Below are 72,089 nucleotides of genomic sequence, written 5' to 3'. Positions count from 1 at the left end.
AGGTGCGGGCACTATTAGTATACTATGCATGAGGCTTGCAACTTGTAAGATATAATTTACATGATACATATGCTTTATTACTACCGTTGACAAAATTGTTTCTTGTTTTCAAAACCAAAGCTCTAGCACAAATATAGCAATCAATGCTTCCCTCTGCGAAGGGCCTTTCTTTTACTTTTATGTTGAGTCAGTTCACCTATTCTCTCCACCTCAAGAAGCAAACATTTGTGTGAACTGTGCATTGATTCCTACATACTTGCATATTGCACTTGTTATATTACTCTATGTTGACAATATCCATGAGATATACATGTTACAAGTTGAAAGCAACCACTTGAAACTTAATCTTCCTTTGTGTTGCTTCAATACCTTTACTTTGATTTATTGCTTTATGAGTTAACTCTTATGCAAGACTTATTGATGCTTGTCTTGAAGTACTATTCATGAAAAGTCTTTGCTTTATGATTCATCTCGTTTACTCATGTCATTACCATTGTTTTGATCGCTGCATTCATTACATATGCTTACAATAGTATGATCAAGGTTATGATCGCATGTCACTCCTGAAATTATCTTTGTTATCGTTTACCTGCTCGGGACGAGCAGTAACTAAGCTTGGGGATGCTGATACGTCTCCGACGTATCGATAATTTCTTATGTTCCATGCCACATTATTGATGATATCTACATGTTATATACACATTATATGTCGTATTTATGCATTTTCCGGCACTAACCTATTAACGAGATGCCGAAGAGCCGATTCTTTGTTTCTGCTGTTTTTGGTTTCAGAAATCCTAGTAAGGAAATATTCTCGGAATTGGACGAAATCAACGCCCGGGGTCCTATTTTTGCACGAAGCTTCCCGGAAGACCGAGGGGAAAGGAAGTGGGGCCACGAGGCGCCGACACCACGGGGCGGCGCGGCCTGGCCCTTGGCCGCGCGGCCACGGTGTGTGGGGCCCTCGTGTGGCCCCCCGCGTTGCCCTTCCGCCTACTTAAAGCCTTCGTCGCGAAACCCCCGATGCCGAGAGCCACGATACGGAAAACCTTCCGGAGACGCCGCCGCCGCTAATCCCATCTCGGGGATTCAGGAGATCGCCTCCGGCACCACTGCCGGAGAGGGGAATCATCTCCCGGTGGTCTCTTCATCGCCATGGTCGCCTCCGGAGTGATGAGTGAGTAGTTCATCCCTGGACTATGGGTCCATAGCAGTAGCTAGATGGTCGTCTTCTCCTCATGTGCTTCATTGTCGGATCTTGTGAGCTGCCTAACATGATCAAGATCATCTATCTGTAATTCTATATGTTGTGTTTGTCGGGATCCGATGGATAGAGAATTCTTTAAAAGAGTTAAGGCCGTTGCAATCCCAGCTTCCTCAGCGTTTGGACGGTGCCGTGGGGCCCGTTGTCGGTGTATGGGCTTCCATTCGGGTCTGGCCCGTTTGTGCATGGTTGCCGCGTGTTCTAGCTCGGGCCTGGTTTATCTTCTCTGTCACGTGGGTGGCGGTTTGACCGACTGTGTTCTTTCCTCTTCGCGTGCAAGATTTCGTTTCGATTTTGGCCGATTCTCTTCAATCTTGCGTGATGCGGTGCCTTTGCTGTTCGATCTGGCGTTTCCTTTCTTTTCCCTGGTGATTCTTGCCTATTCCCGTGCTAATCACGTTATTGTTTCGGCGATTTAGGTCTGGACGGGCTGTTTCTTTGGTAGGATTTCTTCGCATGTTCGTTCGGCTAGCGTGGCCGGCGCGGCCGGGTGGTTTCCCTGAGGTACGTACCTTCGCTCTTCTTGATTTTTTTTTGGATGGTTTATTATCTGCGTGCTGCTTTCTGTTTTTTGTAATAAGATCTGTTTTCCCCCTCTGAGATGCTGCTACGTTTTACTACCTGAGATGAGATTCGTAGAATCGTAGTACCTCATGCCATCATTGAAGCGAGAAAAGCCTGATTAAGTTGCCCCTAAATTTGGCTGTAAGAATGTATCCTATAGCTGAATTTATTGGCAGTGTTCGTTGTTGTGTCAGGCTGCTTTACTGCTGCCGATATGCATGTGTCTTCTTAGAAAACCCTGCAAGCTGAAATAAACATCACATATGATAGTACTGCTGATAGGATAAATTTGCAATATTTGCCAGACCGCTGGCATATTCAGTAAACTGCTAAAGTGGATAATCAAACATGAACTTCTAAGCGGCACCTGTATCGATGTGGTTGTCTGCACTGACTACTCCGCCGGTATTAGTATTTCTGTGGCTCTCTGCCTGATGGCCTGTATATGTTTTTCTTTGTATGAAGTTGTTGACCGGCTTAGTTGGATTTGTGTGCTAATCTGCCTGTATTTCCACCCCCAACATAATGCATGTCAGATTCGTGTTTTTATTGTTCATCTGCTACATTCTAAACTGTACTAATGCAATGCACGTGGGGTAGAGGTGTTGTGCTGTTTAGTTGAAGTGCCTGAAATCGAGCCTACAGTTACGACTTGTCAGCTAATGTGTGCTTTTATGAAAATAAATATGCTACTTTTCGTTCTGGTGAATTTAGGTTGCAGGCTGGTGATTATGGTTCTGCTATGCTTATCTGGATAGGTGGGAATCTGGTTTAGATTCAGATTCGTGTCCTCATTATTGGTCTGTTATTTTTGAAGCTGCATGCTATTTCAGTGCTAATACAGTGCATGCCGTGTGTGTTTTAGTTGAATTGGTTGATATGGATGCTAGCTAATGTGTGTTTTTTTGAAAATAGGTATGCTAGATTTCGTTTCGCATTTCTGTTGTGGCCTGGTGATTACAATTTTGTGGTGGGGTTTGTAGTGCATGTTTCTGGTAGTAGCTTTAGAGTTCTGAATTTGATTCAGGTTTGGTGGTATCCCAGGGTAGACGATGTTTGCTGCTTTTGGTTTTGGTCGTGATGTTGTTGACTTCTTATTTATTTGGGAAATCTAGGCAGGCAGCTGTTTTGTGATGTCTAGATGCAGGATAGGTGCAACACTATATAAAGCCTTGAATATGTTAGAAATAGAGAAGTGTCTGATATACAAAATATCAGATTAGGTCCCAATACAACATGATTTGTGTCGATAAGGGATATTGTGATTATCATCTTATGACTTCCCGTGGCATGAAATTGTACTAGAGCTATAGCATCCGAGAAACTGCCAGCATGATCAAGAGGTGGTTCATCACATCGATGGAAGGTTGTCTACCTCTGAACTTGACAAAGTCTCCCTACCTATGTCTATTTATATTTCCCAATCCTAGATGCCTTACCTCAGTTACCTCAGAACTAAAATGACTCATATTTGTTTCTCTACGCGACTGAGCAGCTTACTGCCATGTTCTTGTAGTTGAGGTGTTCCTTCATATGATTGCCGGAAGTATTCTTGCTGGGACCTACTATGCATTCTCTCTCTAAGGGTAGATTGGTATGGTGCCAACTGCTTTTCCATTTCTTCTCATAATTTTTACCAACATTTGTTCAGTTTTTAGTGTGCAATGCATTGGTGGAACAGGTCCATCCTCACACATCCATTCAAGATATTTGATGGACTGTCTAACACTCCTCCAAGTAGGGATTTATTTATCTCATTGTACAATTTAGTGACTCGGTATTTTTTTTTTGTATGGTAGATCCTACCTATTTCGTCTTGCAGTCGTTAATTTTCCATACCATCTATGCTACATCTGTGTGCTTAATATTCTATCTAACGGTTGATTCAGTAATGTAAAAGGAGCACATATATTGAGGTTTACATTTTGGATTCTTATACCAACTCACCATCTGGGTTATTTTTTCAACGACCAAACTATGTGAAATCTTCCATCCAAAATGTCACTAGGTTTATAGTATCAGCCATGATCAATAATTCTAATTTTTTCATCCCAGCAAGTAAATAAGTATGTGGATTTTGTTTCCTAAGATAATTACTATTTTGTTTCACTTCTCCTGTTTCCGTTGAAAAAAAAGTACTGATTAAATATCTAATGCTTTGCTGATTTAAGTGTCAACAAAGTTCCTTTTTATATTATTGGATTGGTTTGTGAGGTATATTCATGTCTCGGCAAGATCATTTTATCTTCGGGTATTGTGTATTATTTTCTTTTAGATCACATGACAAAAGAGGAACACTTCCTTTTCTCTGGAGCTTCAGGGACTAATATCAAAGACTTGGACTGGCCGAGTGGGATGGATTGGAAAAGAAAACCCATCTATAGTTATATGACTCCCTTTTATTTCTGTTCCAGTAGATGAAATGTACTTTTATGTACAAATATGTAATATAGAGATGTATGGACTGAAAGAGTTGTTCCAAACTGAAAGATAGATAATTCACAATAGTATATGGTACGGTCAAATCACTTTGGCATATATGTTCAGCATAATTGATGAGCTTTTACTTATTTTACTTAATTATTTTGACTTCTTAATATGGGGCTTCATTGTTGAGAAAACTGAGGGTAGTACCTCGGAGAGACTTGTAGGTGATCGAAGGCCGGGTTTAATTAGTTGAGGATCTTGCCAGGGTTCCATTTCTATAACATATCACTGCTGCTTGAAACGCCCCCAGATCTACCTCGCTGGTCAGGTTGTGGCAAGACCCTAGCTCTACCACGCTGGTCAGGTTGTGGCAAGACGATGTGTAGGCGGCGGGGCGAAGCCCGCCTGTTCCTCTAGTACTATGTTATGTTGATTATCAATCTATTACCTATGTGTTGTTTATGATCTTGCATGCTCTCCGTTATTAGATTACATTACGCACCATACTTAATGCAATTGTCTGTTGTTTTGCAACTTAATACTGGAAGGGGTTCGGATGATAACCCGAAGTTGGACTTTTTAGGCATAGATGCATGCTGGATAGCGGTCTATGTACTTTGTCGTAATGCCCAATTAAATCTCACAATACTCATTATATCATGTATGTGCATTGTCATGCCCTCTCTATTTGTCAATTGCCTGATTGTAATTTGTTCACCCAACATTCTATTTATCTTATGGGAGAGACACCTCTAGTGAACTATGGACCCCGGTCCATTCTTTACATTGAATACAATCTCATCGCAATACTTGTTCTACTCGTTTTCCGCAAACAATCATCATCCACACTATACATCTAATCCTTTGTTACAGCAAGCCGGTGAGATTGACAACCTCACTCGTTTCGTTGGGGAAAAGTACTTTGGTTGTGTTGTGCGGGTTCCATGTTGGCGCCGGAATCCCTGGTGTTGCGCCGCACTACATCCCGCCGCCATCAACCTTCAACGTGCTTCTTGGCTCCTACTGGTTCGATAAACCTTGGTTTCTTACTGAGGGAAAACTTGCCGCTGTACGCATCACACCTTCCTCTTGGGGTTCCCAACGGACGCGTGCTGTACGCGTATCAATGATCTTGATCATGATAGGCAGCTCACAAGATCTAACATGATAGCACAATGAGGAGAAGACAACCATCTAGCTACTGCTATGGACCCATAGTCCAGGGGTGGACTACTCACACATCGATCCGGAGGCGATCATGGCGATGAAGAGCCCTCCGGGAGATGATTCCCCTCTCCGGCAGGGTGCCGGAGGCGATCTCCTAAATCCCCCGAGATGGGATTGGCGGCGGCGGTGTCTCTGGAAGGTTTTCCGTATCGTGGCTCTCGGTACTGGGGTATTCGCGACAAAGGCTTTAAGTAGGCAGAAGGGTAGGTTTAGGGCGACGCGAGGGACCCACACAACAGGGCCGCGCGGCCAGGGCCTGGGCCGCGCCACCCTAGTGTGGCGTCGCCTCGTCGCCCCACTTCGTGATCCTTTCGGTTTTCTGGAAGCTTCGTGGAAAAATAAGACCCTGGGCGTTGATTTCGTCCAATTCCGAGAATGTTTCCTTTGTAGGATTTCTGAAACCAAAAACAGCAGAAAACAGCAACTGGCTCTTCGACATCTCGTCAATAGGTTAGTGCCGGAAAATGCATAAATATGACATATAATTAATGTGTATAAAACATGTGCGTATCATCATAAAAGTAGCATGGAACATAAGAAATTATAGATACGTTTGAGACGTATCAAGCATCCCCAAGCTTAGTTCCTACTCGCCCTCGAGTAGGTAAACGATAACAAGGATAATTTCTGAAGTGACATGCTGATACGTCTCCGACGTATCGATAATTTCTTATGTTCTATGCCATATTGTTGATGATACCTACATGTTTTATGCACACTTTATGTCATATTAGTGCATTTTCTGGAACTAACCTATTAACAAGATGCCGAAGTGCCGGTTCCTGTTTTCTGCTGTTTTTGGTTTCAGAAATCCTAGTAACGAAATATTCTCGGAATTGGACGAAACGAAGACCCGGGGCCCTATTTTTCCACGGAGCTTCCGGAAGACCGAAGAACACACGAAGTGGGGCCACGAGGTGGCCAAGCTATAGGGCGGCGCGGCCCAAGCCCTGGCCGCGCCGACCTATAGTGTGGGCCCCTCGTCGGCCCCCGACTCTGCCCTTCCGCCTACTTAAAGCCTCCGTCGCGAAACCCACGATGCGAAAAACCACGATACGGAAAACCTTCGCGAGACGCCGTCGCCGCCGATCCCATCTCGGGGATTCTGGAGATCTCCTCCGGCACCCTGCTCGGAGAGGGATTCATCTCCCGGAGGACTCTACACCGCCATGGTCGCCTCCGGAGTGATGAGTGAGTAGTTCACCCCCGGACTATGGGTCCATAGCGATAGCTAGATGGTTGTCTTCTCCTCATTGTGCTTCATTGTTGGATCTTGTGAGCTGCCTAACATGATCAAGATCATCTATCTGTAATTCTATATGTTGTGTTTGTCGGGATCCGATGGATAGAGAATACCATGTCATGTTAATTATCAAGTTATTATACATGTGTTGTTTATGATCTTGCATGCTCTCTGTTTCTAGTAGAGGCTCTGGCCAAGTTTTTACTTTTAACTCCAAGAGGGAGTACTTATGCTCGATAGTGGGTTCATGCCTGCATTGACACCGGGACGATGTGACGAAAGTTCTAAGGTTGTGTTGTGCTTGTTGCCACTAGGGATAAAACATTGGCGCTATGTCCGAGGATGTGGTTGTTGATTACATTACGCACCATACTTAATGCAATTTTCTCGTTGTTAGCAACTTAATACTTGGAGGGGTTCGGATGATAACTCTGAAGGTGGACTTTTTAGGCATAGATGCGAGTTGGATGGCGGTCTATGTACTTTGTCGTAATGCCCAATTAAATCTCACTATACTTATCATGTCATGTATGTGCATTGTTATGCCCTCTCTATTTGTCAATTGCCCGACTGTAATTTGTTCACCCAACATGCTTTTATCTTATGTGAGAGACACCTCTAGTGAACTGTGGACCCCGGTCCATTCTTTTAATACTGAAATACAAATCTGCTGCAATACTTGTTTTTACTATTTTCTCTGCAAACAATCATCTTCCACACAATACGGTTAATCCTTTGTTACAGCAAGCCGGTGAGATTGACAACCTCACTCGTTTCGTTGGGGCAAAGTACTTTGGTTGTGTTGTGCGGGTTCCACGTTGGCGCGGAATCTCCGGTGTTGCGCCGCACTACATCCCGCCGCCATCAACCTTCAACGTGCTTCTTGGCTCCTCCTGGTTCGATAAACCTTGGTTTCTTTCTGAGGGAAAACTTGCTGCTGTGCGCATCATACCTTCCTCTTGGGGTTGCCCAACGAACGTGCGAAATACACGCCATCAAGCATATTTTCTGGCGCCGTTGCCGGGGAACTGAAGAAAAGCTACACCACAAAGATTTCTAACTCCCACGTCAACTACGCACCAGCATATTTTCTGACGCCGTTGCCGGGGAGATCAAGACACGCTGCAAGGGGAGTCTTCACTTCTCAATCTCTTTACTTTGTTTTTGTCTTGCTTTATTTTATTTACTACTTTGTTTGCTGCATTATATCAAAACACAAAAAAATTAGTTGCTAGCTTTACTTTATTACTATCTTGTTTGCTATATCAAAAACACAAAAAAAAAAATAGTTACTTGTTTTACTTTACTTAATATCATGCATGTTTTTATTTCACTAGTTAAGCATAATGGAAAACAACAAAAATATGAGAGATCTTTATGAACTTTATCTTGAATTAGGACATGATGTGTTTGAAGAGAGAATTAAAAAACCCATGGAACTTTATATGCATGCTAATGGGAATGTTATTACTATGGATACTTTAAACACCATTGTTGCTAATGCTATGGAAAATTCTAAGCTTGGGGAAGCTGGCTCTGATGAGCATGATCTTTTTAGTCCCCCAAGCATTGAGGAGAAATTTTTCTTTTATGATTACAATATGCCTCCTATATATGATGATAGCCACTTTGTTGAATTTGCTCCCACTACAACTAATAAAATTGACTATGCCTATGTGGAGATTAATAATTTTATGCATGAGACTCATGATAAGAATGCTTTATGTGATAGTTATATTGTTGAGTTTGCTCATGTTGCTACTGAAAGTTATTATGAGAGAGGAAAATATGGTTGTAGAAATTTTCATGTTACTAAAATGCCTCTCTATGTGCTGAAATTTTTGAAGCTACACTTGTTCTATCTTCCTATGCTTGTTACTTTGCTCTTCATGAACTTGTTTATTTACAAGATTCCTCTTCATAGGAAGCATGTTAGACTTAAATGTGTTTTGGATTTGCTTCTTGATGCTCTCTTTTTGCTCCAAATACTATTTCCTGCGAGCGCAACATTAAAACTGCTGAGCCCATCTTAATGGCTATAAAGAAAGAACTTCTTGGGAGATAACCCATGTGTTATTTTGCTACAGTACTTTGTTTTATATTTGAGTCTTGGAAGTTGTTTACTACTGTAGCAACCTCTCCTTATCTTAGTTTTATGTTTTGTTGTGCCAAGTAAAGTCTTTGATAGAAAAGTAAGTACTAGATTTGGATTACTCGCAGTAGCCTGCATTTCTTTGCTGTCACGAATCTGGGTCTATCTCCCTGTAGGTAGCTCAGAAAATTACGCCAATTTACGAGCATGATCCTCAGATATGTACGCAACTTTCATTCAATTTGAGCAATTTCGTTTGAGCAAGTCTGGTGGCCAAATAAAATCCATCTTTACGAACTGTTCTGTTTTGACAGATTCTGTCTTTTATTTCGCATTGCCTCTTTTGCTATGTTGGATGAATTTCTTTGATCCACTAATGTCCAGTAGCTTTATGCAATGTCCAGAAGTGTTAAAAATGATTATGTCACCTCTGAACATGTGAATTTTTATTATGCACTAACCCTCTAATGAGTTGTTTCGAGTTTGGTGTGGAGGAAGTTTTCAAGGATCAAGAGAGGAGTATGATGCAATATGATCAAGGAGAGTGAAAGCTCTAAGCTTGGGGATGCCCCGGTGGTTCACCCCTGCATATATTAAGAAGACGCAAGCGTCTAAGCTTGGGGATGCCCAAGGCATCCCCTTCTTCATCGACAACATTATCAGGTTCCTCCCCTGAAACTATATTTTTATTCGGCCACATCTTATGTACTTTGCTTGGAGCGTCGGTTTGTTTTTGTTTTTGTTTTTTGTTTTGTTTGAATAAAATGGATCCTAGCATTCACTTTATGGGAGAGAGACATGCTCCGCTGTTGCATATGGACAAATGTGTCCTTAGGCTCTACTCATAGTATTCATGGCGAAGTTTCTTCTTCGTTAAATTGTTATATGGTTGGAATTGGAAAATGATACATGTAGTAACTCTAAAATGTCTTGGATAATTTGATACTTGGCAATTGTTGTGCTCATGTTTAAGCTCTTGCATCATATACTTTGCACCCATTAATGAAGAAATACTTAGAGCTTGCTAATTTGGTTTGCATATTTGGTTTCTCTAGAGTCTAGATAACATCTAGTATTGAGTTTTGAACAACAAGGAAGACGGTATGGAGTCTTATAATGTTTACCATATGTCTTTTATGTGAGTTTTGCTGTACCGTTCATCCTTGTGTTTGTTTCACATAACCTTGCTAGCCTAAACCTTGTATCGAGAGGGAATACTTCTCATGCATCCAAAATCCTTGAGCCAACCACTATGCCATTTGTGTCCACCATACCTACCTACTACATGGTATTTATCCGCCATTCCAAAGTAAATTGCTTGAGTGCTACCTTTAAAATTCCATCATTCACCTTTGCAATATATAGCTCATGGGACAAATAGCTTAAAAACTATTGTAGTATTGAATATGTACTTATGCACTTTATCTCTTATTAAGTTGCTTGTTGAGCGATAACCATGTTTACGGGGACGCCATCAACTATTCTTTGTTGGATATCATGTGAGTTGCTATGCATGTCCGTCTTGTCTAAAGCAAGAGAGATCTACCACCTTCATGGTTGGAGCATGCATGTTGTTAGAGAAGAACTTTGGGCCGCTAACTAAAGCCATGATTCATGGTGGAAGTTTCGGCTTGGACACATATCCTCAATCTCATATGAGAATAAAAATTGTTGCCACATGCTTAAGCATTTAAGAGGAGTCCATTATCTCGTTGTCCATGTTGTCCCGGTATGGATGTCTAAGTTGAGAATAATCAAAAGCGAGAAATCCAAAATGCGAGCTTTCTCCTTAGACCTTTGTACGAGCGGCATGGAGGTACCCCATTGTGACACTTGGTCAAAACATGTGCATTGCAAAGATCCGGTAGTCCAAGTTAATTAGGACAAGGTGCGGGCACTATTAGTATACTATGCATGAGACTTGCAACTTGTAAGATATAATGTACATAACTCATATGCTTTATTACTACCGTTGACAAAATTGTTTCATGTTTTCAAAATAAAAGCTCTAGCACAAATATAGCAATCGATGCTTTCCTCTTTGAAGGACCATTCTTTTTACTTTTATGTTGAGTCAGTTCACCTATTTCTCTCCACCTCAAGAAGCAAACACTTGTGTGAACCGTGCATTGATTCCTACATACTTGCATATTGTACTTGTTATATTACTCTATGTTGACAATTATCCATGAGATATACATGTTACAAGTTGAAAGCAACCGCTGAAACTTAATCTTCCTTTGTGTTGCTTCAATACCTTTACTTTGATTTATTGCTTTATGAGTTAACTCTTATGCAAGACTTATTAATACTTGTCTTGAAGTACTATTCATGAAAAGTCTTTGCTATATGATTCACCTGTTTACTCATGTCATCACCATTGTTTTGATCGCTGCATCCACTACATATGTTTACAAATAGTATGATCAAGGTTATGATGGCATATCACTTCGAAATTATCTTTGTTATCGTTTTACCGCTCGGGACGAGCAGAACTAAGCTTGGGGATGCTTGATACGTCTCCGACGTATCGATAATTTCTTATGTTCTATGCCATATTATTGATGATACCTACATGTTTTATGCACACTTTATGTCATATTAGTGCATTTTCCGGAACTAACCTATTAACAAGATGCCGAAGTGCCGGTTCTGTTTTCTGCTGTTTTTGGTTTCAGAAATCCTAGTAACGAAATATTCTCGGAATTGGACGAAACGAAGACCCGGGGCCCTATTTTTCCACGGAGCTTCCAGAAGACCGAAGAACACACGAAGTGGGGCCACGAGGTGGCCAAGCTATAGGGCGGCGCGGCCCAAGCCCTGGCCGCGCCGACCTATAGTGTGGGCCCCTCGTCTGGCCCCCGACTCTGCCCTTCCGCCTACTTAAAGCCTCCGTCGCGAAACCCCTGATGCGAAAAACCACGATACGGAAAACCTTACTGAGACGCCGTCGCCGCCGATCCCATCTCGGGGGATTCTGGAGATCTCCTCCGGCACCCTGCCGGAGAGGGGATTCATCTCCCGGAGGACTCTACACCGCCATGGTCGCCTCCGGAGTGGTGAGTGAGTAGTTCACCCCTGGACTATGGGTCCATAGCAGTAGCTAGATGGTTGTCTTCTCCTCATTGTGCTTCATTGTTGGATCTTGTGAGCTGCCTAACATGATCAAGATCATCTATCTGGTAATTCTATATGTTGTGTTTGTCGGGATCCGATGGATAGAGAATACCATGTCATGTTAATTATCAAGTTATTATACATGTGTTGTTTATGATCTTGCATGCTCTCCGTTTCTAGTAGAGGCTCTGGCCAAGTTTTTACTTTTAACTCCAAGAGGGAGTACTTATGCTCGATAGTGGGTTCATGCCGCATTGGCACTCGGGACGATGTGACGAAAGTTCTACGGTTGTGTTGTGTTGTTCCCACTAGGGATAAAACATTGGCGCTATGTCCGAGGATGTAGTTGTTGATTACATTACGCACCATACTTAATGCAATTGTCTGTTGTTAGCAACTTAATACTGGAGGGGGTTCGGATGATAACCTCGAAGGTGGACTTTTTAGGCATAGATGCGGTTGGATGGCGGTCTATGTACTTTGTCGTAATGCCCAATTAAATCTCACTATACTTATCATGTCATGTATGTGCATTGTTATGCCCTCTCTATTTGTCAATTGCCCTACTGTAATTTGTTCACCCAACATGCTTTTATCTTATGGGAGAGACACCTCTAGTGAACTGTGGACCCCGGTCCATTCTTTTAATACTGAAATACAAATCTGCTGCAATACTTGTTTTTACTATTTTCTCTGCAAACAATCATCTTCCACACAATACGGTTAATCCTTTGTTACGAGCAAGCCGGTGAGATTGACAACCTCACTTGTTTCGTTGGGGCAAAGTACTTTGGTTGTGTTGTGCCGGTTCCACGTTGGCGCCGGAATCTCTGGTGTTGCGCCGCACTACATCCCGCCGCCATCAACCTTCAACGTGCTTCTTGGCTCCTCCTGGTTCGATAAACCTTGGTTTCTTTCCGAGGGAAAACTTGCTGCTCGTGCGCATCATACCTTCCTCTTGGGGTTGCCCAACGAACGTGTGAAATACACGCCATCAAGCATATTTTCTGGCGCCGTTGCCGGGGAACTGAAGAAAAGCTACACCACAAAGATTTCTAACTCCCACGTCAACTACGCACCACATGCTATCATAATCTTGATCAATACTATTGTAAAGCATATGAGATGAATGCAGTGATTCGAAGCAATGGCAAAGATAATGAGTAAACAAATGAATCATATAGCAAAGACTTTTCATGGATAGTACTTTCAAGACAAGCATCAATAAGACTTGCATAAGAGTTACTCATAAAGCAATAAATTCTTAGTAAAGGCATTGAAGCAACACAAATGAAGATATAAGTTTCAGCGATTGCTTTCAACTTCAACATATTTATCTCATGGATAATTGTCAACACAAAGTAATATAACAAGTGCAATAGGTAAACATGTAAGAATCAATGCACACGAGTTGATACAAGTGTTTGCTTCTAAGATAGAAAAAAGTAGGTAAAGCTGACTCAACAATAAAGTAAAAGAATGGCCCTTCGCGAGAGGAAGCATGGATTACTATTTTTGTGCTAGAGCTTTTCATTTTGAAAACAAGAAACAATTTTGTCAACGGTAGTAATAAAGCATATGTGTTATGTATAAGATATCTTATAAGTTGCAAGCCTCATGCATAGTATACCAATAGTGCTCGCACCTTGTCCTAATTAGCTTGGATTAACATGGATTATCATTGCATAGCATATGTTTCAACCAAGTGTCACAAAGGGGTACCTCTATGCCGCCTGTACAAAGGTCTAAGGAGAAAGCTCGCATTGGATTTCTCGCTTTTGATTATTATCAACTTAGACATCCATACCGGGACAACATAGACAACAGATAATGGACTCCTCTTTAATGCATAAGCATTCAACAACGATTAAAATTCTCATAAGAGGTTGAGGATTAATTGTCCAAACTCGAAACTTCCACCATGAATCATGGCTTTAGTTAGCGGCCCAATGTTCTTCTCTAACAATATGCATACTCAAACCATTTGATCATGAAAATCGCCCTTACTTCAGACAAGACGAACATGCATAGCAACTCACATGATATTCAACAAAGGTGTAAAAGTTGATGGCGTCCCCAGAAACATGGTTACCGCTCAACAAGCAACTTATTAAGAAATAATACACATAAGTACATATTCTTCATCACAATAGTTTTTAAGGCTATTTTCCCATGAGCTATATATTGCAAAGGCAAAGAATAGAATTTTAAAGGTAGCACTCAAGTAATTTACTTTGGAATGGCAGAGAAATACCATGTAGTAGGTAGGTATGGTGGACACAAATGGCATAGTTTTTGGCTCAAGGATTTGGATGCACGAGAAGAATTCCTCTCAATACAAGGCTAGGCTAGCAAGGTTGTTTGAAGCAAACTCAACTATAAAAGGTGCAGCAAAGCTCACATATGAACATATTGTAAGTATTATAAGACTATATTGTCTCCTTGTTGTTCAAACACCTTAACCAGAAAATATCTAGACTCTAGAGAAACCAATCATGCAAACCAAATTTTAACAAGCTCTATGTAGTTCTTCATTAATAGGTGCAAAGTACATGATGCAAGAGCTTAAACATGATCTATATGAGCACAACAATTACCAAGTATAAAATTATTCAAGACATTATACCAATTATCACATGCAGCATTTTCTGTTTCCAACCATATAACAATGAATGAAGTAGTTCAACCTTCGCAATGAACATTAATGATAAAGCTAAGAACATATGTGTTCATACGAAACAGCAGAGCGTGTCTCTCTCCCAAACAAAGAATGCTAGGATCCGATTTATTCAAACAAAAACAAAAACAAAAACAAACAGACGCTCCAAGTAAATCACATAAGATGTGACGGAATAAAAATATAGTTTCACTAGAGGTAACCTCATAAGTTGTCGATGAAGAAGGGATGCCTTGGGCATCCCCAAGCTTAGATGCTTGAGTCTTCTTAAAATATGCAGGGATGAACCACGGGGCATCCCCAAGCTTAGACTTTTCACTCTTCTTGATCATATTGTATCATCCTCCTCTCTTGACCCTTGAAAACTTCCTCCACACCAAACTCAAAACAATCTCATTAGAGGGTTAGTGCATAATTGAAAATTCATATATTCAGAGGTGACATAATCATTCTTAACACTTCTGGACATTGCACAAAGCTACTGAAAGTTAATGGAACAAAGAAATCCATCAAACATAGCAAAACAGGCAATGCGAAATAAAAGGCAGAATCTGTCAAAATAGAACAGTCTGTAAAGACGAATTTTTTAGAGGCACCAGACTTGCTCAGATGAAAATTCACAAATTGAATGAAAGTTGCGTACATATCTGAGGATCAGGCACGTAAATTTGCAGATTTTTATAAGTTACCTACAGACGGGGCGGCTCAATTTCGTGACAGCAAGAAATCTGTTTCTGCGCAGTAATCCAAATCTAGTATTGACTTTACTATCAAAGACTTTACTTGGCACAACAATGCAATAAAATAAAGATAAGAAGAGGTTGCTACAGTAGTAAAAACTTTCAAGACTCAAACAAAAGTGCAGAAGTAAAATAATGGGTTATCTCCCATAAGCGCTTTTTCTTTAACGCCTTTCAGCTAGGCGCAGAAAGTGTGAATCAAGTATTGTCAAGAGACGAAGCATCAACAGAGGGGTTTGGAGTTTTCTCAACTATGCATTGTATCTTATCTATGTAAGTTTCAGAGGCTCCTTTTTCATTACTCTTAGGCTTGCTATTCTCATCAAACAAATTTTCGGGAACAAGCCAACCATAGTTATTTTCTAGAGCTTCATGCATTCGTAGGAGCTTACAAGGTATTGTTGTCTTAATCTCCCCTTCATCATTAACATTATTAGTGTACTTTAATCTATCTTTTTTCATTTTTTCAAGGGTACTAGCAAAGTTAGTATAAGAGCCAAGCATCTTGTATTTAATAAAGACTTTTCTAGCCTCTCTTGCTACACCACCAAATTCTTTAAGAAGGGTTTCTAAGACAAAATCTTTCTTTTCTCCTTCCTCCATATCACAGAGTGTAAGAAACATATGTTGAATTATAGGATTGAGATTAACAAATTTAGTTTCCAACATGTGTACTAAAGAAGCAACAGCAATTTCATAAGTAGGAGCAAGTTCTACCAAGTGTCTATCTTCAAAATCTTCAGATGTACTAACATGAGTGAAAAAATCTTCTATATTATCTTTCCCAATGATAGACCCTCGTCCTACCGGTATGTATTTTAGAGTGTACTTAGGAGAAAACATGATGAAATAAACAAAAGATAAATAAAGCTAATGCAAGTAACTAATTTTTTTGTGTTTTCAATATGGAGAGCAAGACAGTAAATAAAGTAAAACTATCAACTAATTTTTTTGTGTTTTTGATATAAGAGCAAACAAAGCAGTAAATAAAGTAAAGTAAAGCAAGACAAAAACAAAGTAAAGAGATTGGATGTGGGAGACTCCCCTTGCAGCGTGTCTTGATCTCCCCGGCAACGGCGCCAGAAAAATCCTTGCTGGCGTGCAGTTGACACACGTCCGTTGGGAACCCCAAGAGGAAGGTGTTGATGCGTACAGCAGCGAGTTTTCCCTCAGTATGAAACCAAGGTTATCGAACCAGTAGGAGTCAAGGAACACGTGAAGGTTTTTGGTGACGGAGTGTAGTGCGGCGCAACACCAGGGATTCCGGTGCCAACGTGGAACCTGCACAACACAATCAAAGTACTTTGCCCCAACGTAACAGTGAGGTTGTCAATCTCACCGGCTTGCTGTAAACAAAGGATTAGATGTATAGTGTGGATGATGATGTTTGTTTGCGAAGAATAGTAAAGAACAATTGCAGTAGATTGTATTTCAGATGTAAAGAATGGACCGGGGTCCACAGTTCACTAGTGGTGTCTCTCCCATAAGATAAATAGCATGTTGGGTGAACAAATTACGGTTGGGCAATTGACAAATAAAGAAGGCATAACAATGCACATACATATATCATGATGAGTACTATGAGATTTAATCAGGGCATTACGACAAAGTACATAGACCGCTATCCAGCATGCATCTATGCATAAAAAGTCCACTTTCAGGTTATCATCCGAACCCCTTCTAGTATTAAGTTGCAAACAACAGACAATTGCATTAAGTATGGTGCGTAATGTAATCAACACAAATATCCTTAGACAAAACATCGATGTTTTATCCCTAGTGGCAACAACACATCCACAACCTTAGAACTTTCTGTCACTCGTCCCAGATTCAATGGAGGCATGAACCCACTATCGAGCATAAATACTCCCTCTTGGAGTCACAAGTATCAACTTGGCCAGAGCCTCTACTAGCAACGGAGAGCATGCAAGAACATAAACAACATATATGATAGCTTGATAATCAACTTGACAAAGTATTCAATATTCATCGGATCCCAACAAACACAACATGTAGCATTACAAATAGATGATCTTGATCATGATAGGCAGCTCACAAGATCTAACATGATAGCACAATGAGGAGAAGACAACCATCTAGCTACCGCTATGGACCCATAGTCCAGGGGTGAACTACTCACACATCAATCCGGAGGCGGTCATGGCGATGAAGAGCCCTCCGGGACATGATTCCCCTCTCCGGATCTCCTGAATCCCCCGAGATGGGATTGGCGGCGTCTCTGGAAGGTTTTCCGTATCGTGGCTCTCGGTACTGGGGTATTCGCGATGAAGGCTTTAAGTAGGCGGAAGGGTAGGTTTAGGTGCGACGCGAGGGACCCACACAACAGGGCCGCGCGGCCAGGGTCTGGGCCGCGCTGCCCTAGTGTGGCGTCGCCTCGTCGCCCCACTTCGTGATCCTTTCGGTCTTCTGGAAGCTTCGTGGAAAAATAAGACCCTGGGCGTTGATTTCGTCCAATTCCGAGAATATTTCCTTTGTAGGATTTCTGAAACCAAAAACAGCAGAAAACAACAACTGGCTCTTCGGCATTTCGTCAATAGGCTAGTGCCGGAAAATGCATAAATATGACATATAATGTGTATAAAACATGTGAGTATCATCATAAAAGTAGCATGGAACATAAGAAATTATAGATACGTTTGAGACGTATCAGCCACACGCTAGGGCGGCGCGCCCCCCCTCCAGGCCGCACCGGCCTGGTGTGTGGGGGCCCTGGGCCTCCCCCAGGCCTGCCCTTCTGGCTCCGTGAATCTTCTGGGAAAATAAGCCCTCTGGCATTAATTCCGGGGATTTTCCTGAAAGTTGGATTTCTGCACAAAAACGAGACACCAGAGCAATTCTGCTGAAAACATCGTTAGTCCGTGTTAGTTGTATCCAAAATACACAAATTAGAGGCAAAACAATAGCAAAAGTGTTCGAGAAAGTAGATACGTTTTGGACGTATCAATGAGAGTCGCGTTGATCACGACGGTCACGGACTATCCTGGTTACGCATATGTATCTGCCCAGGTCGGCCACGGATTCAACGGCTGTGTGAAGTGCATGGACGAGACCCCGCATCTACAGCTACCAAGGGATCCCGGGTCCTCGAAAACCGTGTACCCAGGTGCTCGAAGGTGGCTTCGCTTGGATCACCCGTGGAGAAAACGCGGTGATCTTTTCGATGGCAAAGATGAGCCCGATGGACCCCCGCGCCCGAGGAGCGGCGCAAAAATCGACGATCTTCTGAAAAATTGGAAGGAGTGCCCACCGCCGGGAAAGAAGCGACTGAAGCTAGAGCCGTTGCTCGGTGTATGGAAAGCAAGGTCTGTTTTCCACGACTTGGAGTACTGGAAGGTCCTCCACACGCCCCACAACCTCGATGTCATGCACATTACGAAGAACGTTACCGAGAGTCTGCTTGGTACTCTTTGCAACTCAGAAAAGTCCAAGGATGGACCGAAAGCAAGATACGATCTGAAACATTTTGGCATCAAGAAAGATCTTCAAGCCCCCGATACTGATGATGACAACGACGGCGATGATGATGATGATCAGACGGAAAGGACTCAACGTCTCCGCAAAAGGGCTAAGAAGAATGCGGTGCTACTTCCCGTTGCCTGCTTCACAACAAGTCCGGAGGAGCTCGACCAGTTCTTCAGGTGCCTCCTAGGAGTGAAAGTTCCTCACGGTTACTCGGGGAATATAAGCAGATATCTGGACGTAGCGAAGAAGAGGTTCACCGGGATGAAGTCTCACGATTGCCACGTGCTAATGACGCAGATACTTCCCGTTGCCATCCGAGGGATAATGGACGAGCACGTCCGTGATACACTGTTTGGCCTTTGGAACTTTTTTGACGTTATCACCAGGAAGTCGATCGGCGTGAGGCAGCTCAAGATGCTACAGGATGAGATCGTGGTGATACTATGTGAGCTCGAGATTTACTTCCCGCCCGCATTCACGTGATATATGCGTCCATCTCCTTCTCCATGTCGTTGATGACATCAGGCTGCTCGGCCCGACGTTCCTCCACAACATGATGCCTTTCGAAAGGCAGAACGGTGTCATGAAAGGATACGTTCGCAATAGGGCCCGTCCAGACGCAAGCATGGCCAAGGGGTTTCTAACCTACGAGTGCATCTCCTTCTGCCAGAATTATCTAAGTACCGAAGACCCGAACTTCGTCCATGAAGACCCCACGGATATCTTCTTCATAGCGTTCGAGGACGTCTTCAATCTATTTCACTCGAAACGGCTCGACTATAACTTGGTCCGCCTATACTCGATCAATCTTAAGATGAATATCAACAGAGCGAGACCCCGCCACATCGCGGTAGTGGATCCCTACTACATGCGCGATAGCAAGCTCCAGGCCGGCTCAAGGACACGGACCAAGGCGGTGCGGTACCTCCAGAGCTTCATGCTCATGTACAAAGAGAGCAACACCATTCTTCTGTCTGTCTTTCCCGAGTAAGTACACATCCGCTCACGGCCGTCGTAACTTATGCTTTCTTATATATTTCTTCCATTGCCGATCATTTCCAACATTCCATTTCAATTGCATGTGTTGAGCAGGGACAAATACCGCACACTCATCATCCTAGATCCGAAGTGGTCACTAGCCCAGTATTTCAACTCGTCGAGTACGACGACGAAGAAAGACTACAAGAGAATAAGGGGTGTTCTCGATGAGGCTATCCTTGGCTACTCCAAAAATGGAGGCACCTTCGACAAGAATGGGCAATATATCAGGTCGGACACTAAAAAGCTCGGGTTCAAGCACGTGATCGACTTCCCTTGTATCAAGCAGCTAGCTGGCAGCATTAAGGAGGCCTTCTATGTCCTCCATCACCTTAAAGGGTTTGTTGAGGATGCAGAGATGATGTGTCTGCCACCTAGTAAGCGAGACCCCATTAAAATGTTGGGGGAAATCAATGATGATGATCTTAGAGAATACTTCCATCGCATCCAAGTAAAGCTCTCGGAGATTATCTTACAAGATGTATCCAACGCATCGGGGCTCTTACACCAACTTAGAGGGTTGTCTAAGAGGGATATCGAAGAACGCCTACATAGGCATGGTGATGGAAGGACGTGGACGACTAAGGACTTGTACAAGCCGTTCCCGGAGCCGCTCAAGAAGACGTCTCATTGACCAAGGCCGGTGTGCCTAGCATTACTTTGAATCGATGGACAATTTGTACCGTGTTGTAAACTAAACTTGCTTAATTTGTTCGAAACGGTGGTCGTCATTGTTGGACTTCAATTACTATTGTAGTCGTTATTGTTGAACTTGATTACTTATGTGATACTGATGCTATATGTCTTTTAGGTTTGTTATTATTTCCTTGCTTTAATTCTTGTGAATATGTATGCATGTGAACCCTCTAACTCTTTCCATTGCATTATATACTAATATGCCTTGTGTCCATAGAGATGATGTACTACGTCGTGTTCGAGGGGCGGGTTCCAGGAGTGTACGAGGAGTGGGAGCAGTGCAAGAAACATGTGCACAAGTTCAGCGGCAACTGCTACAAAGGGTACCCGCCTAGACACGAGGCGGTTGCCAAGTGGAGGAAGCACCAGTCGAACAAGAGCAAGATGAAGATGAAGATCTTCCTTGTGCTCTCGCTCTTGCTCACCATCGTCGCGGCGGTACTCTATTTCATCCTAGTGCAGGAGGCGGCCGGTGTCACTTCATTTGTAACTAGAGATGATGGACTTAATTAATTTGCATGGATTATGAGTTGTATGGAGCTATATGTATAACTCGATCGGGCTCAAAGTAATGTGATGATGATGTGATGATTATATATGTCCATATTATATCTGTCTATATTATATCAGTATATAACATGTATACTGTGTACAAAATCTGTATAATACACCAGGCGGCACAAAATCGAGTATACATGTACATTATTCTGTGGCGCACCAAAATATAATTCAGTGGCGCACCTGTTTCTGTGGCGCAGCTAGACCATATGCGCCACATAACCTCCTATTTCTGTGGCGCAACATATACAGTGCGCCACAGAACCTTAATTCTGTGGCGCATGGGTCGGTGCGCCACATAAACCTTATTTTTATGGCGAAGTTTCTGTGGCGCACCTCCCATGCGTCACAGAATCTATTTTTGGTGCGCCACTGATGAGGTTTTTCCTACTAGTGAAAGTAACATTGGTCTTACAAGCAGTCCACCAATTAATATGTTTTGTTGTTGTACCACTACTTTCTTGTGCTTCTCTAATAGAGGTTTCTATTTGGTGCTATTTCATGGTTAACTAGACCTTAGAAGCGCACGTTGTTGCGCCCGTCCATATTTAGGAAAATTTTATTAGATATGCAATTACAAAATTTTAGACATTCCATAAAAAATGGTCATTCATTGTGTGGTCCTCAAACGATATTTTTGTAACAATTAAAAGAAAGTTTTATGTGGGTATAATGGCTACAACCATCTTACAAATTTGGCCTTCATTTTTTGGACTACCAATTTTCTATCTTACAAATCATTGAGTTCATCGAGTTTCACTTTTTTCGATAAGTTGCCGGGTTAGTGTAACATAAATGGCTTATTATGACCTTCACTGAGTTAGTTAATTGATAGTAATCAATCTATTGGCAAATTGCTAAAAATCTAGCGCATTGGGCATTTGGATCCAAGCATCGACCAAATGTTGACCACACAATAAATGTGAGGCATAGAGAACAAAAGAATGATTTAGAAAATCTCATCCCCATCAAACAATTTTGAGAATGAGGAGAACACAACACTTTCTAAGTGATTTGCTCGGATGATATGCTTTAAAATGGAAGTAAAAAAAAAGAGACCTCTTCGTTAAGAACATCATATGGTGCATACAATGTAAAATTCTGCAATGGAAATTCAGAAAATAATGGCAATATTTTTTATTAACAATAAAATCAACATATTTAATTCTAATTACAAATTTCACTGCCTAGTCAAATATAGAGCGACGGGATTGTTATCTTTCGAGACACTTCTCTAAACATTGCAGATACAATTCATGGTCATTGACAAAAGAAAGGTCTCCTGATTGGCATAAGAAATAAAAATATTAACTTCCACTGCAAAATAATTTAAGAACACCAAAATGGACTTGTTTGGGCCACTTCTCAGGACATTCAAACACCAAACATGGAAAAGAAAATGAAAGCGTCAGTGCTCATACAATTGGCACCTGCAATTAGATTATTTCTCCGGAGGCCTGAGTTGAACCCAAACCAAGTGGAAGGAGGATAGGCGAGTTGCTGAGTTGTACCTGAACAATAATGTTGGATAGGTGGTGAAGTCCATGTAGTGTTTGCCATGAGCATATAGGAACTGAACACTCGCACCATTACCAACTGAAAAGAATTGCAATTAATGTTTGTGACATCTTTGTTACTGTGGGCTTTTCACGGCAGGAGGATAACAAAGGCAATTGCTCTAGATGGTGGTAGGAGCTCTCTAGGATCTTCCCTTTAAGCAAACATATATACGTAGCTTTCTTGCAAGGAACAAGAAATGTGAGAAAAGGTAAATCAAGCAACGTACTATAATTTTTTTGTGCCACATGGAAACAATTCATTTATGATTAGAGAGTTTAAAATAAACAACCTATAGGGATATTACCATATTAGATAGTGATCATCACAACCATGGCATCTGGACATCCATTGATGATCATACTACATTCATGATTGGAAGCTAAACACAATTGAAAGGTAAAACTGTCAGAAAGCTAAGATATGCCAAAATAAGATATTTGATATAAGTTCTTTTTCTTTTAATTTGTGAGGTATTGCAGTGAGTATAAACACTAAGATGGGATGTCTTATTCTGATTTTAGTTCGGTCTATATAATTGTACATGTCCATTAGTAGCTCACTTATATTTGTACTAAGCTAGGATGTCTTATTCCGATTTTAGTCGACTAAGACAATGTAAACAGATCTCAAAATTTATAGCCTTGATCAAGCAGCACCATCTAGTCTTCACTCAGTGGACGAATGAAAATTACACGGGAAAAATACCGCTAGAGTTATAAGTTCATTGGAAGAAATATCAATATAAGGATGAACCCAGCCAATGCATGCAGCTAGAGGCCAAGCTTTTTTGTGAGTGGTGTAGTACACAAAACTGGTTCCAAACATGCACTGCTTTATAAGAAGAAATGTATCTAAATCCTAATTTCCGCATCAAAGGATGGTCACAAATGAACATTCTTATACTTCATAAAACTGAAGGTACACTATACGTGAATGATTCATAAGTGCAAACCCAAACCAAGGTTAAACCTTAATCACTCTCATACTTCGTGATACATAACAATAGCACAAGTATTTAAATGTGTACAAAATACAAAGCTGCAATTAAATTGATGCCTTAGTCTAGATTAAAAAAACTCTACTTCATATACAAGAAAGGAATAATATAGCAGATACCAAAAGATACATGCTTGTTGATTACATCCAGTTGGAATTAGCTAGGGTTAGTAAATAAGCATATTCTAAGTCATGGGACAACTATCGTGGATCCAGTTGACGAATAAACCCTTTATAACCCTTAAAAGTATAAATATTAAAATGGACCGAGAACGGAGAAACATGGTGAACAATGTGTAAACAACATGTCTGATTTATCTTGGAGTGGCCATTGACAGGTTATAAAACATCACTCCTTATGAATCAGAATCATACCCAAACTCGACAATTCAGTGTGCTATCTCAAAACCGCCTTACTTCAATCATCTATCTTCTAGCAGACAAGGGCATAAACCTTATGAATCTGGCATCACAAGAACACACGGCACCTTTGGCTTTTCATCATGCATCTAAACCCATCAGTGAATCCCAAGATTGAAGCATATGTGTCTACTCACCATTGTTACCTTTGTTGGAATGTAGCTTCACCGCCTATGGGCTGTAGATTATCTTGGTGTCGCTCTCAAAACAGGTGAAGGGCACGTCAATGATCATGACAGTGTACACCAGCACGTTAAATAGGCTGTGTCAAAACTCAACGAGAGCTAGGAGTCTAGCAGGGTAACGTTAATTGGACAGGATGGTAGATTAGGTGTCGTCAGAGCAACACAAATTTGCTTATTCTTACATGATCTTGTCACTCTTCTCCTTAAAGATCGAGAAACACCACCAGAAACATCTGGTAGAGGATGGAACACCCATCGATCATTGAGGCGCCCTTTTCACTTCAATTAGGATTTTAACAAATACATGAGACATTAACGAGTAATCAGAGCCGCATATGACATCCTTCCATCTACAGCTTCCTTGCCGTTTACCACTCTGCAGTTCACAGCAACACATATGAGCAAACATAGAACAGATTTTTACAGGTGGTGCAAGAAAGATCTCCACAAGACGAACATGAGAGCTAGGAGATGAGGCATGTGATGAATATCTTAATCTTGGCGAAGCTCTGTTCGTAGTATACCGCGTGGTTGTACAGGATAATGCTTCCACAACTACAATAAACCAAAGCGCCATGAATCAGTCAATCGCTCGAAGAAATACCAGGCGACAACGATGTTGCCAGCCGGACAGGAGAGACCGGACGCCGAACGGCGGCACGATGCACTGCCATGGGAGAAAGGGAATATCATCCGTTGCCGCCGCCAGTGCAAGGGCGGATTCGGTTACACCAGACGGCTACCCTGATGTACGCTACCATTGCCTGGGATTGATTTGCAGAAGCAGCAGGCCGCTCCCGCGGGCTCGCACATCATAAGAGGCCTGCGGCCTTTGCGGGAGTCTCTCGGCCCAATTAACGAGATGGCTTGCAGGTCCATCCCCAGAGTAGCGGCCCTGTAATGTTGGCCCAACCTTGAGGCGCGACGCGCGGGTGAAAAAGGCCACGGGATGCACGGAACGGGGAAGTAAGAGCAATCTGGTACGTGCGTTTGTGTGATCCGACGGCTGAAAACCTCTAGTTGCTGTGGTGGCTTCTCTTCTCCTTAAAGATCGAGAAACACCACCAGAAACATCTGGTAGAGGATGGAACACCCATCGATCATTGAGGCGCCCTTTTCACTTCAATTAGGATTTTAACAAATACATGAGACATTAACGAGTAATCAGAGCCGCATATGACATCCTTCCATCTACAGCTTCCTTGCCGTTTACCACTCTGCAGTTCACGAGCAACACATATGAGCAAACATAGAACAGATTTTTACAGGTGGTGCAAGAAAGATCTCCACAAGACGAACATGAGAGCTAGGAGATGAGGCATGTGATGAATATCTTAATCTTGGCGAAGCTCTGTTCGTAGTATACCGCGTGGTTGTACAGGATAATGCTGCCACAACTACAATAAAACCAAAGCGCCATGAATTAGTCAATCACTCGAAGAAATACCAGGCGACAACGATGTTGCCAGCCGGACAGGAGAGACCGGACGCCGAACGGCGGCACGATGCACTGCCATGGGGGAAAGGGAATGTCATCCGTTGCCGCCGCCAGTGCAAGGGCGGATTCGGTTACACCAGACGGCTACCCTGATGTACGCTACCATTGCCTGGGATCCCACGGTATGATTGCTGCACCCCCATGGGGCTCTCACAGGCGTTTGGATTTTCGGCCGTCCGATCGAGCTGACGTGGCGCGATCTCGGCCGGCCGTTCGTCCAGGGCGCTGAGGCCCTCCCGCAGACCCACTTTTTATCCATGGGTCACGAAAAGCCCCGCTCGGCCCGATCTCGCTAGCCCTCCACCAATCCCCACAGCCGCCGCCTCCGTTCGTCTCTCCTCCCGCATCCCCTTCTCTCTCCCGCTCCAGCCCCCATGGCGCCGCCGGTGCTGTCCCGCTCGCCCTCCTTTCTCCCACTTGAGGTTCCTCGTCTCTCCGTCGCCGGCCTCCGGCGGGATGCGAGAGGAGGTGGACGGGAAGGGGTCTCCTCACCCGCTCGACGTCTTCCTCGCCGCCTCTCCTCCTCTATCTCAGCGCCCTCACGCCGCCTCTCCTCCTCTCGTTCCATGCGCCTCCATGGCCGCCATAGGGGCCGCCGCATCCCCTGCTCGGGCCAGCAGGGGCGAGCAGCAACAGGAGGAGGTGCTGCTGCTACGTCTCCGGACGAGCAGGTGGTGGCCGGCGGGAGCACCTCCGCCACCGGTCTTCCATTGCCTAGCATCCTCCACCGAGCCTTCTAGGTTCGCTCTTGATTTCTCCCCCTCCCCCCCTCTCTCTTTCTCTCTCTCTCTCTCTCTCCGATTTCACGTTTTATTCCCTTGTATTGTCCATCTTAGAAGTGACGTGTGCATAGAATGCAACTCCATCATGAGCAGCTCTGCTCATCTAGGTGGTTGCTTTGTATACATCAGGAAGCAGCTCCATTGTTTGCACCTGGAGCATTTTTTTAGGCTACAGATGATCTCCATAGGATACTGAATGAGGTAATGCACTAGTGTGGTTTAAGTTGTTTCCAAGTTTTTCAGTTTGGCATGATGCTGATGCTTAGATTAGCGAGTCCCTTTCCAGGCCACAAACCCCAAAAGCCAACTGGTAATGTCCTTTTTTGCCTAAAAATTACAGTTATGTGATGGCATGGTGCTGGTGCTTATGTGAGGATGAACCCAGCTGATGTGTTAGAGAGACAGAGAGGAAAGAGACTGTTGTTTGTTGGTGATTCACTCAACATGAACATGTGGGAATCACTTTCAGGTTGTCTAGGATTACAATTACACCCTGGAGTTCTTTCGCTCCCCTTTCCATTGGTCATGAATGGGAGTTGTATTAATACCAATGTGCTTTTCAGATATCTGACTGGTACTTCCCTTGGATCTTTTGTATGGCCAGCTGTTTTGATTACTGATGTGCCTTAAGCAATGGGGTCTACAAAAGGCAGAAATATCAAGATTTTCATTGGTACGTGCTGGAATAGCTACAAAAAAAAACAAATCATTACTTTATTTACAGGTTATTTTACATGCATTATATGTCAAAACCTCCTGGTTGGAGCAGCCATCTTGCTTTATGCAGGTTAAATGGTGAAAGTTCTAACAAGTGATGTTGTGGTCGTACCATATTACTGCCTGATGATGTAGCTATTTGAGTGCTATAGCTTCTAATAATGGAGCAGGTGAAATCTTGATCTATCATCACTAATCTTTTATCCTGTATTGCTAATGACCAGCTAACCTCTTATCTTCATGAATTTTAGTACTGGGCTTAACGGCATATTTTTCTATCCTACCTGCTTTCTGACAAATGTTACTATGATTACAATTGATTATGTCCAATGGGTTTTCTATGTGTAGTGTTCGGCAGGGAGTGCATGCTCATCTCTTCTGTATATATTTCATCTATAAGTCTGAAACGGTTCCATTTTTTACCTAACGCAAGCTGATGCAATTATTGTCGAGGACATTGTTGCTTCAGCGGTTGTCACTGTGCAAGAAATCCGTAGGTAGCTTAGGTGTGAGTCCATGCTTCTTTGTTACTTTGTACATCCTTCATAATAGAATCTGAAGCTTGTCTCAATGCTCCTGTTGGTGGGGATCACAATTCTTGGCCAAAACACTTCGGTGTGTCGTGATCATAGTTGCCGGCGAACCGGATCGCTCGGATCGGGGAACGGGATCGGGGAACGAGGTTCGACATACCAGCGAACAAGGATCGGTTAAGGGTACACATCTCCGGTACAGGAAGTTGGATCGTGGATCGTGATCCACTTTGATTTGGATCGATAATAAGGGAGAAGAGGCGCAGAATTAAGGGAAAAGAGGCCCAGAATCAAGGAAAAAAGAGCGTAGAATCAAGATTATTAATAAGCCCAGAAATTACCGGTTTTAGGTTTTATTTTTAATGGGCCTACCATACTTCAGGTCCCTAATATGGGAAGAGGAAGGATGCGAACGGGATCACGACCCAAAAGCGAATTCGATCGATCCCCTCGCGTTCCCGATCCCCGTTCCGGATCGATCGACCCAGGATCGCGGAACGCGGCATCGATCCCGAACCCTGCAACTATGGTCGTGATGCATCTCCCCACAAGATTTGATGTCGGTTGTGGTGAGCTATCGATTGGGATTCTTAGTTAGGCATGTCCATTTCTTCATGTTTCTCAACTCCTCCCTTTTGGATTTTTCTTAAAGTTTGATGTCTGACCATGCCGTGTTTGTGTTGCAGGTGTTGCTCGGTCTGTTGGTTGTATAAACATCACGCCTATTCGATTGCCGGTGTATTAATGACAACAAGGAGATGCTATTGGGAGGGCGATGTTTATTTGCTAATATGCATTGCATATTCATGAGGTACTAAGAGAAGCCTTTGTCATATAAAATGATTTCATTAACTTTTATAGGAAATACATATTTTTCATCCTAATTAATTAGTGTAAAGATGGAAATGCAGGTTCTTAGAAGCGTCTAATGGATTTGCTCGCTGCTCTGGAAATAGGCCTCATTTATCTCAATTATATGGTGATGATTTAAAGGTCAGATGTCTCCTGCTTGGTTTTTTTCGTGTATGTCCGGAGTTTGAGACCAAAAGTGGGTTTCAATTGTAGGTTTTCTATTTTTTTTTGGTTCAGCTGAGATATTTAAACAATGATGTTTCTTTTAGATAAATTTGCTGCTGATGTAATCCTACATATTTAAGTGCTAAATCAATGATACGTTGTATCTTATTGAGTGACCAAGTGATCGTAATTCTGACTTCGGTTTTATTTCATTGTACTAATGTAGTTGGGAAAAGTAGAACTTCGAAGATATTTTCATTAATTATTGGGTTAGTGATCTAAAATTTCATATTTTTTTCCTTGCTTGCTGACTCTTCAAGGTATCAAGAAATCATGTACTTTACCTTCATGTCCTGATTCCACTTTTGATCTACTGTACGTGTTGTGCTTGGTTCAGCTGCCCACCTTGGATTCCTGATTTCAGTTCTTCTATATGTCTATTGTGACGGAAAACATCTATAGACAACCTTCTTTGTGTGTGTGTCATTCTTGCAACAGACACATTAGCATGCAAGTTAGGCTGATGTTCGGTGGAGTATGCATTTCACACATCTATTTGCAGTAAAAAAAGGGTTTACATTTACACATGGCATGCTCCGATTGGATAATTTACGTGACTTTTGTGATCATTTTTTCTGATGTAGAATGAGCCAAGGATGATTAGAGGCCCATACAGAATAGTGCTAGATTTTATACTCGATCTTATGTAAAAGAGTTTAGCCTTCCCGTGCAAGCTATTATTGCTAAATGCCTAGTGATTCATGGGAAAAGATATTTGTGATAGATTGTTTGAGACACACACATAGGATTATAGCTCAGCCTTTGTGTGGTGTCATTTCTGAATTTTGACACACGCAAATATGCAATTGTACAAATTCTACCTTTGTATGTTTTCATTTCTGAAATTAAATTATAACTCAGGTTCCGACTCTACCATTCTCATAATTTCTAAGAGTGCATAGATTCACCCAGGAGATGAATGAGGTCACCAGGCCAAGGAGAGGCGGCACCGCGGATTCACCATTCACTTGCTGCTGAAGAAGGCACAGGAGGGCGTCGTGGCATAAGAGTTGGCATTGCGACCACGGGTATTGCAGTGGTCAATGGTGGCAAGGCGTCTCGCCACATCCAGATATCTACCTCCAGCCGCAATTTGTTCCTATGAAGGCTCATGTTGTTTCTCTAGATGTTGTCCATGTTTATTATGTGCTTGATATTAATTGTGAAATGGATTTTCTTTTTGTTAATGTCGTCCAAGCGGAACAAAGCCTTTTCTTCTGTTTTATAAAATCTTATACCGTAATATGCTCTGATTAAAGACTGATTTCACATGAACATTGATAATACCACATTTGTCATCCAATTTTCTATTAACAATCGTGTAGCAAGGGGAGGCGGGAGATGATGCAGCCAATGACACTATCTAGCATTTCTTTTTTATTTTGGCATTTCTTTCGTTACGGTGCAGATCTATTAATGTGGAGAAGAAAAAGGATTGAGAAAGGTTAAGTTTATCCGTCCTACATATCATATAATAAATTCCATATATTGTTCTAATATATTGATCTATAAATGATGCATTTGTGCCATCTAATCTAAATTTCTTAGCTGCATGGAAGTGATAGTGCTTCTGAGATATTTGCGCTGGTTATCTAAGTAAAGTTCACCTATCTCATATTCTTGCTATTGGGTTACTATGTGAGCACCAACTATAGCCATTGTGGAGATACCTCCGTATTTTTTTACCCTGTTGCTATTGCTCTGCTTTATTACTTCCTTGCAATCTTGCTGCAAGTGCAAACCACGATATGGCCGTCTTGAATATCATATCAGAGAAGAACCTTTTAAAACAACTTCTTAAACCATGTTTATTCTGCATCCTCTATAGGTTTGGCATTCTGTTCTTGCTGCAGGTGCAAACCACTATATGGCTTCAGTCTTTAGAAGTTTCCACCAAACTGATGCTGCTTCCATTTGCTAAATTAGGTTGTAAACTTGAAGGATGGATAAGTCATAGATCTTGATGGAAAAAGTGGCCTGATGCTCCTGCTAATGACAGCTTCATCCTACTGCAAGGTGCCTCTCTTGTTCACTATACGATTAGAAGAATACGTTTTGTTGTGATGTAGCGACTTGCTTAAAATACATTCAGAAGAATACAATAAAATTTACAGTAGCACAAATATGTAGTTGATTAATTATGATGCTTTATACATTTTACCTTATGTCCGTGCTTCATAATTTGTTATGCGCTACCTATCTACATGCTCCTTTCTCAAGAACTGTCTATATTGAGAACTGACTTTCACCTTAAGGGCTCAAAATATTACTGTGGGCTAGCATATTTACACCATGGTACTTGTATATCTAATTACTAGGTATGCATTCCAGATTGTAAAGGACATTTTAAAGGGCGCCTATGTTAGACCACAGTCCTAGGTGACAAGTTCCAGTTTGAGCGCCTTGGTAATCTCTCTGGACCTCTTTATTTGTTGGAATTCCTCCCTGTACCTCTTGGTGCAACTGATTGTCATGCTTCGATTTAATTCCAGGCTACTTTGTACACGGACTTGACCCCCCGAGAAGCTTGTGTTCAACATGACTATTATGGAGGAGCAAAAGCAGTCGCCGTCGGTGGGAGGATCGGAATACCGCCACTGCCTCTCTCCCTTCCAATTGCTTGCACACCTCCAGCAAAAGTCCTTTTTGATATCAGAAATGTAAGTTACATGTTGAGGCTATGTTTTGATAAAAATATGATATAATGTCCACATATTTCTTTTAAAGTGTGAAATACCAAACAATATAAGTTACTAGCTGGTCTTTTCTTTTAGAATCTTTTAGGCAACATTGTAATAGTTAAGATAATTGCAGATCACTAACTAAATTGAGCTTTTGGTGGTATAATACAAGTGCGAAATTGTTATGAGAAAGGGATTGCAGCATTTTTATGTGAGAAAATGACTAATTACTCCCATGCAGCATGATGTGTGAAAATATTTGGTTTTGCCTACCTTGATTTGTACAAAATTCCTATTTACGCATACCCTTAAGCTTATGGTCAATTGTGCCTTTATTTGTACGCTTTGAACTGTGATAGCTTCATTGACACCAAAATAGTTTGCCGTTTACACAAAACAATATTCGCATTGATTATGGCCTCAAATGAACAACTCCACGATGTTAGTATTGCTTGCTACTATGTAATTTTCTTGATTCTCCTACCTCTTTGTAACGGTTGTGATGGATTAAAATATTTTTTATTGACTGTACATGATACTGTGTATAATGTGGGAGATGCTGCACTCACTGGCCATCAAAGACTAAAAGGTATTGTTTTCATTTAAACAATCATGCGATCGATTTAGGTAATCCAAAAAACAAATATATGTTGCTTCCTGTATGTTAGTTATTACTCTGATCCAAAATATAAGCCATTTTAGAAAGCTAAAACTGCCTTATATTTTGGAACAGAGGTAGTACATCTCAAATGCCAATGATGATTTCTCAAACATCGCTACCTCCAGTGTTGCTAAATCGATTCTTTCTACAGAAAATGGGCAAGTACCCTGATGATTTCTCAAACATTGCTAAATCGATGCTTTCTGCAGAACGTGGAAAAATATCCTTATGACACTCTGATTCAAATGACGGTGACCAGTACCTTGGTTACTTCGGAGTCACTCAGAAAGTTATGGTCACCTGCCTACCATACCTGACATTTGGATGACTAGCCTTTATGTTAGTATATGTATGATGACATGGGATATGTTAGTGATCTCCATATAGCAGTGTGTGTTCTGTAGATAATTTTTCCTGTACACTGATGGGTGGTGCACTGCTAGATAAGAACATGCAAAAATATGCTATATACGCATATGGTAGGTGCTTTATTGCTTCCGGAGCAAACATGGTTTGCTATTTTAGTACTGCAGATAGTTTGTTGGATGGTTGATTATTAGACGGAAGTGCTTTAATCCAATATATTTCTTTATTTTGGTGGTTGTATATAAGCGTTTGCTACTCTCTTCCTGATTCTGTTTGCTCTATTCTAATGTCTATCAAAACAGGGCCTGAACAACTAAGGTCTAAAATACAAACGTGCACATTTTTATTTTGAAGGGTCATGCAGATGTCTTTTGGTGATTAGAGTGATCATGCTGATTTAAGTCAGCTCACAAAGCATAGACCCATCATTGTTTTCTCACATGTGTTTTAGTAGGTCATACAAAATATAAAAAAAATACGACAGCCACGGGATCGTGCGCCAAGGCGCACATTTAAATCTAGTTGATTTGCAGAAGCAGCAGGCCGCTCCCGCGGACTCGCACATCATGAGAGGCCTGCGGCCTTGCGGGAGTCTCTCGGCCCAATTAACGAGATGGCTTGCAGGTCCATCCCCAGAGTAGCGGCCCTGTAATGTTGGCCCAACCTTGAGGCGCGGCGCGCGGGTGAAAAAGGCCACGGGATGCACGGAGCGGGGAAGTAAGAGCAATCTGGTACGTGCGTTTGTGTGATCCGACGGCTGAAAACCTCTAGTTGCTGTGGTGGCTTCTCTTCTCCTTAAAGATCGAGAAACACCACCAGAAACATCTGGTAGAGGATGGAACACCCATCGATCATCGAGGCGCCCTTTTCACTTCAATAGGATTTTAACAAATACATGAGACATTAACGAGTAATCAGAGCCGCATATGACATCGTTCCATCTACAGCTTCCTTGCCGTTTACCAATCTGCAGTTCACAGCAACACATATGAGCAAACATAGAACAGATTTTTACAGGTGGTGCAAGAAAGATCTCCACAAGACGAACATGAGAGCTAGGAGATGAGGCATGTGATGAATATCTTAATCTTGGCGAAGCTCTGTTCGTAGTATACCGCGTGGTTGTACAGGATAATGCTGCCACAACTACAATGAAACCAAAGCGCCATGAATCAGTCAATCGCTCGAAGAAATACCAGGTGACAACGATGTTGCCAGCCGGACAGGAGAGACCGGACGCCGAACGGCGGCACGATGCACTGCCATGGGGGAAAGGGAATGTCATCCGTTGCCGCCGCCAGTGCAAGGGCGGATTCGGTTACACCAGACGGCTACCCTGATGTACGCTACCATTGCCTGGGATTGATTTGCAGAAGCAGCAGGCCGCTCCCGCGGACTCGCACATCATGAGAGGCCTGCGGCCTTGCGGGAGTCTCTCGGACCAATTAACGAGATGGCTTGCAGGTCCATCCCCAGAGTAGCGGCCCTGTAATGTTGGCCCAACCTTGAGGCGCGGCGCGCGGGTGAAAAAGGCCACGGGATGCACGGAACGGGGAAGTAAGAGCAATCTGGTAACAGGTGGTGCAAGAAAGATCTCCACAAGACGAACATGAGAGCTAGGAGATGAGGCATGTGATGAATATCTTAATCTTGGCGAAGCTCTGTTCGTAGTATACCGCGTGGTTGTACAGGATAATGCTGCCACAACTACAATAAAACCAAAGCGCCATGAATCAGTCAATCGCTCGAAGAAATACCAGGCGACAACGATGTTGCCAGCCGGACAGGAGAGACCGGACGCCGAACGGCGGCACGATGCACTGCCATGGGGGAAAGGGAATGTCATCCGTTGCCGCCGCCAGTGCAAGGGCGGATTCGGTTACACCAGACGGCTACCCTGATGTACGCTACCATTGCCTGGGATTGATTTGCAGAAGCAGTAGGCCGCTCTCGCGGACTCGCACATCATGAGAGGCCTGCGGCCTTGCGGGAGTCTCTCGGCCCAATTAACGAGATGGCTTGCAGGTCCATCCCCAGAGTAGCGGCCCTGTAATGTTGGCCCAACCTTGATGCGCGGCGCGCGGGTGAAAAAGGCCACGGGATGCACGGAACGGGGAAGTAAGAGCAATCTGGTAACAGGTGGTGCAAGAAAGATCTCCACAAGACGAACATGAGAGCTAGGAGATGAGGCATGTGATGAATATCTTAATCTTGGCGAAGCTCTGTTCGTAGTATACCGCGTGGTTGTACAGGATAATGCTGCCACAACTACAATAAAACCAAAGCGCCATGAATCAGGCAATCGCTCGAAGAAATACCAGGCGACAATGATGTTGCCAGCCGGACAGGAGAGACCGGACGCCGAACGGCGGCACGATGCACTGCCATGGGGGAAAGGGAATGTCATCCGTTGCCGCCGCCAGTGCAAGGGCGGATTCGGTTACACCAGACGGCTACCCTGATGTACGCTACCATTGCCTAGGATTGATTTGCAGAAGCAGCAGCCGCTCCCGCGGACTCGCACATCATGAGAGGCCTGCGGCCTTGCGGGAGTCTCTCGGCCCAATTAACGAGATGGCTTGCAGGTCCATCCCCAGAGTAGCGGCCCTGTAATGTTGGCCCAACCTTGAGGCGCGGCGCGCGGGTGAAAAAGGCCACGGGATGCACGGAATGGGGAAGTAAGAGCAATCTGGTACGTGCGTTTGTGTGATCCGACGGCTGAAAACCTCTAGTTGTTGTGGTGGCTTCTAAATAGTTCCATCTTACTGTTACTTAATTTACACTTCTGAAACTATTTGACAAAGCATATTTGGCTCCAATTCTTCTATGAGCAGAATTGAACATTGGATTATTTCTAAATTTATAGGATAACTTCCACGCCGTGCACTCTCGTCACCGCCATAATGGTAGCAGGGTAGTTCTTCCAAAATATAAAATATTATGTTCACATTATTTGGAATATTTATTGAACCATCTGAATTCTGAAAATATATTTGTTTGATCTATCTTAGTTTTACACAAGAACAACTTCTGATTTCTACATGGTGGTTGCATTGATGTCATGGGAATCAGTGGCATATTATTATTATCTGCTCCTTGATACATTTTGTAATTCTGACTCTTGTTTTAGTATGTGAAAGTTTCAACTAGCTAGAAACAAAATTATTTTTCTATCATTGAACACTTTCCAGTGATTTTTTTTAATTTCAATTACCAGCATGTATGATGTATGATATGGTAATGCTTTATTTTTTCTTCTTGGCCTACAAAATCAACCCATCGCAACACACGGGCTATTTTCCTCGATTATTTTCTAAAATGAAAAAGAAAAGAAACAGCAGCAAAATAAAAACGAAAAACAAGAAACGAAAAAGAAAAACCTAAAATAATAGGGAAAACCGAAGAACCATAGGAAACTGAACCAGAAGCGCCAGAATATTCCCAAAACCGGTGAAAACCAGGACAAAAGGATCCTACTGGGCCGGCCCGGTTACAGAGAGAGAGAGAGAGAGCGATGGAGGGGTATGTGTAGACCCCGTAGCGGAGGTTTCGGGCGTCAAAATAGGGTTCGCCCCAGATCTACCCAAACCCTAGCTGAGTTGCAGCTCGCCTCTCGTGTCCCTCGTTTTCCTTTTCACCGAACCCCAGTACCCTTCCTCAATTGGGGCGCTCGATTCCTGGCTTCGCCCCGCGCCGATCTCACCTGTTGTTTAGACATGAAGACTTGCAAGCAGACCGCATCGATGGTAGCCGCCGCCACGGACGAGGCCCACAGCAAGTAAGAATCCAAACCGAATCTTGTTTCTCTGATGCAAGAGACATTGCTAGTTTTGGTGCGTCGAGCCGTCGATCCATAACCTTGGATTCCTATGCAGGTCGGCAGCGAAGAGCGATGCAATCCAATCGAGGAAGGGGAAGAAGGCCAAGGGCAAGTAAGAATCCAGTCGATTTGTTTGTGTGATGCAACATATATGGAGGTTAATTTTGGTGCGTCAATCGATGACGTTTTCGATGTTCCACGCAGGTTGGCCGTGAAGAGCAATGGAACGGAGAAGCCCAAGACCCATGCCGTTTCCGATGTTACACGCGGGTTCGCGGTGATGAGCGTTGCAGAGGAAATTCCAGAGCTTGAAGTGCTCGCCCTGTACTCCTACCAGTGAGATGAGACCCTCCACGGTTTTTCAGATTGTTGTTCAGTTTTTTGCTTTTCTGGACGGTGCTGATTTATTTGACCATGATTTGGTTGGCTAGGAACGCCTTCTGGATGAACAACTACCCTGGCGTCTATGACAGGCCGTCTGTAGATGCCGTCAGTTCGATTCTTCAATGCCTCCTTACTTCTATGAACATGCATAATGATTTGTTTCCATTGTTTTGTGGATGAACTGATAATTCTTTTCTCGTGGAAAACTTTCAGATTCGTAAGGAAGCCGATAAAAACTGGAAATTCTTTAATGATTCGGTAAGCCAGCGTCTAATCTTCTGTAACTTTTTGCCATGCTGATTTGTTGTTGATACATACATGGTTGGATCTGTGTTGCAGGACAAGGCCCCTTATATAGCAAAGGCACGTGTGAACAGAATAATCATCGCCAGGGTCAACGAGTTCAAGAAGGTTGTGACAAAGATCTAGCAGTTTTACCTATTCTTAGATACTTTACCATGCTAAGCTAAGCATCCTCTGCAGATATAATGCTCTTTCATCACTTATATTATTTCCAATAACAATACACAATCCCATCTACTTTACCTTTCGTTGAAAGCATAATTAAACTTTTTGTATTTGCACATTTAGTTTTCTTTATTGTTGATGAAGCTTCTCCTTGAACTTTTATGGATTTTTTTTCCTTTATAGACACTGAAGTTGACGCGCCTGATGACAAACAAGATGATGAATCTGAAAATGTGAACACGCCAGATCTCTAAGATGTGTTTGAATAGGTGATTTGCATTTTCTTTTTTGCTTTATGTATATCTTTTTGATTTGTTACTCAATTAGCAGGTAATGCATATTCTCTTGGTTTGTTTTTAAGATTTCTGTTGTATGGACTAGCTATTAGATTTATGCATATGGCTATGCGATAGATACCATAGGCTCCTGCTTTCTAAATCTATGAGCCTCTAATATGCATGTTAATACAATACAAAGACAGGCTCGCGTGTCTTGCTTATTTTGAAAGTTGATTATTCACCTCTGATGGAGGCACTGATGATATCATACGTTGCCAAAATAGGAGAACATGATTGTCAGCAATAGAAGTAGAACATGTGCTGACACGTTAACTTAGTTATATTCTTGGTCATTCAGTGCTTCTATTGTTGGTTTTGTCTATTAACAATGATGAAATAGTTTAGGTTTCGATCCGATAACCTTTTTTATAATTCCTGCAATTTGTTAGATACCATAGCTCCTGCTTTGTAGTCTATGAGCCTAATTCCCACTTGAATTGATTTTTAACCTGAAGCTTGGGATCATATGTAGCGAAAAGCATGAGAACATGATTGTCAACAAAAGAAGCTGATCATGTGCCAGCACAAATAAACTTGTCTTGTTCGTTCAGTGTTTCTATTGTTGGTTTTGTCCAGTAATGTTGAAACGATTCAGCTTTGGGTAAATATTTTGTTATAATTTTCACAATTTTTAAGTTCACTTCTACTATTTAAGTCATACAAAAATTGTGGGATATAACTTTGTCAGCTTTTCCATGAATGGGCAGCAGAAGTTTTCATTTATTATTTCCACATTGTTTTAGGTTGGTGGAATACCGTTGAGCAGTGTCTACCTCATGTGAGTATCATGTCATGGTTTATAGGTGGGCATGCTATTGGAATCGCTTTTGTTTTGGCCTTGTAGTTGGCAAGCAAGAAGGAACTTAACTTTGTACTGTGATGATTGATTTTGTTGTGTTTCTGTAGAACAAAACAATGCTCTTTTGCTATCGCATACATCTTGTGTTGATAATATCATCCTTTGAACACCACCACTCATCACTGATCTAGCAGTTTCATTTGCTTTTCACATTTATTTGTTGTTAACTGCCTTGTTATTAGACTGCAGATGAGAAAGGCAAACTCTTTAAAAACCCAACTAAAATTTTGGGATTATAAACTTTTACATGTTCCGTTGTTCCAGTAGAATTATTTATGTGTGAGCACTGTAGTATGGAACGTGATGCCAGTCTCAACGCAACTTTGTTTGCTTGCAGAAACGTCTTCGTAGGCTGCTCAATTACTAGCTGCAACCAACTCCACAACCTAATTCTGTCTGGGCCGGCACTTGGAGGGTTCGGATGCTCTAGTATTCAATATGTGTGCTCCTGGCTATAAATGTTGAACTCTTTCTGCATACTCTGATGTTTGCTTGGTAATGTTGAACGGCCGTTAAGTCATTTAACTTAACTATTAAAAACCATATGATGTCATTGTGAGATTGCAAGTTTTTTTTCTGTTGTTTTGTGTGTTTTTCGCCTCGGTGTGGTAACGAAGTTGCACATGCCTTTGCAACATTGGGAGCTAGAGGTCAGGATTCCTGCTGCCTGTTGCAGAATGATGTCACAAACTCTGAATGCAATGGTGCTTGTGGCCAACGATTCTGTTGGGCCTATGTCCAGCTGATAAAAACCGCAAAGTGATTCTTGCCCTATTCTTAACGAATATTTGGCATGGTGATGTGTGGCATCTGATGGGTTCTTGTCCTGTACATGGCTTTGCCCATCTATCTAGTTTGACTGTTTAACACAGGGTTTGATTCTGTTGAAAGTAGAATCGAGATGTAAACGAGAGACAACAAATGATTGAATCGGCTGTCCTCTTTATTCGTGACGAAGTACATATTTATACAACTGGTAGGGATGCATCTGACGAGACGCGCCCGGTGGTTTAGGCAACGATTGGGAGAGTAACTACATGGCGGTTGAAACACAAGTCCTTCTTTTTTGGGAATTGCTCTGCATTCATATCACGGAAAGATACAGGAAAGATACAAAGTTGTTGACCCTTACAATCACAGAGAAACATGAACACCTAGAACACCCTAAGACTAGTATAACCCATGAAGATCTCCGGAGCCCTGTGTCATCATCCCATAATCTTGAGAGAAGACCCCTGTAGTAGAAAGAACTACAACCAAGCGCAAGCGGGTCATCATCTTCGACCACAGTACAACTGCCACCATGCTGCTTCCTCCTTCCTTGACACCAGCGTCGAGAGGGCATGGACAACAATCCAACACGCCTGCAGCAGCCGTCGCATCTTTGGCTTTGAGTACCGCGAAAAGCATCCCTTCCGGAAGGAAGGGAACTCGAGTCAACCGACCGGTCCAGCACCGCGGTCGGGCCATCCGCTCGGGCAAACCAGGAACTCCCTCCAGCATCAGCGCCGAGGAAGAAGAAAAACAGCAGCAGCAAATCATACCGATAAGGAGGAAGAAGGGTCTTTCTCCCACCAGCAGAACGCTTGACCATCTGGCCGATTTTAGCGTCGACATGTCAGACCGCCTCCTCCCCTCGCCACCAAGGCCGGCCGGAAGAAACTGCAAAACGTGACAGCCGCAAACCACCAGAAGAACACAAACCCTAAAAAGGAAGACAGTGGTGCCATCTCCTTCCTCTCCCTCGCCACCACGGCCGGCCAAGGAGAAGGCAACAACATCAGCACTCCTCCGACTCCAAAACAGACTCCGCAGACTCCAGAACACAAGTCCTTCTTAAGCAGGGATTATCCACTAATAATTATCATTAAGATAATTATTCTCAACGCTCCCCTAATCACTGCTTGACTGCATAAGTATTCAATATCTTTATAAAAAAATCCTTCCAAAACCCTGTGCGAAAAAAGTGAAGAGTGTTGTAGGATATTTTGTTAAAACTCCTTCAATCCCAGTGAAAGAATAAGGAGAAAATGGTGTTGTGAAAGAATAAGTTGAAAATGGTATTGTCTCTTCGTTAACTCGATATGAATAAACCTTGTAAAAAGGGAAAATCTCATATAATTGGTATTGTCTCTTTGTTAACTCGATATGAGATAATAAATCTTGTAAAAAGGGAAAATCTCATAAAGTTTAGAGAACAATGTACGTCGTGTATACCTTTTTAAAAACCCTGTCGTGTACACTTTCTTAAAATCCCTGATGGAGAAAATAGAAATTTTCTTGCGTTGATATTATCTCATTAAAAATCTTGATGAGAACCTGATAGTAAACTTATAAAAGGAAAAGGAGTGTAATATGATGCTTTGAACAACATTGATTTGTGGAATGTTCCTGTTAGACTGTATGGAGCACTGAGATGGAGATGAATTGACGGACGAAGTTTCGCAGGTTAGCATGAAATGATATCTTTGTTACACATGTGTATGTCCCACAATTCTATACTACATAATATTTGTTCCAGGAGAAGATAGATGATAAAAGGGAACGAATTGTTGTCGAGATTATAATGGCAAAATCAAACCTGGTCAAGAAGACGAAGAAGGAAGTGGACGAAAGCACATGCGTGAAAAACATTAAGTATCAAATATTATTTCCACTAGTTGTAACGCAAGGATGGGTGTTTGTGTCTAGAAGGTCACATAGACCTGTTCAATTTTTTTACCTTTTTACTCTTGTTTGATTCTGTATACATTCTATGTTTTCTGTAATGCACATTGTTTGGGGGTGACATTATTTCTGCCACAAGTGAGATTTTTTAGTGATTTTGATTTTTTTGAAGGAGGTAGTTGGTATGCACTTCGTTTTTTTCAGGAAGTTTTTTGCATGAAAATAAGAACAGGTAAGAAATTGAACCTTTTGCACGTAGATAATTCAACAAACACAATTACATAGGTAAATGAGATGCAAACGAGTAACACCCCACCCTTGCATAACTACACGTTCGAAACATGACACGACATGACATAGATAAAAGCGGGAAACAAAACAAACACGATAAACCTAAGGGAAACTAAAACATGACCATCTTCAACTAGGCTCGGTAGCTTCACCACCATCGTCAACTTCTCTCATCCTCTTCCTCCTTGTCGAAGTTGTAGGGAAGGGTGTGCATCAGGTTGCGCGTGGGGGAAGTGGCACTCAAAGTTGGTGTAGATGTTGAACGTAGTGAATGCTATGAACTGGCAGCTGCACCAAAAGACTTTGCCGAGGAGCTCGTAGGCGTTGTAGCGGTTGGTGAAGGTGACCGTGAGCAACATGAGGAAGGCGCATGTGTGGTCACCGGCCTCGCCGAGGCAAAACATCACCGGCGAGTCTGATGGGAGGTGGCCAAAGCCGGCAGTGAGGAACGCGCGGACGAGCTCGAACGGTCCCCTCTACCTCGAGATGGCCCACACACAGAGTGAGTTCTCCACAACAACACCCGAGGGTAGCGCCGTTCGGGCATGGTACGAGGCCGACGGAAGACCGGTGCGTTGAAAGGCTTGGTGAGAGTTTGCTTGAAGTGGAGAATATATGGATTGTGTGTCGCGACGAGTGGAGACGGAGAGAGGGGGCATAAATAGGCTATATCGGTTAATTGGGATTTCATAGTGTTTGCGATGAAACGACGGCGTGGGTGCCCTTGTGTATCCGTGTCCGTTTAATGGGTTGCGCTTGTGTATATGTGCCAATGCGGTGTGTCTGAATCAGTCTTGGTTTATTGCTTTGAATCGGCGAGTGTAAATGGTTCTGGTGCAACGTCTGCCTCTTGAGTGCCCGCGTTTGCATGCACATCTGACGTCGTGCGGTGCATGCATGGAAAAGTCTGCGACGGGAGTTAGCCTCAACGGACAAAACCGTGCACCGACGGCCCAACCCAATGGTCTAAACCACCTCTCCTCTCTGAACCAATCACATTGCAGAGTGAGTTTCTCGCGGATCGCTGTTGCTCAGCATATCGCAGCCGTGCACGGGTGTTTCCTTCTAAAAGGCGTCCATCCAACGGACTTGAGCAAACGAGGAGGAGTTTACGGCTTGCGGGGTTTAGGCTGGGGTTTTCGGGCCTGCCTGGCCTCGCTTCGGCCGCCACATTAATGGCGATGCCTCGCCTGCTGAGCGGCTGCCGCCTACCTCTACCAATGAAGTTAATGGCGATGCCACGCGTGCCCAGCAGCTGCCGCCCACCTCGGTTGCCTCCGGCGTATATATAGGGGTGCGCGCTCGGCTGCCTCATCTCGTCCCGCACAAACCCTAGCCGCCGCTCAACCTACACCGTAGCGCCGCCTACCCACAAGCCCGCGAGGGAATCCATGGATGGTTCTGGTGGCCGGTGAGGCGGTCGAGGCCGCAGGCGCGGTCGTCGCGGTTGGGGCCGCCGTTCTGGAGCAGCATCACCCCGCCGCTCGCCGTCGCCTGCGCCGTCATCATCTTTAGAGGAGGCGAGGTGCTTCGAATTCATCCTCCGCATCGACGAGGACCCACTCGGCATCATGCGGCCGCCGAACAAGTTCGCCGAGTTCGTCGACGGTGTCGAGACGGTCGAGTTGCCGCTGTGGGAGGCTAGATGTGGCTTCTGCCGGTGGCCTGTCGAGGTCTTGTTCGATTGTCAGGGCAAGATATACCTACACACCGGGTGGGACAAGTGCGCCTACGCCCGCAACCTTGAGGCCGGCTGCGTGCTCACCTTCCTCTACGAAGGCGACGACGAGATGATCGTCAAGGTGTTTAACAAGACATCCTGTTGAAGGAACTACCACACGGACGAGTCCGGTGAGGACACCGACAGCTAGTGTTGTTCGAGTGTTCTTTCTTTGCCGCGAAGATGGCCACCGGCCAATTGAAACCACTAGTGTAGGTTTCTGGATGTTCTTCCTGCACATCTAAGAACAACCGGGCACTCACATAGCCAACTGACTTTTCCAGTGTGGGTGCTTGTGAGTGTTCTTTCTTAGCAGCGAACACACGAAACATGCGAGGCCAACACAGTTAGGTTTCAACCTTCGAAAAATGGTCCAGAAATTTTTGCTCACACTCTCATATCCATAGTAAGACATTTGAAGAGTTTTAATTTTTTTGAATTTCTTTGAAAATAAACTATTAAATTTCAGTTAAATTCGAGTTGGGGAAAAAATAGAAGAAAAATAGAGACCTTTGCTTGGATGGGCCATGAGTTCCCTCCCCGCTTCCATGCTCCATGCGGTCACATGTTATTGGACTTAGTACAAATCGGCCTATTACATGTCCGGAATGTTAACCAAATTTAGTTTTTAAATTTAAATTTGAATAAATCTACAGCTTATCTGCATTTATGGTTGAAATCAGATAATTCAAAAAATTAACCAACGTATTATGTCTTAAAAAACGTGTGACATATTGTAGAAAAAAATTGGTTGATTTTTTCAAGGTCGTAAAATCGACTAGCTTAGAAAAAGTGGTTCGATGTAACCCAAACAGTTCCGTTTCTAACAATGTGATTTTTTCGACTTCCGACAAATGGTCCAGAAACTTTTGCACATACTATCATATATGTAGTAAGACAAAGTGCGAAGCTTTTTTATTTTTTAAATTTCTATAAAAATAAACTATTAAATTTCAGTTCAATTCGAGTTGCCAAGAAAAAATCAAACAGAAGGAAAAAAACGTTTAAATATAGTATTTATCTGAACAGATTTAATTTTATCTTCTTTGAATGTGCTCCAGAAAACTATCAAGAAGGGTACACTCTAAGGTGGTCGGTTTATAGACTAGTTCCAACTAAGTGCATGGTTATTTCATGTGATAACCCAACGAGACTTAACACGGAATGGTATATCCCAAAGGTAAATAATGTAGACCAAGTTTTTATAAAACCAATGCACATTTAGTCAAGAATATATAGGGAATATTTGATTGTGAATAAAAAAGGGTTTTAGGTTTTTGAAAATGAAACTTGTCACATCCTCTCCAGACCTTCATTTTAGAGTGACTAAGAATGATTTGAACTTAGTTTTTTTCTTTTCATGTTCTACAGTTGTTTACTTTTTAATGATCGCATTCACGCGGAGGTTTTTTTTTTGAAGCAAATGGTTTTTAATGACCGCATTCGCGCGGAGGTTCTTGTTGAAGCAAATGGCCCACTTTATTGATCAAGAACTAAGAGATCGTTTAATACATCATGTAAAACTGTAGGAGTTTGATCACCATCCCAATAAAAAAAACTATGGTCACTAGTAGAAAATCTCTCATGCGTACCGGTTCCAGAGGGGCATTCGTACCGGTTTTGCAACCGGTACAAATTATTCGGCACTAAAGCCCCCCCCCTTTCGTACCGGTTGCTTACGAACCGGTATAAAAGGGGCCTCCACGTGGGCCACCGGAGAGCTCGGGGCTAAGGATCTTTGGTACCGGTTGGTAATACGAACCGGTACCAAAGGTTCCCCCGCGGCGAGGGAATTTGCCCGAATCTCGCCGCGGCGGAGAATTGAAGTTTTAGGGTTTTTGGAGGGGTTTAGGGATATCGGTTTGTTTCATATCGCGTCGATGCACCGGAAACGCGTTTGGGTTTATTGAAGTACATGAAGATCAATATGATGCATAGCAAGTTGGTGCATATAATATAACACACATGTAATTGCATAAGATCGCAAATTAAGAAGCACTATGCATGAAGATCGATCTTCATGCATAGTAGTGGTACTCTCCGAGCCGTACTCTATATATTACATGTAGCATAGTGGTACTCTTCGAGTCAACTATATATGTAACATGTACATCTTCATTCATAGTGGAACTCTGCGAATGGTGGTATGACGTCCTGAAGGAAGAATCCCGCCAATTCCTCGGCTATTGCTATGAAGCGGTCATCGATTGAGAGCTTGTTCCGCTTTGTTGCCAACTATAAAAGAATAAGATACAAATGAGTACATGAGATATGTGTGTGTGTATATATATATTCAAACCACAATGAAACAACTATTACTGAAACTCAGCACAACTTATGATAAGAAAACAAATTTGTGAATATTGTTTTCGTACCTCTTTATTTCTTGCATTATTAATTCTCTCGCTGACAATTCTGTGGATGTACTCGCAAACGTAGAATCCACAGAGATCAGTCCCTTGTGGTTGTTGCGGGCATTTCTTTACAAGAATATAAGTCAATCAAACAATAGTCAAGTATGATAATTAAAGTTGTGTGGACCTAGGTAGTACTACTTACTTTCGCCTTCCATCGCAGCCTCTGTGGCCATTCATGGGACGTATCTTCCTTGATGAAAGTTGCCCATACGCTGCCCGACAAAAGAAAATGCATAAAAGAGTTATCAATTAGTTCATAGCAGGAAATTAACGAAACAAACCGATAACAATTAAAATTACCTTTTGAGCATTAAATAACAAGACAAGTATAGTTCCGGTTCTTTGCTTAGTGAGTCAAAGACTTCAACTTCTCCAGTTTGCATATTGATGACGAGAAGAATAAAGTGAAACCTACGCACGTTTAAATATGTAGTGTCATATATATAAGGCATTAGTTAAAATTTTGACATACGGTGAGCAAAATATAATGTGTTATAAGACGAGTAAGACTCACTCGGAAGTTGTAAGGCCAAATTATTAGGTTTTTGTCACGTTGTCGCTTCAAAAACCTTAGCAAAGTCTCCGGTGTATCCTTGTTATAGACGGGATCTTCTATGGTTTTAACATGCATTGTGTGCGGATCAATGAACCCAATGTTCGTGATTTCATCCCTTTTGCATTCGAGTATCTTCGATCTGCATAATATAGCGCACAAAGGATTATAATCTGCGGACAATGAACGAGCTGAGCTAAAGACTTCTCAAATTAAATAAATCACTTACGGACAATAGGAACCGATGATAGATTTGTCGAGGGCCCGGAGATTGTATAACTGGAAAAGCTCGTTGAAGTCAACGTTCACACGGTATTCCCGGAAGTAGTGCTCTTCCCTAACTCGCACCATGATAGTCTCGATCCCTTCCTTTGAGGCATTAAGGTACCACGAATGCAAGCTACGCATACGTGTTGGTAGCTTCCTGAGATTCTCGACCAAATCTTTCCCTTGAACAAATTGATATGCTTGTTCAGCCAAGGCGTAATCGGTTGTGTCTTGTCGAGAACTTTGAACGGCCTTCCCGTCAAACACCTTGAGAGGCTCGACCGATTGAACGGGTTGTTGTCCGAGCTGGTAGACTTGGTGTATCCCTTTTATCTCCCCGATACCCGATTTAACGGGTTTTGTCGCCTCGATCATCTTGTCATACGACCTTTCAATAGAACGCCTATAGTCGGATGGCGGCGATGGTACGGGGTCATATAGATTCTCAACGGTACGCACAACTTTCTCCCGATCTAGTGTCTTCTCGAAAGGTATCTCCGGCACTTTCGGTGCAAAAATTTCTTCACCTCGGCCCGAACGGCCTCCGCGTTTTCCTCCGGAGTTTTTTCCCAAGGTAACTTCTCGGTAGGCGGCAGTTTTTCTCCTTTCTAGCTTTCTTCCTAGGCGGCGTACCGTTCCGCTTAACGGACGCTGTCTTACGCGGAGGATCTCGAGATGGTGGACTCACGCTGGGGTCCCTCTCGGGTAGGTGTGGACTTGGCTGCTCACCGGGACTGCCACCAGGAGGAGTCGATGGCATTTGTCTGCTCATGTGTAGGAGTCGGTGGCCTTTGCAAAAGGACGACGTACTTCTTCGGCCATAGGGCGAAACCGTGCTTGACATCGGCCGGTGTCCTCTCATCTTCACCTCTAGGAATATCAAGCTCCACTTTTTCAAAACCCGAAACAACTTCATCCACCCCGACACGAACACAACCAGGTGGAATGGGCATATGATGGTGCATTGCTCCATCTTCACTTGGGTACACATAGCCGACCGCCACCTTAACTGACGCGGTCCTGATTAACATATGTAGCTCGCAATCTGTCTTCTCCGTGACATAATCCACGGGGTAGCTTCCTCCACATCCGTCAAGATGCGAGGAACCGACACTCGCTTCTTCGGCGAGATGGGGCAGCATCGGCTTGTGGATCCTGTAGAAACAGCGGCTGATCGGGTGCCCTCTGATTTCTCTCAAGAGCCTCCACCCTAGATAACAACTCCGTTACAATGTCGGCGTCCTTCTTCTTCTTTCGCGAACGGCTTCTATAAGTGTCGGCGCTGTCCGGCCACGCTTCCTTCATGGTGAGACCTGGGCGAGCTCGTACCCGTCCAACATGTTCGGGGTTCCCCGGAGCGAGTGTCGGCTCGTCATTCTCTCGATCGGGAATGTACTCTCCCTTTCGACCTTGTCAATTGCATCTACAAGCTTCGGTACAATTGCCTCAATTTTTCCTTCCATTTTCCCTTCGCAATGATCAACCCTGTCTTTGGGTCCAACCCTGCCCCATGAGCGAACAGCCATAACTTGGACCGTTCGGGCCGGTCCCATGTACGTAGAGTGATTCCATGATCCATCGGTTTATTCTCAAACGCTGTCCACTTCGGAATGGCACTCTTGTAGCCACCGACCCCAAATGATGCGGAAGTTTCTTCTTTGCAGCATTTTCGGTATTTTTCTTCGATCGGGACACAAAAGTAGACGATTGCTTATACTCCTTAAATGCGGCCCGGTGATCTTTTATCTTCACTAGATTATCATCGAATACTTGGATCTTCATTCTTATATTTGTCCCATAAATTTTTCTTGTAGGTACGGAATTGTATGGCCATCTTCTTCCATGTCCATTCCTTGACTTTATTCTTCGGCCTTCCGTCATGTCTTCCGGTAGGCTGAACTTTGTCATGAGCGTGTCCCAAAGAAATTTTTTCATCGCGTCGTTGACATAACTAGCACCACTCTCCGGGTTCTTCGGCTTATGCCACTCTTGAATGCTGATCGGTACATGGTCCCTAACAATAACTCCGGATTGACTTGTAAATTTGCGGCAAAACTCCTTGGGCTCCACTTGGTTCACCATTAGCCTTGAATGCCGTGAGGGCTAACCTGCCCTCGCACTTTAGCACCCGCGTCGGGCCTCGTTTTGTTCTAACGGACTTGCTCGATGATCCGGAAGGCTAAAAGAAAAAATTATTCGTTAATAAGTGCAATACAAATAAATGAATGCATCTAGGGATGAACACAGACTAATTGATACATAGATATACACCTCGCCGGAGTTTGTGATGGACACTTCATTGTCTTTTCTAACTTGTTCGGACTCAAGTCCCTCGCCAAAATCATTCAGAAAGTCGGGGTACTCGTTGTCATCTCCATCGTCGGGTTCCGGACCACGGGCACTCTCATAGATCAATCGCTGCACCGCTTCTTCCCCCTCCTCATCTCGGACGAAGGTGCCGTCCTCCATACCTCAATGTCACTGCAAAATTAAGAAAGCAAAATTAACAGATTGCTAGATGGATAACAATTGAAATGAAGAAAGCAAAAAAACCCTAACGGACCGCCACGACCACGAACACGGTGTTCCCCCTCCTCCTCTCGCTCTTCTCTCTATGTCGCGGCGGCACCGCCACGGACTCGGCACCGCTACGGACCCTAACCCTAACACTCGGCGCTCCTCCTCTCGCTCTTCTCTCTATGTCGCGGCGGCACCGCCACGGACTCGGCACCGCTACGGACCCTAACCCTAACACCGGCAGTGTGCCCTCCGGTAATTAACCCACCGAGGCGACGACGACAATGAAGGAGCCGGTGCAGCACCGAGGCGATGACGACAATGAAGGAGCCGTCGTTCCGCAAGAGCGCGTCGTCCACGCTGGTGAGCTAAGTGCCCGCGCGTTGCGGCGGATATCTCGTAATCACTTTACCTTTGAACATAAACTCGATATTCTCCCCTCAAAGGAATACACATATAAATAGTATGATAGATTTATTTTTTTAGCACAATTGCAAAATAAGTTGACTTACTACATATATTATATACGGCTAGCTACACTGTATTGATCCGGCTGACAAATCGATCGCCGGCCATGGCGCGGGCGGAGCGCGAGCGCATGAGCGTGGTAATGTTCCCGTGGGCTGGCGCACGGCCACATCAACCCGTAACTCGAGCTAGCCGGGCGCCTCACCGCCGTCACCTCCCACCTCGACGTCGTCGTCCACCTCGTCTCCACGCCGGCCAACCTCGCGCCCCTCGCTTGCCACCAGACGGACAGGATCAACCTCGTCTCGCTCCACCTCCCCTCGAGCTCGCTCCCGGACCTCCCGCCCGCGCTGCACACCACCAAGCGCCTCCCGGCCCGCCTCATGCCGGCCCTCAAGCGCGCCTGCGACCTCGCTGCACCCCGCTTCGGCGCGCTGCTCGACGGCCTCCGCCCGCGCCCGGACGTCCTCCTCTACGACTTCTTCGCCCACTGCCTCCAGAACGCGCGCGGGGTGCCGGCCGTGCACTTCAGCACGTGCAGCGCCGCCGCCACGGCCTTCTTCGCCCACTGCCTCCAGAACGAGCGCGTCCCCCGCGCGTTCCCGTTCGAGGCCATCAGCCTCGGCGGCCCCGACCAGGACGCCAAGTACACCGCGCTGCTCGCCATCCGCTGCGACGGCGGCACCGCCCTCGTGCCCGACCCACTTGCGGGTGGAGCTCGTCGTCGAACACCTTGCGGGCAGTGGGCACGGCGGTAGCTAGGGAGGGAAAGAAGGAGGAGAGGGCCGGGGAGGTTACCTGCGGGCGGCGGCGGCTGCGTCGGCGGTGGTGGCTGCGTCGGCGGCGGCGGCTGCGTTGGCGGCGGCGTGGGTGCGTCGGCGGCGTGGGTGCGTCGGCGGCGTCGGCGTCTCTGCTTCGTCGCGCGGCTAAGGGAGAGAATGAGGGGATTTGGGGATTTTCGGTCGCCGGCTAAGTCTAAAACAGGGGGATCGACCTTTGGTACCGGTTGGTGCCACCAACCGTACGAAAGACCTTTCGTACCGGTTGGTGCTACCAACCGGTACCAAATGTATTTTTTTTGTTTTCCTTTTTCTTTTCTTGTTTTCTTTTCTTTTCTTGTTTCTTTTTTTCTTTTACTTGTTTTCTTCTTTCTTTCTGTTTCTTTTTCCTTTTATTTTGTGTTTCTTTTCTTTTCTTCTCATTTTCTATTTCTTTTCATTTTCTATTTCTTTTCTTTTCATTTTCTATTTCTTTTCATTTTCTATTTCTTTTCTTTTCATTTTCGTTCCCCTTTCTTTTGTGTTTCTTTTCTTTTATATTTCTTTTCTATTTATTTTGTTTTATGTTTCTTCTTTCTTTTCTTTTATGTTTTTTTCTTTTCTTTTGTGTTTCTTTTCTTTTCTTTTTATTTTCTGTTTCTTTTCTTCTCTATTTCTTTTCTATTTCTTTTTCTATTTCCGTTTGTTTTCTTTTCTATTTGTTTTCTATATCCTTTTTTATATTTCTTTTCTATATATTTTCTAATTCTTTTCTATATATTATCTATTTCTATTCTTTACTCTTGCCACGACGCCGTCCGCGCGGAAACTTTCCCGCCACGTACGACGGAAAAAGGCGGGAAAGAAAGGGCGGGAATAAAATTTTATTACGATTGAACTCGAATTAAAATACATAGCTTAACCGAAAATTAAAGATACATGGCCAAATTCTACTGTTGGAGTCATTCAGTCATACTCGTGCCTAGCCCTGTAGTAGTCGCCACTGTAGTCGTCGTAGTCGCCGTCATCATCGTCGCTGGCATCGGGGTCGCGGTACTCTCCGGTCGGCGGGTGAGCACGCGTGGGCTGGGACTGAGGGTAGCGCAGGCGGGGGCCACGGTAGGCCATGACGCCCTGGAGAGTTCGGCCGCGCCACCACAGCCGACGGCCGGCCTCGTTGAAGTTCGAAGGAGGCGGACCGCCCTCCTCATGCACGGAAAGCGCCCTCTCACGCCGATTGATGAAGAAGCTTTCCCAAGTTGGGCTGTAGTCGGGATGCCACCGGGGATTCCTCCGCTGCTCCGGCGTGAGCTCGAAGTAGTAGTGGTTCGTGATGGCCATCTCGCGCGCCACACCTAGAGGGACTCGGAGGGACCGGTACGCCTCCGACGCTTAGCAACCAGCCGGTCGGGACGCGGTAGCCCGGCGGGCAGGGGGTAGTTCGAGGCGCAAAGCGCCTCCGCCTCCCGGGGGTTAGAGATGCGATGGAAGCCATGGGAGAGAATGAATAGGTTTGCGAGATATGAGTCTAGATGTGATATGTAAATGGTGGCCAAGCCTACATATATATAGTGAAAAAATGGCGGGAAGACAAAGGCGGGAACCGGTGAAAAGCGTGGGAAGAAAATAGGCGGGAAGACGAGAGGCAAACCTTTAGTACCGGTTGGTGGGTGCAACCGGTACTAAAGCTGTCGACGGGATAAGGACGCCCTGCTCGATGAGATAAAGTATGTAGCGCACGACGCCTGTCGGTGGGATAAGGACGCGTGGGTAACCTTTAGTACCGGTTGGTGGGTGCAACCGGTACTAAAGCTGTCGGCGAGATAAGGACGCCCTGCTCGATGAGATAAAGTATGTAGCGCACGACGCCTCGTCGGTGGGATAAGGACGCGTGGGTAACCTTTAGTACCGGTTGGTGGGTGCAACCGGTACTAAAGCTGTCGACGAGGATAAGGACGCCCTGCTCGATGAGATAAAGTATGTAGCGCACGACGCCCTGTCGGTGGGATAAGGACGCATGGGTAACCTTTAGTACCGGTTGGTGGGTGCAACCGGTACTAAAGCTGTCGGCAGGATAAGGACGCCCTGCTCGATGAGATAAAGTATGTAGCACACGACGCTCTGTCGGTGGGATAAGGACGCGTGGGTAACCTTTAGTACCGGTTGGGAAATCTCCCGTGGCGGAACTTGTCGAAGATGCCCTTGGTGCACACGCCATATGGCATCTTCGGAAGTTCCGCCTCGGAATTTTTTTCCTGCAAGCCCGTGGAAGACTCCATCTCCTCTAACAATGTTGCGGAAAGGGTTGGGAAATCTCCCGTGGCGGAACTTCTCGAATATGCCCTTGGTGCACATGCCCTATATATGGCATATTCGGAAGTTCCGCCCTGCAAGCCCGTGACTTAACTAGTAAAACAAGCCAACCATCTCCATTGTTAATATCTTACATACAGTAACATCATTACACAAAAGTGATTTCCATATTGAGATACACAAGTTATGATCCCTATATGTAGCTAGCTAGTCTTCTGAGTTTTCTTCGCTCGTTTCCCTTTCTTCTTACTGCGACGCAACCATGGACAATCTTCATTGTTTAAGATGATGCTTGGGTCAATTTTTACCTTGAAGGGTGGAATATCGTCAAACTTATTATAATCTTCGACATGTCTGTCTTGTCCTCTACTCCCACGATGTTTCTTTTTCTGAAAGAACTATGTGCCGCTTTGGCTCATCGTATGATGTGTCCTCTTGCCTTTCTTTTCTTTTTTTCGGTTTGCTAGACATATCCTTCACATAAAAAACCTGAGCCACTTCACGGCTAGGACGAATGGTTCGGTGTCGTACCCAAGATTCTTGAAATCCACTGTAGTCATTCCGTCTCGCGGGTCTACATGTACCCCGTCTTTCGGGTTGAACCATTTACACCGGAACAAAGGGACCTTGAAATTAGGTCCATAGTCAAGTTCCCATATCTCCTCTATGTACCCATAATATGTGACCTTGTTCCCATTGCCATCTTCCGCATCAAAGCGGACACCACTTGTTTTGGTTGGTGCTCTTTTTGTCTTGGGCGAAAGTGTAAAATGTGTTCCCATTAATCTCGTACCCTTGAAAAGTCGATATAGTAGAAGATGGTTGCTTGGCCAACAAGTACAGCTGCTCGTCATCGGTGACATTCATGAGACGTGTTTGCAACCAACCGCCGAAAGTCTTCATGTGTTCTCCATCAATCCAATCTTCACGTTGCTCCGGGTATTTAGAGCGTAAGATCTCCTTGTGTTCCTCTTTGTACGGAGCCACCAAGATGGAATTAAGTAGAAGCTGTGTAGTGTGCTTGAGTGAAAGAATGTCCGTCCATACACGTTGCTGATTTCTTTCCTAGCGTGCCTTTTCCACGCGAGTCTCCCCTCATAGCGCGATTCGGGAACACCGATCGGCTTAAGGTCGGGAATAAAGTCAACACAAAACTCAATGACCTCCTCTGTTCCATAGCCCTTGGAGATGCTTCCTTCCGGCCTAGCACGGTTATGAACGTACTTCTTTAAGACTCCCATGAATCTCTCAAAGGGGAACATGTTGTGTAGAAATACGGGACCGAGAACGCCAATCTCTTCGACCAGGTGAACTAGGAGATGTGTCATAATATTGAAGAAGGATGGTGGGAACACCAACTCGAAGCTGACTAGACATTGGACCACATCCTTCGTAAATTTTGTAGAGTAAGTGGATTGATCACCTTCGAGAAATTGCATTGAGGAACGCACATAGCTTCACAATGGGTACTCGAACATTTTCCGGCAGAAGCCCCCTCAATGCAACCGGAAGTAATTGTGTCATAATCACGTGGCAGTCATGAGACTTTAGGTTTTGAAACTTTTTCTCCGACATGTTTATTATTCCCTTTATATTCGACGAGAAGCCGGACGGGACCTTGATGCTACTCGGGACTTCAAAAAGATCTCCTTCTCCTCTTTGGTAAGAGCATAGGCTGGCAGGACCTTGATACTTCTCTGGATTCGAGGTTGTTTCCTTCGTGGATACTTTGCTGGTCTGTCGTGCATCCGGTGTATCTTTTGTCTTCCCATACACGCCCAAGAAGTTTAGCGAGGTTCACGCAAAGATTTTTCGTCACGTGCATCACGTCGATTGCGAGTGAACCTCTAAGAATTTCCGATAGGGTAGCTCCCAAAATATCGACTTCTTCTTCCACATGGGTACGTGTCCGTCAACATCATGCGGAACAGATTGTCCGCCGGGACCCTTTCCAAAGATCACTTCTAAATCCTTGACCATATCATATATAACTTCCCCATTAGGGCGGGTAGGCTTGGTTCGGTTATCTGCCTCACCTCCGAAATGCTTTCCTCTATTTCTTACGTGATGTTGTTTTGGAAGAAATCGACGATGCCCCAGGTACACATTCTTGTTTCCCAAATAAATACTATCAGTCTCACCTAAACAGTGTGTGCATGCATTGTATCCCTTGTTTGACTGCCCTGAAATGTTACCAAGAGCAGGCCAATCATTGATGGTTACAAATAACAACGCTCGTAGGTTAAATTCCTTTTGTTCGTGCTCATCCCACACAGGTACACCTTCGTCACGCCACAACTCTAAAAGTTCTTCAACCAATGGCCTCGGGTACACATCAATGTCGTTGCCGGGTTGCTTCGGGCCCTGGATGAGCAGCGGCATCATAATGAACTTCCGCTTCATGCACAACCAAGGAGGAAGGTTATAGATACATAGAGTCAACGGCCAGGTGCTATGGCTGGAGCTCTTGCTCCCAGAAAGGATTAAAGCCATACGTACTTAGACCAAATCTTAAGTTCCTTGCGTCATCTGAAAATGACTTGAACTCTCTGTCGATTTTTCTCCACTTGCGACCCGTCGGCGGGGTGTCTCGAGCATCACATCTTTCTTACGGTCCTCTTTGTGCCATCGCAACAACTTGGCATGCTCTTTGTTACTGGAACAAACGTTTCAACCGTGGTATTATAGGAGCATACCACATCACCTTCGCAGGAACCCTCTTCACGGGGGTGGACTCACCCTCAACATCGCCGGGGTCATCTCGCTTGATCTTATACCTCAATGCACTACATACCGGGCATGCATTCAAATTCTCGTACTCCCCGCGGTAGAGGATGCGATCATTGATGCATGCATGTATCTTCGCACCTCTAATCCTAGAGGGCGAGACAACCTTCTTTGCTTCGTACGTGCTAGAGGGCAACACGTTCTCCCACTGGAAGCATCTTCTTTATTATTTTCAGCAACTTTTCAAATCCCTTGTCGAAGTACCATTCTCTGCCTTCCATTGCAGCAATTCCAGCGTGGTACCCGGCTTTTTCGACCATTTTCGCAATTTGGGTACAACGGTTTGTTGTGATCCTCTAACATTTTCTCCAACTTCAACCTCTCCTTTTCATTTCCGCAGTTCATCTTCGCATCAAGAATGGCCCGACCCAAATCGTCATCCGGGTCATCAAAAATCGGCTCATCGAAAATGAGCTCTTCTTCAGCTTCGTCTTCCCCCATTCTACTACCACCGTCTTCGGTGAATAAGGGATAGTTGTCACTATCCTCTTCTTCTTCGTTGTCTTCCAATATAACCCCTCTTTCTCCGTGCTTGGTCCAACAATTATAGGCTGGGCATGAAACCATTCTCCGAGCGAGGTGGACGTGAAGGGTCTTCGAGGTAGAGTAATCCTTCATATTCTTACGGGAACTACATGGACAATACATGAAACCATTCGACCGCTGTTTGCCTCAGCCACGTTGAGAAAATAATGCATGCCGGTAATGAACTCGGGATGGACCCGGTCACCGTACATCCATTGTCGACTCATCTGCATTTTATATGTATATCAAAAATCATTAAGTACACAACATCATGGATATATGAGTGACCAACTTAATTAATATTCAAGTTCATCACATAAAACTAAGTTTTTTTATAAAAAAGAAGAGGCTCACCGAGGTTGTACGGTGCCGGCTAGGGGACGACGCTAGCGATCGACGGCGGTGAGGACGGGGATGATACTAATTAAAACCTACAAAATATACCATAATTTCAGCTCAAATTGATTATAAAAAAGTAAAATCCCTAACTTAGGCATTTCATCAAACACCTTGCTAGCACTAGAAAAATAGTACGAGTTAAACTACCAAAGAAATGAGCTAAATTAGGAACGCCGGAAGAAAGGATGATATTGCTAACCCTTGGATAGATGCATGCCGTTAATCTTGTTAAAATGGTGGAGAAAAATAAAGATTATTGGAGTGTGAGAGGTGGAGAAAAATTTAGATTGTGAGGAAGAAGAGAAAAATGAGAGCCGACGGGGGCTCGGGACGATCTGGGCGATTTTGATATGGCTGGGTACCCTTTCGTACCGGTTCGTGTTACAAACCGGTACCAAAGGTCCAGCCCGGGCCCCACCACGCGTCTGAATTTTGGCCGAAGACCTTTCGTACCGGTTCCTAACACGAACCGGTACGAAAGCTCCTAACGAACCGGTACCAAATCTCCTCGCCCGCCAGAGCCATTCAACCGGTATAGATAACCCCATTGGTACCGGTTCGTAAGGGAACCGGTACCAATGGCTTAGATGGATGAGAGGTTTTCTACTAGTGGGTGAGTATAGCTCAACTGGTTGGGGGATAAACATACGACAAACACTGGAATGGTGAAACGATGGTCGGATTGACCAAGCAAGGTAAGAATTGTACTACTATTAAATGATCATATTGTCTTTTTTTTGAAATAAGGCAAAAGATTTGCCATTTTCATTGATTAAGAAGAAGTTTTAGAGTTGTTACAAACCAAGACTTGACACAAGGTCAAGCCCAAAACATAAGCCTACTCTCGCGGCATTACAACACTCAAGCCCTTAGCCCCGGCTAGGCTCCAAATGGCGGCTTCATCTTTTATCTTGGTCACCAACATACTTAGAGTGGAGGCATTGTTCCAAAAAACACGAGCATTTCTTTCCTTCCAAATTTCCCATGAGACCAACATTGCAAGGGACGCCATGGCCTTCTTTGATTTCCCTTGCTTGTGGATCGTCTCATTCCACCACTCTTTTACATTCCTCATAGTACGCCAAGTTGCGGGATTAACGTCTTGTAGTCCTAGCCAATTCTTCACCCTTGACCACACACAAATGGTGAACCGGCATTTGAAAAGAAGATGAGAGACGAATTCTTGTGCGTGATTACAAAGCTTGCATGTTCCACAATTTGGCCATCCTCTCTTTTGGAGCCTATCCGCCGTTCAAACTATATTTTGGATGATCAACCAAGCAAAGATTTTGCACTTTGGTGGAGCCCATGGCTTCCAAACCAAGGAAGGCATACAAGATTTTGGGTGTCCAAAGAATTGCATGGTGTAAGCCGACTTGGAGGAGTAGCAACCATCCTTGGTTAGCTTCCATAGGATTGAATCCGTTGTGCTAGGGTCCAAGTGTATGCCATGAGTCATCTCCCAAAGATTGGTAAATTGTATAATGTGGTCTAGTAAGAGGCCATCTTGAGTGTTGATATTAGTGGTCCAAGAGTCATTGCCTAGAGTTGACGGTGCATTTTCTTCTTTTCGGTCCTTTATAAATGAGAGGGGCTATGTCTTTCGGCCGCCTTCCATTTAGCCAAGGGTCCTCCCAAAAGCTAGCCTTCTTCCCATCACCAATGGTGACCTTTGTAGCCGCCGCAAAAAGATCCTTGTTAAGCATGGTGCAAGGAGTGCCAAGGCCGGCCCAAGGTTTTGCCTCGTCTTTCCACTCATGCCATAACCATCTCATACGAAGGGCCGAAGCAAATTTTGTGAGGTTGAGGATCCCAAGCCCTCCACAATCCTTAGGCTTGCACACCATTTCCCAATTAACTTTGCATTCCCCCCCGGTGACCTTATCGCAAGCCGCCCATAGAAAGGCCCTTCTAATGCTATCAATCTTCATGAGAACCTCAATTGGGACATTGATGACGGTGATGTAGTAGATGACAATGCTAGTAAGAACCGACTTCACAATAGTTGCACGACCGGCCATAGTAGCATGCTTCCTAAGCCAGGGGACAAGCTTGGCGGTAACCTTATCTTCCAAGGGTTGAAAGTGAATTCTCTTAAGCCTTGTGATCGAGAGTGGGAGCCCTAAATATTTCATTGGGAAATTTGTGCGATTGGCCGGAAAAGCATGGAGGATGTGATCAAGATCAAGTCCCATACATCTAATGGGAGCCACTTGGCTTTTTGAGCAATTGGTAACAAGCCCGGTAACATCCCCAAATTGGTGCAAAGTGGATGCAAGGAAGTTGATATCGTCCTTAATTGGGGCCATGAAGATAGCGGCGTCATCGGCATATAAGGATGTGCGGATTGTAGGGACTCTTCACAGATCCTTTGAATGTGACCTTGATCGGTTTCTTTGCGGAGAATATGATGTAGATGATCAATGGCCAAAACAAACAGAAGAGGTGAGAGAGGGTCCCCTTGCCTTAGACCCCGTCCATGCTTTATTGGGTCACCGGCAACACCATTGAGAAGCACTCTAGAGGAGGAGGTGCAAAGGAGAGCCATAATCCATTCTCGGAATTTGCTTGGGAAGCCCAAATGTTGAAGCATATCCATCAAGTAATCCCATCTAACGGAGTCAAAAGCTTTCTTTATGTCGAGCTTGAAGAGAAGGGTTGGCGTTTTTGACTTGTGAAGCTTTCTTGCTAAGTTCCTCAGATACAAGAAATTATCGTGGATACTTCTTTTCTTTATGAAGGCACTTTGGGTGTTGGAGACAAGCTTGTTCATGTGAGGCACGAGTCTAGTGGCCATCATTTTGGAGATTAATTTTGCAATTGCATGAATGAGGCTAATTGGACGAAAATCGGTCACTTCCTCGGCCCCCTCTTTCTTGGGAATGAGAGCAATGTTGGCGGAGTTGAGCCAATGAAGATTACTTGTGTGGAGATTGGAGAATTGGTTGATGACCGCCATGATGTCAACCTTGATGGTGTCCCAACAAGTCTTGAAGAAAGCTCCCGAGAAACCATCCGGCCCCGGAGCCTTGTCACTTGCTGTGTTGTTGACCGTGGTTTTAACCTCCTCCTCCGAAAAATGCTCACTAAGACCCGCAAGATCACATTGTGGTGTAGGGATTGTTGCCCAATTGAAGTTTTTGGTGCGAGGCGGGCCTCTCTTGATTATCGTCTTGAAGTGGCTATGTATGATAGCTTTCTTATGGTCATGCTCCGTGACCCAACCATTATTGTGCTTAAGGCGATGAATGTGGTTCTTTCTTCTTCGAGCATTGACGCGAAGGTGGAAAAACCTCGTGTTTGCATCTCCCTCAGGTGTTGCGTGTTGAACAAACCAATCAGCAGACCATAAATGACTTAGGGAAAACAATTGTTGGCTGATCTGCATATAAGAGGAGGCACATATGTCATCAGCATCAAAACTATTATTGATTACAAAGATGGAATGTGTGAAGAAGATTGCTTCTTACTAAAGCAGGCCAGGGACATGGCCAGAAATTATGCATGGCTTGCCATTCAAGTGATGATGTTCAGGAAATGCTTGGATTACTAACAAAAAGGTTGTAACATTGAAGTGCAGACTGCATATTTTTTAGCTACAGGGACAGCGCAGCTTGGTTGCTATTCAGCCATGTCCATGTGTAACCTTATAGTTATGCTTGTATAACATGTCCTTTATCTACCACGAATCATGCAAGAATATCTAGTCGACATGCATTATTTCATATTAGCATGATGCAAATTAAGATGTGGAGGAAGATGGAAATCCTAACCCAGCTAGTCTCGTGATTAAATGGCTAGCAGTTGTTTTAGCTCTACCTATGTGAATATCCATATAATTAAAGGTTCGTATCTATGTGTAACCATCCATATGTAATTCTTGCTACATCCCCAGAAAATCTATTAAAGATGAACACAGATAATTATCTTGGAATCATATATCGACAATCATACTGAAGCATCCAAATATCTCTCTTTGTCAGAGAAGTTAAAGATGAGCTGTCTTATTTTCTTCTTTTATAAAAATGGCCTTCCGTCCAGCCCCATTAGTCGTCAAAATATAGGAACCGTGACTAATGGGGTCTTTAGTCGCGGTTCGGGTGGCGAACCGCGACTAAAGAGCTGGGCCCAGCGCGCTCGCTGGCCAGCTGTTGGACGGGAGGGGCTTTAGTCGCGGTTGGCCAGGCCAACCGCGACTAAAGGTCCCCGAAGGCCTTTAGTCGCGGTTGGCCAGGCCAACCGGGACTAAAGGCCCATCCCTATAAAAGGGCCTCAGCTCACAGCACTTAGCTATTTGGTGCCACTTCTCTTCACAAGCTTCACAAGGGGTGTAGGTTTGCTTTTGGTTCCTCTTATGCACACAAGGTGTTTGATAAAAATGCCCCAAGAGCATGAAACAAACATGATATGAAGTGTTGGAGCCACACTTGAGCTTCCTTATTTATTTTTTCCTCCTCGATCGCGGTTAGCAACTTGAACCTTTTCATGTGTCATTGATAAAATATGCATGTGTGTAGTTCATTGTTTAATTTATATTGTTTGTAGCTAGTTAGTTTAACAAATGCATGATGGTTAATTATATATTTTATATTATAATAATGCAGATGAATCGGCAATGGATGTACGGTAACCGACTCTCCGGCGAGTTCACTACGGGTTTGAAAGATTTCCTCGTAGTGGCTAATGCGAACAAGCGGGGGGGTTTTGTTATCTGTCCATGTGTTAACTGTAAGAATCAGAAGGGTTAATCTTCCTCAAGAGATGTTCACATGCACCTGCTTCGGCACGGTTTCATGCCAATCTATAATTGTTGGACCAAGCATGGAGAAAGAGGGGTTATAATGGAAGAAGATGAAGAAGGGGATGATTTCATCGATGAAAGCTATCTTGCTCATTTCGGTGATACTTTCATGGAGGATGCTGAAGGTGAAGGGGAAGGTAAAGGGGAAGGTGAAGAAGAGGCACGTGATGAGCCCGTTGATGATCTTGGTCGGACCATTGCTGATGCATGGAGACGCTGCGAAACTGAAAAGGAGAGGGAGAATTTGGATCGCATGTTAGAGGATCATAGGAAGGCGCTGTACCCCGGATGCGATGATGGTCTGAAAAAGCTGGGCTGCACACTTGGATTTGCTGAAATGGAAGGCACGGGCAGGTGTAGCTGACTCGGCATTTGAAAACTTGCTGAAAATGTTGAAGAATATGTTTCCAAAGAATAACGAGTTGCCCGCCGGTACGTACGAAGCAAAGAAGGTTGTCTGCCCTCTAGGTTTAGAGGTTCTGAAGATACATGCATGCATCAACGACTGCATCCTCTACCGTGGTGAATACGAGAATTTGAATGAATGCCCGGTATGCACTGCATTGCGTTATAAGATCAGAGGCGATGACCCTGGTGGCGATGTTGAGGGCCAGAAACCCAGGAAGAGGGTTCCCGCCAAGGTGATGTGGTATGCTCCTATAATACCACGGTTGAAACGTCCGTTCGGGAACAAAGAGCATGCCAAGTTGTTGCGATGGCACAAAGAGGACCGTAAGTCGGATGGGGAGTTGAGACACCCCGCGAGATGGAGCGCAATGGAGAAAGATCGACGGAGAGTTCAAAGATTTTGCAGGTGACACAAGGAACATAAGATTTGGTTTAAGTACGAGATGGCATGAATCCTTTTGGCGAGCGAGCTCCAGCCATAGCACCTGGCCCGTGACTCTATGTATCTACAACCTTCCTCCTTGGTTGTGCATGAAGCGGAAGTTCATTATGATGCCAGTGCTCATCCAAGGTCCGAAGCAACCCGACAACGACATCGATGTGTACCTAAGGCCATTAGTTGATGAACTTTTACAGCTGTGGGGCAGACCTGGTGTCCGTGTGTGGGATGAACACAAAGAAGAGGAATTTGACCTACGAGCGTTGCTTTTCGTAACCATCAACGATTGGCCTGCTCTTAGTAACCTTTCGGGACTGGTCAAATAAGGGATACAATGCATGCACACACTGCTTACATGAGACTGAAAGTGTACATTTGCCAAATTGTAAGAAGAACGTGTACCTTGGGCATCGTCGATTTCTTCCGAAAATTCATCCAGTAAGAAAGAAAGGCAAGCATTACAATGGCAAGGCAGATCACCGGCCGAAGCCTGCGGAACGCACTTGGTGCTTGAGGTATTTGATATGGTCAAGGATTTGAAGGTCATCTTTGGAAAGGGTCCTGGCGGACAATCGGTTCCGAAGGGAGCTGACGGGCACGCAGCCATGTGGAAGAAGAAATCTATATTACGGGAGCTAGAATATTGGAAAGTCCTAGAAGTCCGCTCTGCAATCGACGTGATGCACGTTACGAAGAATATTTGCGTGAACCTCCTAAGCTTCTTGGGCGTGTATGGGAAGACAAATGATACAAAGGAAGCACGGCAGGACCAACAACGTTTGAAAGACCCTGATAACCGACATCCGGAATGGTTTCAAGGTCGTGCCAGTTACGCTCTGACCAAAGAAGAGAAGGTCATCTTTTTTGAATGCCTGAGCAGTATGAAGGCCCCGTCTGGATTCTCGTCCAATATAAAGGGAATAATAAACATGGCGGAGAAAAAGTTCCAAAACCTGAAGTCTCACGACTGCCACGTGATTATGACGCAATTGCTTCCGATTGCTTTGAGGGGGCTCCTGCCGGAAAATGTTCGAGTAGCCATTGTGAAGCTATGTGCATTCCTCAATGCAATCTCTTAGAAGGTAATCAATCCAGAAGTTCTACCACGGTTACAGAACGATGTGGTCCAATGTCTTGTCAGTTTCGAGTTGGTGTTCCCGCCATCCTTCTTCAACATTATGATGCACCTCCTGGTTCACCTAGTCGAAGAGATTTCCATTCTCGGTCCTGTATTTCTACACAATATGTTCCCCTTCGAGAGGTTCATGGGAGTATTAAAGAAATATGTTCGTAATCGTGCTAGGCCAGAAGGAAGCATCGCCAAGGGCTATGGAAATGATGAGGTAATTGAGTTTTGTGTTGACTTTGTTCCTGACCTTAAGCTGATTGGTCTTCCTCGATCGCGGCACGAGGGGATACTAAGTGGAAAAGGTACGATCGGAAGGAAATCAACGATATGTATGGACGACCATTCTCTGACTGAAGCACACCACACAGTTCTGACCAATTCCAGCTTGGTGGCTCCGTACTTTGAGAAACACAAGAATATTTTACGCTCGGACAACCCGGGAAGCCTGAATCCTGGATTAGGAAGGCCCACATGGAGACTTTCGGCAGTTGGTTGAGAAAACATTTAATGAATGACAATAAGGTTGTAGATCAGGCTGTACATGTTGGCCAAGACACCATCTTCGACTATAACGACTTTCCAAGGGTACGAGATAAATGGGAATACATTTTACACGATCGCCCAAGATAAAAAGAGCACCAACCAAAACAATGGTGTCCGCTTTGATGCGGCAACCGAGAATGGGCAAAAGGTCACATATTATGGTTACATAGAGGAGATATGGGAACTTGACTATGGACCCTCCTTTAAGGTCCCTTTGTTCCGGTGCAAATGGTTCAAGCTGACAGGAGGTGGGGTAAAGGTGGACCAGCAATACGGAATGACAATGGTGGATTTCAACAATCTTGGTTACCTTGACGAACCATTCGTCCAAGCGAAAGATGTCGCTCAGGTTTTCTATGTGAAGGACATGAGTAGCAAACCGAGGAAACGGAAAGATAAGAAAACGATCGGTACATCATGCGATGATCCAAAGCGCCACATTGTTCTTTCGGGGAAAAGAAACATCGTGGGAGTGGAGGACAAGACAGACATGTCGAGAAGATTATAATATGTTTGGTGAAATTCCGCCCTTCAAAGTGAACACCGACCCAAGCATTAAGTTAAACGATGAGGATGCTCCATGGATACGGCCCAATCGTAAGCAAGCAGGGACACAAGGGAAGAAATGATGTGTAATAATTTATTGTACCAAACTTTGTTGAATGGATCATGTGAATTATATTATCCGTGATGTGTTCTGGTGTCCATTTTCGAATGATTCGATTGATTCGAGATAGCACCGATGATACATGAAATTTGGAGTGATTTAGTCATACTCCTGCCTAGGCGTATAATATGCATACTCGTAGTCTTCATAGTCGCCGCCGTTGTACTGGTAGTCGTCGCCTTCTAAGTTGCCGCCGTCGTCGTCGCTGCTGTCGTCGGCTGTCGTCGGGGCGGCGCTCGTGGCTCGAACTGAGGGTAGCGCAGGCGGGGGATATCGCCGGCCGTGATGTAGTCCATGACGCTCTGCAGAGTCCGGCCGTACCACCATAGCCGACGGCCGGCCTCGTGGAAGTTCCTAGGAGGCAGACCGTCCTCCTCATACCTGGCGAGCTCCCTCTCACGCCGATTGATGAAGAAGGCGTCCCAAGTATGCTGGTTATCGGGATGCCAGCGGGGATTCATCCGCTGCTCCGGCGTGAGGTCGAGGTAGTAGTGGTTCGTGATGGCCGCCCGACGCGCGTAGCACTCGAGGGAGGGAGGGACCGGCACGCCGCCGGCGCTTAGGCTCCAGCCGGCGGGGACGCAGTAGCCCGGTGGGCAAGGGTAGTTCGAGGCGCAAAGCTCCTCCACCTGCTGGTAGGTTAGAGTGGGTGCGGTGGAAGCCATGAGAGAGTGATGAGAGATTGTAGAGATGTGATAATGCTGGCCAAGCTGGGCTACATATATGTAGTGACAAATGGCGGGAAAAATGGGACCGGGAAGACGGGAGGCGGGAAGAAAGTGGCGGGAAGAAAGAGGCGGGAAGACAGGAGGCGGGAAGAAATTGGCGGGAAGAAAGAGGCGGGAAGAGCGGGTCAGCGGAAAGACAGAGGCGGGAAGAAAGTGGCGGGAAGAAAGAGGCGGGAAGACAGGAGGCGGGAAGAAATTGGCGGGAAGCAAGAGGCGGGAAGAGCGGGTCGGCGAAAAGACAGAGGCGGGAAGAGGGGGCCGGGCTGAAAGACGAGAGGCGGGGAAGAGGGGCCGACGGAAAGACAGAGGCGGAAAGCGGGGGCCGGCGCCGGAAAGACAGAGCCTCCTCCTTCGAATCTGGCCATGTATCCGCGTCGGAAAGACGGAACCACTTTATTGAACAAAAACAACCGACAACAACTTTATAAACTAAATTTAAACTAATAGAACCGACAACGACTTTATTGAAATTACAATAAAATAGATAAATTACTAGTCTAGTCTCTACTCGTCGTCGGAGGTTGTCTCCGTCCAAATGTCATCCCACCGAGGGTCGTTTTCGGTCCAAGTTGTATTCCGGTTCTCGAGCTCGAAGGCGGCGACGGCCCGACGGTGGCGCCTGTTGGACCTACGTTGTGCCCTAAGGTTAGCAAAGAACGCGTCGGTGTTGTCGACATCGTTGGGGAACTGCGCCCTCCACTGGCGCATCAACTGCTCGGCGCGCTCGGCGATGGAAATCCTGCGCTGCAACTGGCGGTGCCGGCGACGGTCCTCGTCGTCGACGAGGCACGGCGGTGGCGCGAGGAACTCCGCCTCCTCTAGCGATTCAACATCCGGGAAGTTCATGTCGCGCCACGGCAGCCGAAAGCGCCACGCCACCGCGTCGTAAGCGCGCGCCGCCGGCTCCGGCGTGTTGTACGTGCCGAGGGTGAGGCGGAAGCCACCGGCGCGTATCTCGGCGGTGAACCTACCGCTCGGACGCACTCGAACGCCACGGAAACCGGACGCCCCTCGACGACGTGGAGGCATCCCGGAGATGAATGAGCGGAGGCGGTGGCGGCGTGTGGTTGCGCCCGCACTCGTCGCTCTATATAGCGCACGCGGGGCATGGCACGTGTAAGCCACGGCCACACGTCGCACGCCGGCGTCGGCGTCGGCGGGGCGAGGCACGTGGAAGCGGTGGCTACACGTCGCACGGGAAAAAGACAGGAGGCGGGAAGAAAGTGGCGGGTGGGATAAGGATGTTTGGGTAAGCTTTAGTCCCGGCTGGAGGGTGCAACCGTGACTAAAGCTAGCGGGAAGAACTGGCGGGAAGACTAAATGTTTGGGTATTTTTAACATTTAGAAATGAATTAGTTTTATTTTTCTGAATTTTTTGATATATTATTTGAATTTTTAAGATTTTTAAATGAATTAGTTTTATTTTTCTGAATTTATTGATATAATATTTGTATTTTTAACATTTTGAATTGAATTAGTTTTATTTTTCTGAATTTTTTGATATATTATTTGTATTTTTAAGATTTTGAATTGAATTAGTTTTATTTTTCTGAATTTATTGATATATTATATGTATTTTTAAGATTTTTAAATGAATTAGTTTTATTTTTAACATTTTGAAAAAGAAAAGTAATTTGAAAAAGAAAAGTAATTTGAAAAAGAAAAGTAATTTGAAAAAGAAAAGTAATTTGAAAAAGAAAAGTAATTTGAAAAAGAAAAGTAATTTGAAAAATACCTTTAGTCGCGGTTGGCCTCGCCAACCGCGACTAAAAGGTATTTTCCGCGGAAACGAAAACCCAGCGAAAATACCCTTTAGTCGCGGTTGGGGTGGCAAACCGCGACTAAAGGTACCTTTAGTCGCGGTTTGCCACCCCAACCGCGACTAAAGGGGGTCCTATATATACTGGCGCCGCGAACGGCAGCGCCAGTTCTTCTTCTTCCTCTCGTTTTCGCCGCGCGCCAGTTCTCCGTCGCCTGCAGAGCCGCGCGCCGTCGTCGCCGTCCTCGCCGTACCTCGCCGTCGTACCGCGCGCCGTCGTCGCCGTACCTCGCCGCCGTACCGTCGCCGCGCCCCCGTCGCGCCCTCGCCGTACGTGCCGCGGCCGTCGATCCGCCGTGTAAAAAACGTACAACCGCCGCCGCGCCCTCGAGTCCGTAGAGGGGCGCCGCCGCCGCGTAGAGGGGCGCCGCTGCCGCGCCCTCGAGTCCGTCCGTAGAGGGGCGCCGCCGCCGCCTAGCCGGGAGACCTGCGCACAGAGAGCGAGAAGGAGATCGGAGAGAGTCTGAGGGAGAGAAGGCCGGGGGCCGCGGGCCATTTTTTTTGTTTTGTTTTTTTCTTGTTAATTTTAAAACAAAAAATAACTAAAATTTGACTTAAAAATGATTGTGTAAAAAAAGAACTACAATTTGACTTAAAAAAACTAAAAATCGACTTAAAATTTTTGTCTCAAAATAAACTAAAAATTGACTTAAAATTTTGACTTAAAAAAGATTGTGTCGGCACCGTACCGTCGTCCCCAAAAGATTTTGTCTCAAAATAAACTAAAAATTTTGACTTAAAAAGATTTTGACTTAAAAAAGATTGACTCAAAAGAACTACAATTTTGACTTAAAAAATTCCCCGTACCGTCGTCCTTCCCCACCGACGGCGCCCACCTCGGCATGGGAACGCGCTGCCGCGGTGACCAGCTACCACCGCGCGTATACGGAGGTGGCCGGCAGCGCTCGTCGCCCCCTCCGTATACGCGCGGTGTTTTTTTTGGGGATCGAGAGGGGGCGGCGAGGGTTATGTGTCATCGGCACCGCCACCGCCCTTTCGCCACCGGTTTGCCACCGCCACCGGTCTCTCGGTCACGCGGTCACTGCGAGGTCGATCGTCCGCATATAACACGCGTCCCCCCTCTCGCCTCCCTCGTCGCCCTCTCTCTTTATATGTAGAAGAGATGTGATAATGCATATACACAATTAATTTGTTTTTACTACATGTTTTCGGGACTGACATATGGCGGACGATAGAGCTGACCCGATTATGGACAACTATGATCCGGACGCTGAAGACCATATGTTCGGCATCATAAACGGCGATATTGTATATGTGCCGACCGGACAAGAAGAAGATGATATCTCTTCTTATCTGAACCTTGACGGTGAAGATGAAGGGCGCCGTCGGCAAGATGATGCCGAAGAAACGTCGATAAACGACGATCTTCAATTGGAAGTAGCAACCACCTCCGGCACCGAGGTATATATATACATTGAGCCTCTGGTGATACAAACTAACTGATTTGAATAAATATGTGTGTACTAACGCGCGCGACTCTCTTTCTTATTTTAGCCCTCGGCCGGATCGTCGAAACAATCGAGTACATCGTCAAAGCGTGGCGCAACCAAGACGATGAAACAAGGAGAAACATGCACCATCGAGGTTGTCGACAGTGCAGCCGGCAGGCAGCTGGAGCCCCGCAAGAACGCCACAAAGTTTGTCAACCAATGCGGAGCCATTGTTAGAGACAACGTCTCGATCACCGTCCGGGAGTGGAATGAGCCAAAGAAGGCACGAGTTGGTTTCACTTTTGTCGATGAGAGAACAAAAAAGATTGCTTCAAGAAGCTTATGGAACATTTCGTTCTACCTCCGGAATACAACAAATTCGATGAGGAGGGTAACAAGATTGAGGAAAACAAGGAGAGGAGGAGGCTAGTCAAACAGTTCGCTCTTCATAAGATGTCCGCGGCATTCCGGAAATTCAAGCAAAATCTAGCCCATGACTTTGTCAAGGAGAACAAGACTCCGGATTTCAAAGGACAATATGAGAAACTGAAACATGATTGGCCAGAATTTGTGAAGCAAAAGAAATCGGAGCAGTTCCTTGAAATATCGAAAAAAATAAGGAAAATGCGGCTAAGAAGGAGTACAATCATATTATGGGGCCGGGAGGGTATCGCCTTTGGGAGCCTAGGTGGGAGAAGATGGAGAACGAGCTGAGGGCGCGAGGAATCCGTCCAGGTACGGAGGGATGGGACCCAAGGGCCAAAAGCTGGTGGTACGGGCATGGGGGATCGCTGAACCCGGAGACAGGGGAGTGTGTTTACCGAGGCAAAATAATTAAACCCACCCAAAATCTTATTGAGGCAATGAGGGATGCTCAAGAGGGGAAGATCAAGTTCAACAGAGAGAACGACGCGCTGACAAAAGCCCTCGGGAATCCTGAACACGGAGGACGTGTACGAGGCATGGGGCACATTCCGTGGAAAATAGGGTTCCCCCAGAACGATGACCCGTACGGTTACAGAAGCCGTAAGAGAAAGATGGATCGGGAAGCAGATGTTGTCGCGCGGTTGGCATCGGAAATGGATGTGATGAAGAAAACCGTGAGTGTACTAGTAGCCGAAAGAGATGCAGCTCGGGCGCGAGCATGAAGATCATCCATTGGATCTCGGAAGCCAGCGAGCGAAAAGCAGCGTGGCTTCCACGGAGGCCCCACCGGCTGGTGCACCAACGATCGAAATTACTGCACCGGAGCCTCGCGGTGGTGGAAATTACTGCACCGGAGCCTCCTCGCTACCCCGTGGACGATATAAAGGAGATGAAAGAATGTCATCTGTATTATCCTATCGGGAACATGTCCATGAAGGTAGCCATCGGCGGTGCTTTACCATGTTTACCGGAGCACTCCACCACAACAACCCCATTCAAGATGGCTATGCTCGTGTCACGGTGGAGGACATAGTCCAAGGGTTTGAGGACCGGGACATTGACATTGCTACACACGAAGGGGCGAGAAGACTTGGAGATGTCAAGCGCCAGTTCATTCTATGGCAAAAGAAGTTTATCAAGTTTCCAGGCGAGGCGCCAACAAGTCCACCCCCCTACGGTGGTGGTGGCGGTGGTGGTGGTGGTGGTGGTGGTGCTTAACCTACACCTCCTTCACGAGGGCCGACGCCGCCCCCCAATTCACCTCCGGCGGGTAAGCAGCCGCCGCCCCCCAGTCCGCCCCGGGCGGGTAAGCAGACGCCGCCCCCCAATCCACCTCCGGCGAAGAAGCAGAAGCAGTCCTGGACTATCAACCCGGACCCTTATGTACCTAAGACCACAAAGGTACCGGAGCCATCACTGAAGCCTCTCCCCACGAGGCCTTGGGAACGTGCTACCGAGGAAGTCAACGCGGCCGCGACTCGCGATTATGAGAAATGGAAGGCGGAATGCAAGAAGAAAAGAGAGCCCGATCCCAAGCCAGTATTTTCTGATGAGCAAAAGAACTGGGCTAAGTCATTTTTGAGCACACCGTCCCAAGCCGCGAAGAATCTGCCTGACGACTATGCACGTGAACTTCGTAGGCAAGCACTCGCGTTCAAGAGGAACCAAGAGTTGGCGGAGAAGCAGGAGAAGAAAGCCTTGGAGGAGGCCGAGAAAAAATTAGAAAGGGGAAAGAAGTTGCCCAGCTCGGGGAACAAAGTAAACAATCGATCGCCCCGCTCATAGTGCAAGCCGCCGGTCCGGATGCCCCCGATATCATAGCAGCTGCGGCATCACATGGATTGACTGTAACGAGTGCCAGAGAACAAGCGGCCAACTTAGGTATCACTCTTCGTGCACTGTTAGGCCTTGATAAGGTGGCAATGAAGGATGTAGTATTTACATATGTGGAGAATGACCCTCTCGTCGAGCCTGCGCAGGAAGAGGATCTACCTCGACAAATGAAAGGTCTGCTAAATTGGTACAAGGGTTATATAAAACTTAAAAACGCCAAAGACTATATTTATGCGGAAGTTAGATATGAGCATCACTTCAAACATTACTATATAACAATTCATCGGAGTGAATTGTTCCAGCTGTTCAATCTGCGCGAGCTCGACAAATCTATCATCAGTTGCTACGTTCTGTAAGTGATTTATTAATTTCTACCCCATCTCGTTCATTGCCTGCACTATATATATATATATATATATATATATATATATATATATATATATATATATATATATATATTGTCCTAACTATTTTGTTGTGTACGCTATTATGCAGAATGAAGAAGCGGGAAATGCGAATAAGGAACATCCATGATGTTGGGTTCATTGACCCACACATCGTTAATTCATATGTGTTAGAACACCACCCCGCCGACGTGGAGGAAGACCTGTGGTGGTTTCTTAGAAAACAGGAACTCAAAAGTGATATTCTATTTCCTTACCATTTTGGGTGAGTGTTTCTTTCTTGAGCACATTCTCTTTTGTTTACTCCATGCATGGTATGTGGCTAATCGATGAGTTATGCATGACTGTGCATGTATCGTGTCCGCAGGTTCCACTGGATTCTGATGGTAATTTAATTTCACACCTCCACAGTTCTCGTCCACGACTCTCTGAATATGGATGCGGCGCTTTGGGCCAACATGAGAAAAATGATGCAAAAGTAACAGAAACTCAATTCGGCTCCCGGGTGCGTATGATCCCTCTACCATAAAAACATATTTCCAAGTGTTAAAAAATTTTGACAAAAAAATTTACATGTACATCTCCATAATATATGTGTATTCGTCAAGTTTCACGAAAAAATGATATTTTTTGTAGTCTAAACCAAAAAGAGAAAATTTATCTTGTGACAAGTCTTTGTTTCAGCACTGAATTTTATCTTTTTTACACACGCCACATGACATGTCGATTTTTCATGAAACGACTTTGTGAGCGCGTAGCACATGAAGATGTACGTCCGAAATTTTTGTTTCAATTTTTTTGACATTTTAAAATGTATCTAACATGTATTTCAAAATAAAGGGAGCATATGCTCCCATGTGCCAAAACATCACTCCCCAAAAGTAATTGTTTTCATTCATTTCGCTCTATATCGATCGGCCTATTTCGTTCATCATTTCCTAATATCAAGTAACTAATTAATAACTCTCTTGTTCATTTAATTTTCTTTGCCTCGTAGGGTTTGGAGACGGTTCGTAGATGAAAAGGTCGGTGAATTCAAAAAAGAGCTACAATTTAGAAGGGCAGTGCCTGGGACTGGGGATATTCAGCCACCGGGGACCAATCTATGTGGCTACTATGTTTGTGAGAGGATCCGGAGATACACCAATGAGCGGGACCAGTCGTCTGAGAACAACATCAAGAGGAATAACCTCCGGAAGACGCTTAGTCCAGAAGCTCGCTTCCGACCACTTCAAGAGGAACTAGCTGGATGGTTCGCGAGGGAAGTCATCGATCCTAGAGGAGAACA

General features: G+C 44.7%; 1 protein-coding gene and 1 pseudogene across 3 annotated transcripts; both read left to right on the top strand.

Moving 5' to 3' along the window:
* The first annotated feature begins 36,129 nt into the window (after window positions 1–36,129).
* Window positions 36,130–39,030, top strand: LOC124654875 (DNA-binding protein MNB1B-like). 3 transcript variants are annotated; one of them, XR_006988501.1, is made up of 9 exons: window positions 36,130–36,380; window positions 36,478–36,534; window positions 36,627–36,758; window positions 36,854–36,911; window positions 37,020–37,064; window positions 37,146–37,217; window positions 37,458–37,543; window positions 38,356–38,390; window positions 38,809–39,030. XR_006988501.1 is itself a non-coding variant. In XM_047193853.1 (8 exons), exons 1-7 carry the CDS (start codon window positions 36,319–36,321, stop codon window positions 37,509–37,511), a joined length of 480 nt encoding a protein of 159 aa, XP_047049809.1. In that variant the 5' UTR covers window positions 36,131–36,318; the 3' UTR covers window positions 37,512–37,543; window positions 38,809–39,030. The 3 variants fall into 3 exon arrangements, 1 of the variants encoding a protein (XP_047049809.1); XR_006988500.1 differs by having other exon boundaries at window positions 38,356–38,415; XM_047193853.1 differs by lacking the exon at window positions 38,356–38,390 and having other exon boundaries at window positions 36,131–36,380.
* A 10,447-nt stretch (window positions 39,031–49,477) lies between these two features.
* LOC124655963 lies at window positions 49,478–50,129 on the top strand (annotated as a pseudogene).
* The last annotated feature ends 21,960 nt before the right edge of the window (window positions 50,130–72,089 follow it).

This window comes from Lolium rigidum, chromosome 5 (assembly GCF_022539505.1).
Source record: "Lolium rigidum isolate FL_2022 chromosome 5, APGP_CSIRO_Lrig_0.1, whole genome shotgun sequence".
Taxonomy (NCBI): Eukaryota; Viridiplantae; Streptophyta; class Magnoliopsida; order Poales; family Poaceae; genus Lolium; species Lolium rigidum.
Note: the sequence above shows the minus strand (reverse complement) of the source record. Positions and strands in the feature narration are given on the sequence as shown.

What these genes read in the sequence shown, in the direction of transcription:
- LOC124654875 (XM_047193853.1), top strand. Translation starts at nt 36,319, where the DNA reads ATGAAGACTTGCAAGCAGACCGCATCGATGGTAGCCGCCGCCACGGAC. An exon ending in ACGGACGAGGCCCACAGCAA is followed by an intron (nt 36,381 to 36,477) that starts GTAAGAATCCAA and finishes ATTCCTATGCAG; the next exon opens with GTCGGCAGCGAAGAGCGATG. An exon ending in GGAAATTCTTTAATGATTCG is followed by an intron (nt 37,065 to 37,145) that starts GTAAGCCAGCGT and finishes TCTGTGTTGCAG; the next exon opens with GACAAGGCCCCTTATATAGC.